Raw genomic sequence first — 65,383 nt, 5'->3', positions numbered from 1 at the left:
TTTTTACAGGAAGTTGCAAAAATAAGAAAACAGCATTCAAACTGCATATTTTGGTTGTCTCACTATTTTTTGGGGGAAAAATTAAAATGTCACTATTTTTACTTGCTGGGGGTTGGCATGTCTGTATTCGTAGTACAATTTGCATCAGTTCAGGCTAAGATTGGGCCCAACGTTTGGGCCTTGCCAGTTGAACTGTTACAGGGGCCCAAAAGACTATTACCACACAAAATTGGTAATAGTCTTTTGGGCCCCATATGCATATTGCAAGAACCTGAAAGTACTAATGACACCATCAATGACAAAAAAACACAAACTAAAACATGCAACTGCCGACAGAAACTAAACTGCCCACTTAAGGGAAACTGCCTACAATCATCTCTCATCTACCAGGCAACTGCTAAATGTTTGGACACTAACACAACTGAGACCTACATCGGACTTACAGAAAACGAATTTAATACTCGACACAGGAACCACACTGCCTCTTTCCACCACAAAAAACTAAGAAACTCTGCCAAACTCAGTAAACACATATGCACACTAAAAGACAACAACATCGCTCACAATATCTCATGGAACATCATTACTCACAGCAAACTGTACAACAGCGCCAACAAAAGATACAACCTATGCCTGAAAGAAAAATTCTTCATCACCTACCAACCACAACTATTATCACTTAACAAACGTAACCAACTTATCTTCTATTGTCGACATAGACACAAGGCACTTTTATCCAATTTGTAATCATACACTTAACTTATTATGTAATTCTATCTTAATTTTTACTTTAACATCCTCTTGTATATATAATCTAGCACATGCTTTTGTTTTCATTTAAGATTATTCCCTGAAGAGTGAGAAATCACGAAACAGGCTTGTCAAGATGAAATTATAGTTTTTGTGTATTTTCTTCTATCACTATATATATATATATATATATATATATATATATATATATATGTACAAAGTGTATATACAATGTGCCCTCCCGGCTATCACCACAGTGCAATGGTGACTCCTCCACTTGGAACACAGGACGTATGTATATATATTTATATTGTATGATAATATTAAAGGACACATGCAACATAAAATTCGGATTGTTATTTTTGTACTTTACATGAAGGTATAGCTCCAACTAAAAGTTCACCAAAGTTTGAGACTCAAAGGATAAATATTTTTGAAGATATGGAGGTTTAAAGTTGATGCTTTACTGATAACGTATTGAAAATGCCCGACGAGCTAGCGACAGCTACCGATGTCGTTGTGACGTAATAGTTGACATTCGCTGAACGCGGTCAATTGCGCGCTTCGTTCAAAATATATTGGTAACTTCTTAACAACACGACAATTTAGCATTGAAAATATGGTTTATTGTGCCGCATTTAATTGTAAAAACGGTTCTTCTAAGAAACACGAAACGCAGCAAAAGGTTTCTTTTTTTTCGTTTCCCGAAAACAAGCGTATGCGAGATATTTGGATTGAAAAAATCCGACGCAAAAATTGGAAGCCAACAAAGAGCTCAAAATTGTGCTCGCAACATTTCGAGTTCGTGCTTCGTGCAAAATTTTGAAGCGATGCAATCAGTAGGATGGACAGCAGGAGGGCTTCACTTAAGAAGGATGCTGTACCCACGATTTTGAATACTCTTTGGAACCCACAAGTGTAGCATCTAAAAGGAAGCAGCCAACAAATGTTAGAACTGCATTTGAGAAGAGACGAAGGCAAGAGGTGAATATTATAGTTATAGTTAGCAATATTTGTTTACATTTATCAAAAACTAAGCTATATAATCCTACATGTCAAAACAAAGACCAAAAATCGAGCACTACTTTGATGTATGGCATGTAGCAAAAGGTATAGATTGTCATAACAAACCAACCTTTTACACATTTCATCAATAATTAAATTCCAACAGGAATCAAAAAGAAAATTTTAGCAGCATCAAAAAAAAGTGTTTGCAAATTATTGTCGAATTGGGCCCAATCAATTTCCAACCATGTATACTGGTGTGCTGCTTCCAGCAATGGTGATGAAGAACTTGTCAAGGCAAAGTGGTTGTCAGTTCTCAATCATATATGTGACATCCATGAGGGACATAGTGATGTATTCCCAAAATGTGAACATGATATGTTAGAGCCTAGAATGTGGATAAAAAAAGGTATTGTAAGCAAATAAATTTCAAAGTAACATCAACATTCTTTTTCTTTTTGTTAACTAACTTCTGATCTTAGGTTCAAAAGCTTATGTTGAGCTGTCTTCGATTGTTGAGTCCAAGTATCTCATGAGAGATATTGGAAAACTCAGTTATCAGAAGCAGACTTCATCCATCGAAGGTTTCCACCGAGTGGTGATTCTTTTTGCACCAAAACATACCCATTTTTTCTACAGATCAATGGAAGCAAGGTAATATAATTATGACTAGTGTATGATTACTTAAAAAAGTCATCATTGCAAAAGCAATAAGTTGCAATAGTTGTAAATATAAACTTAACATTCATTTGTAGATTGTTTATTGCTGCTCTTCATTTCAATGAGAATGGAAATAAACCTCAGAAAACGAAAAATGATGGGCAAACAGAAGAGGCATTGATTTGGAGAGTGGCTTATTCAAAGTCAAAAGAAGGACAAGGGGTCATCAAACCAGTGAAAGTTGACAGCACTTATGGTTAGCACAGAAAAATAAACTTACCTTTTCTCAAAGTGCAATGCAAAGCCAACATAAATAATGATTTGCTTTTCAGGATATGTTAAGGACTTGATGAAAGAAGTTTTGTACTGCAGACGCATTAATCCAACACTCTCCAAAGCTCTTGATGTCGCTGGAGTGAAAGAAATACCTGTCCCATTGACTCACCACAAATCAAAAATCAGCAAAGCTGAAGCCATTAAGCAACATAAATCTCGCTTTAATAAATAAAAAGAAATAACGTCCCCCACATGAAATAAACATAATTACAAATGAACAGACTTTGTCATACGCCATAAGCCCTACCATTCAGTAGTGTTGAGCATATTCAAATCCTTTGTATTCTCCAGAAGGCGAAGGAAATGCTTTCCGGATTTTGTCCACAGCACAAGAAGGTATGGGTAGTCGGTACTTTTTTCCCAACCTGCCATGCACCCAAGCCGTCCACTGTCGGTACGCGTGTAGCGTAATGCTCTGAACGATACAAAATTTTGTCTAAGATACTTATCGAATTATACACTTGTCGACATACATGTAATTACACTTCTAAGGTAATATTTACTCGTTTTCTTCACTCTCAGGCATAGGTCCAATGTCATGTGTGTACACGACCATAGCTGTTTTTAAGACAGCTTCGTTTGTACATACTGTGGCAAACTCTTCCTCTTGTGTGATGTATCGCCATGTATCAGAGGACCAGTGTTGTTTACCTCTTGGCAACATATACTTTCCCGTCCTGTACTCATGACCACACAAAAGCCACACTCGCACCAAAAGATAAAAACATTCTTTCTACTTTGGGAAAAACAATGAAGCATCAATAAAATGCAACTAACCATTCAACATTTCCAATTCTGTGAATGTATTCATCTTCGCTTTCCGATGACGAAGAATTGTCATTACTATGACCACCTTCCGCGTTGGCCAAAGGCTCAAACATGTAAAGTTGTACCTCATTGTTATTGACGACAATATCATAATCGGCTTCTTCAGAAGAAGAATCCATTAATTTTTGTTAAATAAAAAACAGTAATAGCAAACTACCGAAAGCCGTGCAAGAATTGCGTGCAAGTCGTAGAACGATATAAGAACGAAGCTTGTTTATGTCAACTATTACGTCACTCTTTCCCAGTTCCCAGACTTAAACAATCTCACGGCGTTTTAGCAATGGTCATCGAATATCGTGTTTTTACCGATTATAACCCTAAATATCTTTTTAAATATTTCGCGGACGACTTTGAAACTTGGTACGTCTTATTTTTACGCTATAGGCATTACAATGAAATAAAGTTGTCTTCTAGCTTGCATGTGTCCTTTAAGGATTCTCTGGATATTTATTTTGAAATTTTTATTAAGCTTTCAACTCGGTGCTTCGAGCCTTTGTCAGAATGTAAGAATATATTATTTACAAAGATTTTGTAGGCGTTTGGAGCGTCTGATTGGTTGGTTAGTAGTTGAGTTGATATTATTGGATGGTATAAGATGCGTTGTCATGGTTTTGGGTGTATGGAATGCGTTAATGAAATTCGAGTGTTTTATTTTAGTCGTTGTGTTATTAGTTTGTTTTGGTTTTGTCTTTAGTTGTGAACAGATGATGGGGATGTCAATAAGTCTGTCTATTGTGTTGTTGTCTTTGCTGTACCATGCCTCTTTGAATTGTCGTGCGTGTTTTGTCTGTGCGCGTCCAAGAAGTTGTGTTTTTGTCCAGTCAAATGTGTGGTTGGTTTCGTAGGTATGTTCTGCTGGTAGTGATTCTTGTGTTCAGTGAGTCTTGTTTCAATTTTCTTGGATGTTTGTCCTATGTACTGGTTGGGGCAATCTTTACATGGTATCATGTAGATCGCGTTGGTTGAGTCAAATGTCGTTGTTCGGTCTTTATGTTTAGTGAAGTATGATTTGAGTTTGTGTGTTGGTTTATGTGCGATGTTTATTTTTAATGGTCGGAGTAGTCTTGATGTCATTTCTGATGTTCCATTTATATATGGTAATGTCACTATTTCTACTGGTTCGTCTGTATCTTCGTTAGGTTTTTCAGTTTGTGGTTGGTTGTGTATTTTGTTTAATACTTTTTTGATAAAGTTTCGTGGTAATTGTTGTTTATGAATGTAGAGTATAAGTAGTTGCATTAATTCTTCTTGACTTCTGTATTGCAGTGTGTTTCAATCCTGTTAAAGAGAGTTCGTATGCAACTAATTTGTCGGCGTCTCTGATGTTGTAATTTAAGCCTTTGCTTAAAATTTTAGTCTGCTGTACGGTGAGTGGTTTGCTTGATATGTTCTTGACCCATGAATGCGTGTTGGTGTTAATTTCCTTAAATGATCTCGATTTTTGTAGTTTTCGTTGGAGTTCGTTGTGTCGTTTTGTTCGATACGCGTTTGTTGTTTCTTTGATGGTTTGATGGATTTGGCATCTGTTTGTGTGATGTGATTCGTAACAGTTTCTCGATGTTGGTTTAATTTTCATCTGTAGATTCGTAATCGGTTGTGAGCGTCAGATATGAGGATGTTCAGCATATGTTGGCCCTTTGATTGTGCTATTTGTTGGGCATAATTCGTTTTTATTGGTGGTTGGTAGTTGATACTGTTCAGTAGGAATCGCTGTTGTTTGCAGTTGTGTAGGAAGTGTAGTTGCTCCAATGTCGATATTTCTTTGCGTGCGAATAATTCCCACTTTCTTCTTATTCTGAGAGTATCCATCCCATATGTCGATTTAATATATTTGAAAATTGGTAACCCTGGCATATTATGATAATATTAAGGATTCTCTGGATTTTTATTTTGAAATTTTTAAGCAAAGGCTTAAATTACAACATCAAAGACCCGAAAAACTAGACTTCTTTGCCGATCTAGAATCCACACTGAAATTCACCAACTTAAGTGATGAAATCAAAGGAGACATTCGCCTTAAAGTAACGACAAACCTCTGCCTCAAAAGACCAGTCACACTTAACAACGAAGAACAAAAAGCGATCAGAAACTTACGAAACGACAAAGACATAGTCATACTACCAGCCGACAAAGGATGCAAAACTGTAAACATGGACAAATCAGACTACATCAACAAAGCGAAGACCCTCCTACAAGACACCAACACGTATGAACCTCTGCAAACAGACTCCAACAAAACCACTACCAACCGCATCAACAAGAAATTAAAACAACTAAAAGGCAAAAAGAAACTTAACAAAACTGTCTACAAAAGAATCCGACCCAACGACTCCTCCCCCGCCAAATTCTATGGACTACCAAAGATTTACAAAGAAAACAACCCGCTGCGACCAATTGTATCTCTTCCTGGATCTCCTACGTATGAACTATCAAAATATCTTTCTAATATTCTGCACCCACTAGTCATTTTCATCACATCATACTATCAAAAATGCCACAACTTTCCTCACCAATATGGCATAGTAAAAGTAAGAGCAACATGCAACAAAAATCATACCCATCATTGGAAATCACAGCCTTTGCTTCACAACAAGCCAGCTGGAAATGTTTTGATTCCTGCAGCAATAATATTAAACAGGGGAACTTTTGAGCCAATGAAGCAATTTTCCATGGCATTTAATTTGAGTTTTGTAAATAAGGATAAATTCTATAAAGTTCAAGATGAAATTGTATTCCCAGTCATAAATTCAACCTATGAAAAGCAACAAAACAATTTATTGCAAATAATAAAAGAAGATAAGGCAATTAACTTATGTGGTGATGGACGATCTGACAGTCCTGGGCACAATGCCAAATATGGAACTTACACTTTAATGGACGAAAGTTCTGGAAAAATTCTTGACTTCTCCTTGGTTCATGTATCAGAGGTTTCTTCTACTTTAGAAGAAATAGTACTCAACAAAAAAGTATTAAAGGACTTAACAAAACAAACAGAATTTCACCACACTGGGGAACTTGAGGTTTACCACACACTTCTCCTAAAATACTTACCCAAACGTCTACACTTTTCCTACAAAGGTATGCTTGCAAGAACCAAGTTCGCAGTGATAGACCACAATGTAAACACTGGCAGAAAACAAGCACAAGTTCAATGTGGAAAGCAGCAAGGGGAAAAGCGATATAATATCGTGTTCTCAAAAGGGCGAAAAAATTGGGTAGCCAAGCCAATTATGTCGAGTAAGTCGAGTAAGTCGTATTCTTTTGTGCAAGGTATGATGGAAGATGTCTGCTGTTTTAATGTAAAAAATGTACATAACAAGATTTCTTTACCAGCAAACATTCCAAGAAATATTGCATCTATAGAAAAGCCAAACAAAGAAAGTGTTATACAAGCACACAAATCAAGAATGGGTAAATAGTCCCCAAAAAATATTTATGTATATATCAATATTTATAATTAATAATAAGAGAATCTCTAATAATAAAGTAGCCCAATTTTTTGTTTTGCTACGCAAATTCATTAGCAAAGGCACTTTTCAGTTATGTACACCAAAATCCTTGCATAGCACAAATAAAGAATTGGTTTGGCTTGGCCATTATAATTTGTATTTATTGTTCATTTACTAAATCCAATTTATATTTTTATTTATTAGTTATTCATCATTAACAATACTCATAAATATGGCTATAATAATTTACATTACGATTATTATTCATCACCAAATTTAAAACCCTCAAAGACAAAGTCCTCTTCTAGACCTGGTGGTTGGAAATATGCTCGAATGCAGCTAACAGCAAAAGATGGTAGTCGTACTCTAATTTCCTTGCCCAATACATTCCAACACCATCGAACCAGATGCCTGTAAGCCACATGTCTTTGTCTTTTGTGTTTAGGTCCTTCTTCAGCTCTTGAACCATAGTGTTGTGTGTACTCACTACATGCCAGTCGTAATATCCAATAATTTAAACAAAGATTTCGAAAAACAGGATTATCTGTAATACAGTCCGAGTATCTATTCCCTCAAATTGTGCCGAGTCTTCATTCATTGTTACAACAACTGAAATTTCTTTGCAACAAACACATTCTTCCACTCTATCCATGATTTGACAACGGCTACATGTGCACCTATTCAGGTAAAATAGCAACTAAATAATCATTTTATATCAAAATATTTAAAGGTTAAAAACTCAAGCGTAATGTGATATTCGACATACGCGTAACATAATTTGGCAGCGTAATTCGTGCGATGAAACATGTAAAAACACAAACGACATAAATTGCAGAAACGAGTAAAATAATAGTATTTACCAGAATTTATCCTGAAGTCTGTTGGGTTCCGATACGGATTCAGTCGATGATGCAGCGGCAACTTCGTCGAAGTCGTCCATAGGCTCGTCGCTAGAGTCTGTTTCAATCGGCTCATAAGCATATGGTTGAATCATGTTTTCATCGTTAATCATTTCTTCGTAGTTTGAAACACTGCTTCAAGAATAATTACTAGAGGAATCGTTTGAGTAATTCTTATCCATTGCACAAAATAATTTAAAAACTTAGAAAATAAAATGCAACTATGAATATGCCTATGCGTAATTTCTACTTTTGCAAGTATTTTGTCCAATGTTGACAACGATCACCGCGCAGTGACGTAACGACGAAAAACCGCTGCTGGACTGCGGCTTCGCTTGCATTTACACAATGGCGATCGAACAAGAGGCAAAAATACACACAAAATAAGGCATTATTTCGCGAGTTAAATGTGAATTGGAAACCTAGGATTTCGCGAGAGAGGTAAGAACAATATACACTTTCATATGAGCGAAACTTTTGTTAAGGTCTGACTACTCCTTTAATTTTTGTGAATTTGAGTAAGGAATTCATCAATATTGTGTTAAGTGTAAGAAAAAGATGGCTGACTATTTTTGTAGACTTTGTATTGCTTATGATGATTATTCAAAAAATCCTTATCATTGCATAAAATGTGGTTTTGTAGAATTGGATTACACAAATTAATTAATTAATAATCATGTATGCAAAGAAGATATGATGATTGTATGATTCGTTTGGATAATACACCGCTCTTGCTTGAAACAATTAATTTTAAAAGGATTTTTTTACTGTCTGATATGTAGGAATGACTTTCAAGTATTAAAATATACATTTTGTAACAGTAAAGAAAAGAGAAAGTAAAGATTGAAGTTATGCCTGTGTTGCTCTATCCTGCTGTTAAGGAGGAGGATGAAACAAGGAAAACATTTTAAATAGAAATTGCATAAAAGCACATTTCATCAAGAAACATATCAAAGAATACGATATAGAGATTTATATAAGAGAAGATAGGCACGGAATTAACGTCACAAAAAATAGAGAGCTTTAGCAAGAGTATGACTATGGCAACAAGTACAAAGTTTAAAGGCTAATTTATACTTCATGTGACAAGTGTTGCGCGCCATGTTGCATGAGGAATATGACATAATATCACCAAAACGGAAGTAACATTTGACATAATTTCACCATATTGTCGCACACATGCGACTCGCAAATAGTTGTTAAGCCGCAGACATTTTGTCGAACCGTCACGCAAGATAATTCGCTATCTAATCACACATGGTTAGTCATTTGTGTTTGTCTCAGAATATGTTTAACGCAAATATGGAAAAATATTAAATCATGAATGGATTCGAAGAAATATTAGCAGAAGAAGTTAGGAAATATCCTCATATATATGACTCGTCTATACAGGATTATAAAGACCAACAAAAAACTACAAATTCATGGAAGGAAATTGCCAAAAAGCTTGAAACAAATGATGCTCTTTGCAGACAAAAATGGAAGAAAATACGGGACTGATTTATGAAAGCCAAAATGCACTTGAAATTGAAGAGTGGTGATCCTGGCGGAAAAATTATACCTGCTATTGTCATTAGCCTGTCATATTTGTCTAGCTTTATCAAACATTGTGAGACTGACTCAAATTTTCCCTCATCAGAGGTAACTCAAGTAATCATGTCAATTATGTAGTTTTGTGAACTCTGCCACATTTATGTATAGAATCTAACTGAGAATTGCCGTAACGAAGATTATTTAATCGAGGCCCAACTTTTGGGTACTGAAGAGGTTCCTACCAGTGTAAGAACTATATATCACTAGAAGACTTGCAATCTATCTCTCCAGAAGCCAGCACCTCTAATTTAAGGCCAGTAACCCTCTTTGTAAGGCCAGTACCCCTCATTCCAGGATCTCTCTTTGTGATGGCACTATTCCTCCTTCACAAGCAATTCTCCTGGCTATCCGAGAGACATCACCTGGCCAGTCTTAAGTTAAGACAGATGTGAGATGCCACCATCCTCATCTAAAATGTCCAAAAAGAGAGCTGCCTCACCCACAGCGTCAGCACTTTTAGAGAGACTGGACTCTATAAAATCATTAAGAGAAGAAAAAAAGCTCATAGCTCAAATGAGGAAATAAGATTTGCAGGAACAGTAGCAGATACACTGAAGAAGTATCCACCACAACTGAAATCAGAAGCAATTACGCTATTAATTGAAATCAGAAGCAATTTGCTATTAATAAAATTTTATTTGAAATAGAACAGAAATTTTACAGTAGTGACTTTAACTAATTAAACTTTGTATTTATGCAGTGAATGTGTCATGGAGATATATTAAGACGTATTCAACTTAGTTTTGTTGTAAAGAGAAATAGCTTTTTTATTGTGAAGGTTTTATGCTGATAAAGCTAAAGGCAAAATAAACATGGATCAATTCAATGTAGTAATCATTGAGTTTTGTATTTTATGACAATGCTTTAAATAATTTTGTAAATGTGTACTCAAAATATGCTCAGGGTCTTGACCTCAGACATCCTCTGTTTACAACATTTGCTTGCCATGTTAGCATCCCCATGAACTGACATAAAATAACTCTTTAAGTCATTTTGAACAGCTATTGCAGCACGTGATGACCTTGCATTGGACAGCCATCTCATATCTAGTAAGTTTGTATCATGTGCAACAATTTTCCTCTATTCTCCCTCTTGTGTGTCATGTAAAGCAGTGGTTGTATCAGTGAAGTTTGATGGAATATATGAAGAAGTGGACGCATTTGTGGCATCTGTTTTGTTGAGGAAGTTGTGAAGAGCAACACATTCTTTCACATATCAACTACATTTTGTGGATGAAATTCCATTGGTCGTCCAAGAATCCTCCATCTAGCATATTCTCAGAAGAATGAGAAAATGGGAATTATTCACATACTAGGAGTCATCGATATTGGAACAGCTAAATTCCTACACAAATGAAAACAACAACGAATCCTACCAAACAGCATCAACTTCTAACCACCATTAAAAACAACTTATGCTCAACAAGTTGCACAATTAAATGGCCACCATATGTTACATGTCCTCAAATCAGATGCCCACAACCACTTACAAATCTACCAACATAAACTACAAGAAATGGTAAGAAGATACACTACACAATCAGACGCCAAACCATTAATGAAGCCATCAAAAAAGCAACATCCACTTATAGAACTAAACAACACCACAAAATCCAAAAAATATTACAAGAAACAAGATCATACAAACAACTCCATCCCGACACAAACAAATGGGTCAGTAACATCTCGAGCAAACCACTAACGAACAGCAAACTAAAATTCTACACAAAGGCTTAAATTACAACTTCAAAGACGCGAACAAACTGGACTACATTCCTGACCTAGAACCTGCTTTAAAATACACCAACTTAACAGACCAAACAAAATTCAACATTTGTCACAAAATCACCACTAACCTCTGCCACAAACCACCAGTTACAATGAACAACAAAGAACTAAGAGCAATTAAAAACCTACAAAATGACAACTAAATAATCATATTACAAGCTGACAAAGGATGCAAAACAGTTATCATTGACAAATCAAATGCTGGGTATGTCGCAAAAATGGTGAAAAGGAAGATCCATTGTGATGATTGTATGGATGCTCTGACATCATCTAAAGAAAGAGCACCAGAACTATTTGTGGCATGGAAGAGCAACGGTGGTTTAAAAATACCAACTGACGATCTTCTGAAAGTGTGTCAGGAAACAGAGAAATGTGTAATGAGGATGGTAAATTCCTGCCATGGTGGCTTGCCACATGCAGCAGCAAACATATCGAGTGCAATTGCTGCGATGGTATTATCTGTGTGTGTAGAGAAAAAGTTTTAGCATGTTAGATGAGCATGTGTTAGAGTCGACAGTTACAGATAATCATGCTTATAAACTGATAAAGTGTTGTGCTAAGGCATTTGTGAAAATAAGAATGCATCACTTGACCAAAAGCAAAACGATAAGTTGCATGGTCAGAAAATTCGTAAAAAGCTGTCTAAGCTTGTGTTGTTCAATCATCAGTAGATTGAACGTTGCCTGGACACTATTGTGTTTTCGAGGCTTTGCCTGTGCCTAGAAATGGAATTTTTCATTTGACTATTCCATTTTTGAGGCTGTAGGTCCTGGCACATAGCAATATGTGTTTCGAGGAGAAATTTAATGGTGCCTGCACATTTGTGTTAGAGGCTTAAAAATGTAACATGAAATTATAACCTAGTTTACGTAACTAAACAATTAAAAAGAATGAGAAGTAATTCGAAATGCAAGTCTTCTATGTGAGTATTCCTCTACAACATAGTAGAACATAGAACAACAATAGCACAATATTCATTTTGAACTATTTATTTTTTTATACAGAAAAAAATACTCAACTAAACAGCCCAATTGGACGACATAAGAAAACTATTTAGTGGTCCTAACATTGATAACACTTTCCTGGCACATAGCAATACGTGTTTTGACAAGAAATGTAATGCTTTGCTCAACAAAACTGCTAACTTTTTGAAGGGGAGAGGCTGAGCCACCACATATCAATCCCCTCTCCAGGATTTACACCCCTGTTTCAACGTTACTGATACAGCAATTTACGATTTGTGCACGCTAAATTTACATGTATATTATCATGGGAATCATCTCTTACAAACTATAAAAAACTTTAAAATTCAATGCAATATTTAGTTCTTCATAGTTAAAAAAAAGTTTGATTTGTTAACCAATCAGAATACAGCATTGGCGTTTGTCATTTGCATTTTTTTCCCGCTTTTTTTTTAAATACTATAAATATTTTTAAAACTTGTCTGACTTTTCCTTTGCTTATTTCTTGTTTTTATTGTATTTGCCAACTTTCTATTGTGGTCCATGGATGAAAAAGAGGTTAGTACAGATCAATAATTTAATAATTTCTGATCTGAAAAGCTTCATAAGAAGCTTTCAGCATGGAAGTAAACAAAAAGTGATTCATTTACATGGTTTAAATCCCTTCTTGCAAAATATCTATTTACACTTTATCATTTTTTTCATACAAAAACACCAGATGCTAGATTATACAGATGAGGAAAAAGCAATGGACACTGGTATCAAATGTGTATAAAATTTGTTTTTGTTTTGAAAACTGAAAATCACTCAAATAGTTTAATTGCATTCAAAACAGGTCAGTGAACTGAAGAGAGAGATAACGAAAATGCAAGTGTGTATTTAGCCAAAAATGGTTATACTGTTTAATGATTGTTTTTTTGCATTATTACACAATACATCAATGCATCAAAATGTGCTAAAAATCTACTACTATTTGAGGTGGCTCCAATTGTGAAAAGCAAAAAAATAAAGAAGGTAAACAGTGCTTTGTATACAATACTGTTCTCGTTCATATATGATATATGCCCATCAGCTCTCTCATGATACTTTTGTCTTTTCACCTGAGTCTTTTCACCTGAGTCTTTCACCATGAGTCTTTTAACCTGAAATTTAATCATACACATAACAAATCAAACAGCACCTAACAAATGATTTGTTTAGGTAGAAAGCAATGCCAAAGCAAAAAATTCATTTAAAGGTGTGGTATAGTGTATACATGTACTAATTGCCTTTGATGCCAGGCTGATAATTGCCATTGTTTTTTTTTTAATGAAGGAAGATGCTATAATTGTGGCCCCAAAGGCCACAAAATGAATGAATGCGAGAAAAGTAATGACAAAAAATGAAATAACATTTCTTTCATGACCATTGTAATTGACAATTATGTACTTTTTTTTTGTATAGAGTTTAATCGTATGAGAAGAAGTAAGTTTGATTGACCTATTGATAAAACATCAGCTTGATTAGATGGTTGAAAACTTCAAGTTGCATGCATTATTGTTAACAGAAATAAGCTAATGACACAAATAAATAAAAATTGTCATGAACTACAACTTCCTTATAAATATTTAACAGGAAGACGTTGCTACATATGCAAAAGATTGGGCCATGTTGCCAAGCACTGTAAAGAAGCAAACCTACCAGTCAAAAACGTGCTGAACAATTGCAGCAACTGTACAATAAACCTTACGAGAAAATAAATTTTAAATATTTGTTATTTTTGTCATTTAGTTATCTTTATCAGAAATACAAAAAGATTATATATTGTTTTTTTTCTCAAAACTTCATTAAAAGAAAATTCTGATTGCACTAACATACATTACCACATGGACATAAATATGACTATAGAGTACTCTTTAAGAGTTAAGTAAAAAACAAATTCTGAAGAAACAAGATATCTTGAGATGAAAAAATGTGAATGAAAACAAAACGCGAAGTGAACTGTAAATTTTCGATTTATTTCAAAGTCATCCTCAGACAGAATGATAATCCAAACCATGCATACACATATATATTTACAATGAATGAATTAAGTAATGAAAGTCAAGCAATAGAAATTAAATAGTTTGATATTTACGAAAGCGGAGTTGGAAGAGCTGTCATATTTTAAAAGGATGAATTGAAACAAGAGACCAGACTGGTGGAATGAGTGTATTGTAATTTAAGACAAGAGTTGTAATTCTTTGCTAGCCTTAAGTCCCGTGTTAACAAACCATTTCTTAATATATGTGTATGCATGGTTTGGATTATCATTCTGTCTGTGGATGACTTTGAAATAAATCGAAAATTTACAGTTCACTTCGCGTTTTGTTTTCATTCACATTTTTTCATCTCAAGATATCTTGTTTCTTCAGAATTTGTTTTTTACTATCTTTTTTAAATTGTCGGCTGGACATGGCTCTAAGACTTTCTCCTTACCTTGAAAAGAGACCACATCGTCCACATCGTGCACATGTACATTAGACACGATGTTTAAAAACGTTCAAAGAGTTCTTTCGTACATAGTTTATAGTTAATACCTTTCCTCGCAGGAGCCGATGACTGGAAAGCAAACACAGTTGACTCGCTGTTACGAATTGTAGGTTTTTATCGTGATTTTCATCAAAAAATTGCTAGCCGAATCCCAAATACACACATACATTTTCCTCACTCTTTCTTCAGGAGGGAGTGGGAAATTGTGAAATTTTCGGAAAAGCGGTCAATTTCGGTAAATCTCAGCGGCAACGGACAAAATCCGCCATTTTTTTGGCATCATCAGATATCTAAGGCCGCGCTTGAGATAGCCGCTCCAGTATTATAGAACTCAATGGTTCACTCGGCTAAAGAGACTCAGAGACTCGGGTGTGAGGCGCCGTTCGTTGCAAAAATCAAAAATGTTATTCTCATGTATTGAATTGCTCTCACCACTCATTGAATTTACTCCGGCAATAATACCCCCGGGGATTTGATACCATTTGAGTATGCGAGTCGCGACTGACTATTGATTTCTATTAATCGCGACATTAAGTGCCGATTTCCATCTCCTGGTATCCAGACGGACCATCGTGTACTTTTTTCCTTACCCAGTTGCTGATGTAAAGAGACCTTGGGGAGGGGAGGATTGCGAAACGGGGCATTTGCCATTGGCAGCTTGCCCAGGGGCTGAGTATTTCCCTTCTTGCCTTTCCCCGGCAGCGGGGAAATTGAACTATTAAAACGAAAAAAATCAAATGCCCGGCCATATTCCCGGGGGGGGGGATGGTAACTCTTGGAATTGACTCATGCATAATTTAAACAGGTTATAGGCCCAGGACATGGAAGTAATTTAATGACATAGAAGATAAAAATTTTGTCCTGTTAACATAACGAGAAATTTTGTTGTCATATATAACGAAGCGATCATGGCAGAAATACCAAAGATTGATAAATCAGAGGCGGATTTAAACTTAGTCAACTAAGTCGGGCGACGAACGTATTAACGTGTCACTTTCAAAAAATTCCGTGGGTATTCCTTAAATTATAACACTTGAGTGCTTTAAAATTTCCGCAGGATTTGGGTCCATATACCGATTTTGATTGGTTTAAATTGATCAATTTGCGAGCATTCATTGGTTAGCGTATCGTGCACAGTGCGTAGCTAGCGGTCCCGCTACTCCCGCCCGGTGGGAGTAGAAATTTCCCAAAAAAATAATAAATATTCTATTTGGACATAAGATATACATTATTTCACGAACAATTTGTAATATTATGTTTTATTCGTTCATATTTACGCTTTTATTAGGTGGTTCGTAATCGTAATACAGCAAAATCTCAAGATTTGTTATGTAACCTAGCAACCGCCTTTTCTCGCACATTGCATACTCGCGCGATTCTCCACGTATTCCGCCCATCTTCAGAGGGCGGAACATACAATATAATTCTATATAAGAAGTTTTGAATTCTGGTTGGCTAAGGGACTTGACGCATGCTCAAATCTGCTGTTTTATAGTCGAACTCCCGCTATTTTAAATTGGCGGAGGTTGTAATTATTCGACCTTTTAATACGAGTACAGCGATTAGTGATTATCAAATTACGTGTCATTGTCGGTATTAATTTTCCATTGTGTTTACTCTCAAATTGCTATTTTGTATTTGTGTATGACACAATGGCTTCAAGTGCGACTGCGATTTGCTCAACTGATGTTGATTTAGTAAATAGCTTATTAGCTAAACCGTTCTCTGCTCGATCGTCGGTCGAACAGAATGTTATCGTTCATGAACGGCCTACTCCTGATTTAACTATCCAAAATAAGGGAAGCATTTCAGAGAGATTGGTATGAGGCAAAGGACTGGCTGTGTGGCAGTACAACCTTGCAGAAAGTGTTTTGTTGGCCATGTCTAATGTTTTCCCCAAAAACATCGCCATCGTGGACTAAGAATGGCTACAACGATATGCGGAGTATTATGTCTGATGCTAAAAAGGAAAAAAAATCTAAATCGCATTTGACTGCATTTAAGACATGGAAAACGTATGGAGCTAGTGAACGAATTGATTGTCCCTCGCTAGAAGAAATGAGATTCAGCGTCACAATGAGGAGGTAAGACAAAATCAAGAAATTTTAAAAACTGTTACTGAGGCCGTGCTGTATTTGTCAAAGCAAGAGTTGCCATTTAGAGGTCACAATGAGTCCGAAGGTAGCTTGAACAAAGGTAATTATAGAGAGTTGCTCGAATGTTTTGCTAAGTTTGATTCTGTATTTGAGCGTCGACTGCACAGTAGACTAGCAGAATCTGATATAGTTGGTGACAGAAGATTTACTGGAGTCTCCCCAGAAATTCAAATTATTGTCTTGATTCAATTATTGAAGATGAAATCAGAAAGGAAATAAATGATTGCACATTTATGAGTATTCAGGTTGATGAAGCATCTGATGTCTCCACCAAAGAGCAGCTAAGTGTTATTGCTCAGTTTGACAAAGCAAGTGAAATTATGGAGAGGCAATTAGGATTTGTGGATGTAAGTATGAACAGAAATGCCACAGCAATATCACAAGTTGTCAAAGATAAACTTGGTGAGTATTCTAATATAAAAGAAAAACTGGTTTTACAAACATATGATGGTGCTTCTGTCATGTCTGGCCATATCAATGGTGTTCAAGCATTGGTTCGACAAGAGTATCCTTTTGCTCATTTTGTTCATTGTGCAGCTCATAGATTGAACCTGGTCCTATGCCAGTCAGCCTCATCAATTTCTCCTGTTAAAATCTTTTTTATTAATATAGCTACATTCAGCATATTTACAAGCAATGCCCCAAAAAGAAAAGCTTTTCTCACATCTAAAACCTTGAGTTTTCTGCCCCTAGTGAAACAAGATGGTATTATCGCTCTAGATTAATCAATGTATTGCACAAAAACTATGAAAAACTTCTAGATATTTTCGAGGGGGTACTTGAACAACCAGCTGGGTGGGATGATGAGTCATTAAGTAAAATAAGTGGCTTACTGCATTATCTTGATAGCTTTCTCTTTTGTTTTCTAGAGTGTGTTTTTTACAGGATTTTAGAACAGTCCACAATTTTGTATTCCATTCTTCAAAATAGGGAAACCCATTTTAACTATGGCATAAGCAAGATTGACAATTTCAAGCAGTTTATTGTGTCACTTCGCACAGATCAAGCTTTCACCGAGTTTTACCAAACTGCACTAGAAAAAGTAGGCCCACCAGCAACCAGAGCAGATACAATTACAAACAGCTTTATTTTGAGATTATTGATTCCATTAAAGGCATGTTAAGTGAACGATTTCAAGATATTAATCAGTTCGAGTTTTAAGACCTTGTAAATCCTTAACTATTTACTACATGGAAGGGCATAGTTCCACAGGAGAAGATCAATCTTCTCAAAGATAAGTATAGTCCTCTTTTTGACATCCAAACTTTGGAGAGTCAACTTTCCTTCATTTACAACGACAAGGACTTTCACAAAGAGTGCAGTAATGAGGTTCTTAAATACATCTTCAAATTTAATCTCCAGTCGAGTTTAGGTCAAGTGGTAAATTTGTTAAAATTCAATGGTGTGTTGGCAGTGGCAAGTGCTTCAGTAGAGAGGTCGTTTTCTTGCTTAAAAGGGTAAAAGCTATTTAAGAAATAGAATGGGTCAAGGTGGCTTAGCTCTTTGTGTAGAATATCTATTCACAAAGATATCATTGAAAAGAAAGAGGAATCAGAGGTGTTGCATAACGAGGTGGTTGAAAATTTGTAGAAAAACCCAGGAGGCTGGCCTTTCTTTATAAATGATGAGTATAGTATGTGTTTTGATATTTGTTCGTATAATACATGGTACTTCATTGAGAAAATTAAGCATAACTTTAAAGAATAAATCCATCCCTGTCTACTTGCCCCAATCTAAACAAGTTTAAACTAACAAGTAGAATGCTAAGAAAAATCTCTCTCTATGCACTTTAGAAGTGTCGTATACTATATTATTTTTTGTGCTAATACAAATTTCTTCTGTTTATGCAGGGGCAGTGATGAGTAAATTATGTCTTAGGGGACAATTGTCTCCTGCGTAACGTTTCTCTGAGCCACCTTTAGTACCTTTTTAACTAGTTGCAGTTTCAACGATTGCCACATTAAGAATGCAGCTAACAAAAATGGGTTTTTATAAATTATTGTACAACAAATAATTCGCCCTCGAAATCGCAGGAAATGCTGTTTCCAAGGCTCTGGATTTCAAAATTTTACGGGGGAGCATGCCCTCGGACCCCCCTAGTGGGTCGAACCTCCGGTGCGAGATGGATTGGCGGGAGTGACTATTTTTCCTAGCTACGCCACTGATCGTGCAGGATCTGCAGGATCTATGTTCATTCTGTGATTCTGATTTGCCCAGACGAACCAGCTATATAGCTGTAATTGGTGGAGATTTCTTGCAGGATCTATATCAATTTAAAGCTTGTGATTGGTCAACATTGTTAGTTTTTTGCAGGATATATCTATTTTTGGTATATGATGTTGCCGAATCTTCGGATTTGATTGGTTGTTGTAGCGAACTTAGTCGGAATATATTTGTCTGCTTCATTGCGCTTGAATATTTATCGATCGTCATGGCTAACTCTAGCAGTATTTTAGATCGGGTTCTCTCTGACTTAAAAAAAAGTGATGATGTTGCTTTGCTTAAGACCTTTGAGGAATTATGTGGTATATATAATTCTTCTCGTTTCTTAATGCCTGAAGAGCATTTTCCTTTAATTGGACGATCTTTGTATCGTGATGTAAATGCTGAGACAGTCTATTTGCCTCATCATGTGAAGGCCGACAATACGAAGCCATCGGTTGCTCTAAGGTAAAATTAGTTAAATTAAGGTAAGTAGAAATGAATATAAGCCTAATTGCGTAGTTGTTATGACACGTTAAGCCCAAAAGTGCCGATTTGTTGTCATTTCGTTGTTGTTGAAATGATCGCTTTTAACTCGCTTTGTTGACATTGCATAAATTGTTGCAGTCTTATAATAATCAAGAAATCTTTCGACTGCTGTTTTATTAGATCTGAACCATCTGGAAATTGTCTATACAGCTCTGCTTCTCTGGCCTTGGTTGGAAGCAATGCTCTCATTCACACTTTGAGAGCTATGGTATCTATAGAGTTTTTATATATGCAAATTATTATTGTTATCATCCAATATTCACTTCCACCTTAGAGAAGCATGGTGACAAGGTCTCTGTTAGTGCAAAAAATGTTTTGGCTATGTCCTGTTGTTTTGAAAGTGTGGATTCACGTTTATCAGGGCTTGATCTTGTTAAAATGGAAGCTCTTTGCAACTGTAGAGATAAAATTTGGGGTAGTTTTTGTGTATACTTGCTCTCTCCTCAGTTACTAATAGAATCATTTCTTTGATGTATCCTGATTGTGGAGAAGTTTCTTTTAAGTTGTTATTCAACCAAATTATTTCACCTCGTCTTCCTTTACCAACACCACCTACTCAATATAACTATTTATACCTCTTGTTTTGTTCTACAACTCTATTGACTTCTAGTAAAGTCTTTAAGCCAAATCACTTTGCACCTCTTATTTTCAAACTTATCAGTAAAACTAAAAGAAAGGCTTCTGCTTTGTTAGAAAAAGCTAACAAGAAAATTCCTCATTTTCAGGCAAAGTTGAAAGGAGAGTCTTCTACTGTTAACATTTCTAATTTTTTTCAACCAGTTTCAACCCTAGCAAGTAATAAGGCTAAACAATTTATTTTGCCCAAATTATTTAGTACTACACAAACACAATCAACACAAAAGGTGCCTGCCATCACTAGTCTTGGTTTAATACATAACCCAAAATAAGAACTTTTGCTTCGAAGTGCACCAACCATACACATTTGACCTACATTTGGAGTTGTGAGACTTACCTCTTGCATTACTTGGGTAAGGTCTCCATCACTTATATTTGTGTATGGTTCATCAGTAATGCCCAATTGTTCTCTGTGTCTTTGAAGCGTTCGAATTGAAATATTAAGCAATTTTGCAATTCGTAGCCAAGAAAATCTTTTTTCGCGAAGGAATTCTATTTGGATTTTATGTACAGTGTAACGCAGACGTCCTCTCCTGCCCGTGCGTGTTAAGGGGCAGGTATAACCTGTGCCAACTCCTTCTGCACTGTTTCTTAGAATGTCACACTTGTGTTTGATATTATCTTTGATTTGATTTGCATAAACTAAAAATTCATTGAATAATTTTTGCACTGTCCATGTATATTCTCTTCCTTCTGCTAGCAATGAAAAAGACGAAAAAATTTCCTCAATACGAGTTTCAAGTACTTTGAACTGGTCTAGAGTCTGAGAGGCTGTATAACAAGCAGCATGAACTTCCACAATTACTGATTTGACAGATTGTAAAAACGAAAGAAATTCTGCATCAAAAACAGTTTGTCCGACTCTTCGATACACAGGCATGTCAACATACTGACAACAGTTGCAAAATTATCATGCATAAATTTGCATAATTAGAACCAATTTTTAAAGTTTAGCAAATATTTTTAGTTTAGAATAACAATTTGCAGTTTCGCACATTTTTTTCAAATTTAGCATATCAATAAAACGAGTTTGAAATATGATTTTAAAGTTCTGAATTAAAAATCCAACAATCGATAATTTTTAAATATTACGCGAATATTGTCCTGTTTTGTGCCTTTTTCCAAAATTGCCTCTCTCGCCGTCTGATAATTGATGTATAAAGTGAACAATCTGTTGATGTCAATTTTCAGTAAGCTTTTTACTAATTTTCCTTTTTGCATCGAGCACTTTATACTTACCTTACAATTATGATTAGGACCACAAAAAAGAATGTCCATTATGGGGATACAGCAAAATAAGTCATAAGCTATACATGACAATCTTTTTGTATGGTAGGTCTGCCCAACATTCATGACAGGTGTTCGTCACAGCTGATGTTTAGCCTATATGAAACATGAGGTATTAATAAGGGATATTTTAAAGATTTTACACTGGGAGGATTAACCTCAAAACCTTGTGAGCGAGGGTCCAAAAATATCATTTCCCAGTTAAGATTTAAAAACTGCTATTTTTGTAAAAACTATTTTGTGCATTTGTAGAGCAATATAATAACAATGTAAAGAATGTATTTTGAAATAGGCATTCTTACTTCAAGAATATATTATCCGCAACGAAATATTTATTGCAAAAAAAAGCCATAAGTGCCTGAGAAGTGTGTGCGTGTGTGTCACTGTTGTGCGTGGAGAGAATTAGTTTCAGTGTGGAGCAAAAAAGAGGGCCTGGGAGTGGGAGGGCAAATAGCCCCCAGTATATATGTTAAATTATGCATTGGATATTAATCTAGCAACAAAGTGTGGAGCTGCTTTTCACTTAGAAAACAAGTCTTATGACTTTTGCAATGCAATTTAAATAAGCCTTTTGTAACTCAAGTTAATGTATGTTGCTCCTTATTGTATTGTTTAGTTACTGTCACCGGATAAATCATGTTTTGTACTCAGTATTAGCTTAGTTTCTTTTCTTCAGCAGTGCATTCTTCTTAGACAATGAAAAACCAGGCTTCATTACTTCAATTCTGCCCATCAATTTCTTCCTCCTGCATGTATTTTTCATACAACTAAAACAAACATTTTTTCTTGGGGGAAGGTAAGGGACAGCTACCCTGGACACTTATACGCTTGCCTACAAAGGCTGAACATTAGTTGCAGGAAATTATATTTTTGAGAACTTAGATCATTGAAATCGTAAGATAATGCCCACAGAAGCAAACATGTCAAATAATTTTTACAGTATACAGAGGACACAATCATCAGACAATCATCTCATGAAGTCATGAGACAATCGGGGACAAGTAGCAAGGCTTCACGTGCCGTCCCTGATTTCGACTGATTGCTACAACACGCGCAACACTTCCAAACTTCCAACCCGAGTTTGGATCGCCCTGGCGCGAAAAGATATGATGATGATGATGAGACAATCTAAATGGGTCATTCAAACAACTGCAAATACCATAATTTATGTTCTCTTAGAATTTCAATGGTTGTGAATCTAATTGCGCTTTAAGCCCGCTGCACATTGGTGTACTAGCCGCGCATACTTGTTATTCGTGACAAGTGTGATTGACAAAATTTCCTAGTGAGTACAGAAGTTTTGAACAACATTTGTTATTTGTGACAGATGAGTCAAATTTCAAACGAGTTTGATATTTTGTCACGAATGTCAAAAAATCCCGTATGAGGAGAGCAAGCAGTAACTGCGCTGTACATGACTAAAATACGCACGCGCGAGATTGAGAAAACAAAATGGCAGATTTGTTGAACGCGTTGAACTCATTGTTGGACGACGACGATTTCTCAGAGGACGAAGATGCGCTGTTACTACTTTTATTGCTACGAAGACGTCGCAGAAGGTTAAGGGCAGCAAATTGTAAATTATGCACGAAACAGTGGCTCTTAAGAAGAAAAACACATGGTGTCTGTTACAATTTATTTAGAGAGCTAGCAGTAGAAGATCCTGAACAGTTCTGTCAGTATCATGGATTGGACAGGCATTCATTTGAAGATATTTGAAGAATGTTTTTCCATACATTGTGAAACAAGACACGCAAATGAGGACAGCGTTAAAACCTCGAGAACGACTGGCAGTAACGCTGCGATTTCTCACAACAGGTACGTAGAATTACTTATAGTGATTGAACACTTGGTCGGAGAAAGCAGTTCCCTTACTGTTTTTATTATTTTCCCATTTTAGGTAAAACATTTCGCAGTCTGTCATTTCAGTTTGGAATTGGCATGCGTACAATTTCAAATATTGTTGAGGAAACATGCCATGCTTTGTATATCTCATTATAGGAAACATGTTTGGAGGCAAGTTATTAAACATTTATATCAAATATTGGCAGTATTATTAGCAATAACTGTTAACATCCATTAAGAGCTCATGTTATCATAGGCAGATGAGTCTTGACCTGAATTAAGTTCTCTAGAGATTGGTGAAGATAACACATAAACAACACAACGGCTCAATCCACCATCTATCGGGGAAGATGTGTTGTATCATTGACTATTTGTCATATGATTGCTGATGGGGTGCATGTTGTTTTGTGCATAAGGTGGTTGAAACATATGTTGGTGCATAGCTACTGGCACTTTTGTGCTATGATGTGTAAGTTCCCCTGATGAGCCTGGAACAGTATTTCATTAATTTTGCATTGTGCCAAGTGCCTTACAGTGGGGGGGGGGAGTTCAGACAATGACTGCCTGATATAATAACCAAATGCTTCATCAGGGTTATTACATTGCTTGTGAGACATTTCTCTGCTTCTTTTTCTTGAGATGTTTTCTGCCAAGTGAGTCATGAGCTTGTATTCTTCGTCTGCATGCCTTTTTCTATTTGGCTTTATTTGTGTTGGCTGTTTAGTACTAGAAATGGGACAGTCAACCTCATTCTCAAGACTGTTGCTTGGTGTTGCTGGGTCATTAAAACTATCGTCATCATGATCATCGATTTGATCATCAACTTCATCAGCAGTTGTTAAGCATGATGGTGAATTGGAATTGTCCTTGAAGCATTTAATGAACATACATTAGTTTAACATAAGCAAATTTATGATGTAATGGCTTTTATTTTCTTCAATTACAGACTCCATCTTGTGCAGAAGAATGCAGACCAATTTGGAAAAAAATGGAACTACCCTCACTGCATTGGAACTCTAGATGGAAAACATGTAGCCATACAACAACGAAGTAGTGGTGGATCAGAATTTTTTGACTACAAGCATTTTTTCAGTGTTTTGCTTTTAGCTCTTGTAGATAGAAACTACAATTCTGAGTATGTTAATGTTGGAGCAGCAGGCTGTGCAGGAGATGCTGGCATGTATAACGAGTCTAGCTTGCAAAAAGCTGTTCTTGAAAAAACTCTTGGTCTACCACTACAGATTGAAATTCCAGGAGTTTCATCAAAAATACATTACCACATTGTGGGTGATGATGCTTTCCCATTGAGCAAAACAATGATGAAGGCATTCCCTCACAGGAATTTAAATAAGGAGAAAAGAATCTTCTATTACAGATTGTCTCATGCCAGATGGGTAGTAGAAAATGCTTTTGGGATTCTTGCCAGCAGATGGCGTGTGTTCCTAACTACAATAAGATTGTGTCGTGACAAGGTTACCTATCTAATTCCAACTGCTGGTTGCTTGCATAACTATATAATAGAAAAGAAGAAATCAGGTTATACAGCAGATGCAGAGGATGACAATCATCTTGTCACACCTGGCTCATGGAGAATAGATGCATGCATGACAAATATGAATCCATTCAACACAGACAGAAATCCTTCTTAGAGTGCCAAAGTGCAAAGTGAAACTCTAACAACATATTTTAACACTTGCGGAGCTGTATCATGGCAGGATAGTATTATCTAGCATTAGCATTTACTTTTAATTATATATGCATATATGGGAAGTTTTGTTTATTTGAATTTCCGTAAGTACAGTGCTAGATGCGTAAGAGCAGAGCATAAATATTGATAATAAGAAGAAAATACACAAAAACTACAATTTTATCCCGACAAGCCTGTTTCGTGATTTCTCACTCTTCAGGGGATAATATTAAATGAATACAAAAGCATGTGCTTGATTATATATACAAGAGGAAATTAGGGTAAAAATTTAACATAGAATTACATAAAAAGTTAGGTGTACGATTACAAATTGGATAAAAGGGCCTTGTGTCTATGGCGACAAGAGGAGATACGTTTGTTGAGTGATGATAGTTGTGGTTGGTAGGTGATGAAGAATTTTTCTTTCAGGCATAGGTTGCATCTTTTGTTGGCGCTGTTGTACAGTTTGCTGTGAGTAATGATGTTCCATGAGATATCGTGAGCGATGTTGTTGCCTTTTAGTGTGCATATGTGTTTACTGAGTTTGGTAGAGTTTCTTAGTTTTTTGTGGCAGAAAGATGCAGTGTGGTCCTGTGTCGAGTCTTTGTTTTCTGTAAGTCCGATGTAGATCTCAGTTGTGTTAGTGTCCAAACGTTTAACAGTTGCTTGGTAGATGACAGATGATTGTAGGCAGTTGCTGTTAAGTGGGCAGTTTTGTTTCTGTCGGCAGTTGCATGTTTTAGTTTGTGTTTTTTTGTCATTGATGGTGTCATTAGTACAGTCAGGTTCTCTCAATATGCGTTTGTTATGGTTACTGATAATATGTTCCGTATTGTTCATGCAGCTGTAACTTAATTTAATTGTTTTGCGGTTAAATAGTTCTCTCTTGTTTTGTGATGTTGTGGGTTGAGGCGAAATCAAGTGCTTTCTTTAAAAGGTCTTGGTGATAGACGGGTAGAAGTGTACAATATCGAAAGATATGAAGTTGAAATTTTGTTTGTGTTTGATGGGGTTGAACCACTTGATCACAGATGACGAGTTTTTCCATCTCTCATTATTATTTCATTATCATACATGCCAAGAATTCATACCTCATTCACAACCAACAACCCTGGCAAAAGAAACACAACTCCACATTCGACGTGACAATGGGCAGCTTTGACGGCGCCGAGACATGCGAACTTGTAGGAAGCTATCTCCTCTCACAACTACAACACATCATCACTAATATAGGACTCTATCGTGATGATGGACTAGCCATTACTAAAGCAACACCTAAAGAAAGGGAAAAAATCAAAAAAGAGATATGCCGCGTGTTTAACAATAAAGGATTGCGTATCACTATCGAAGCTAACAAAAAAGTCATTAACTTCCTCGACATCACGTGCAATCTAAAGAATTCTTCCCATCGACCTTATGTCATCAGACTATTGATCTGTTTATCAGAAAACACAATCATCACACATCATTATTTCATAAGACAACACAGTCTGAGGCAATAGAGTCATTAGACAAGAGAGCCATCATACAAGAGAGCTATCACACAAAGGAGTATCAGACAACAGAGTTAGGCAAAAGCTATTAGACAATACAATAATCAGATAACAGACATAAAAGAATAGACTCATCAGATATCATCATCATTTGTTCATAAAACACAGTCTTCAGACAGTACAATCATCAAACAATGCAGTCATTGGTCATCAGAAAACACAGTAATAAGACAGTAAAATTACCATACAACGCACTTTGTAAACAACACAGTAGTGACATAACCTAATCATCAGACATATCTACGGTGGCCCACAAGTACAAGCACACTTACAAATAACAGCATACGCGCACAAATTCGAGGATGCACACTTACAAATAACAGCATACGTGCTCAAATTCGAGGATGCACACTTACAAATAACAGCATACGCGCACAAATTCCAGATGCACACTTACAAATAACAGCATACGCGCACAAAAATTCGAATACTAACAAACGTAAGTTCAAAATTAAAAAGGAAAAGCCGGCACTCTATTACTTGACATTTCTTTCCGCTGCTAAACACTACTTTAATGACTTATGGAAGTTATCATTCGCAACTGTTTTACTAAAAACTACACGTATGATACAATCCTACAGCTATTACAAAAATATCATGGAATTCGTATCTCCAGAAGTACTTTGCTGAATAAGCTTATGCTTTATGGATTGCACCGACGTGGAAATACCGTTGATAAAGACCACGTAAGAAGATGCATTGTTCGAGAACTAGATGGAAGTGGTAAATTGTTGGGCTATAGAGCCATGTGGAGACGATTGCAGTCAAAATATGGCTTGCAAGTTCCTCGTTTGTTTGCTCAAACCACCCTTCGAGAAGTGGATCCAGAGGGATCGAAATGGAGACGGGCTAACCGTCTTCGTAGAAGAGCTTACATGAATCCGGGGCCAAATTATTGCTGGCATGCCGATGGTTACGACAAACTTAAACCGTATGGTTTCCCCATCCATGGGTGTATAGATGGATTTAGCAGGAAAATACTGTGGTTAAATATAGTTCCTTCAAATAATGATCCCCGCGTAGTGGGCAGGTTATTTTACGACTGCATATCTAATATGCAACTCTGTCCTAAAATTCTTAGAACAGATAGGGGAACAGAAAATGGGATTATGGCATCAGCCCAGTGTTTCTTATGCCGAGATGGTACGGACACACATTCTGACGTCAATGCTCATCAATATGGATCATCACACAGCAATCAGCGAATAGAAGCATGGTGGGCCATGTTACGTCGCTCGTGGGCCTCGTGGTGGATGAATTTTTTTAAGGATTTGACAGCTAAAGGGGTTTTAGACACAAGCAACGTACTTCAACTTGAGTGTCTATGGTTTTGCTTTAGTCCTGTCTTAAGCCCCATTCACACGGGGAAATTTTCTTTGACAAATGATATGTGACAAATAAATTTTGTCCGTGTGAATGAACAATTTGTTACAAATTTGTTATGACAAATGAATTTGTTCAAAAGCTGGGTTGTTAGCTTTTTTTTGTCGTATAAAATTTGTCAATAATCAAATTTGTCAGTCTGGACGACCATCACATCAAATGTGTCAAATTTTATCAAACAACATGGCGACGACGCTAAGAGCGAGGACAACGAAACATGTTATTTCTTGGACTGACAGCAGTATTTCTTTACTTCTCGATGCCCTTAAGGCAAGAGAGAGTTTGTGGAACTCTAAGCTGACATCGTACCGAGATAGAAATATAAAGAAGAGAGAATATCAAGAAATAGTTACCATTTTAAGCGCCGAAATTCCCAAAATGGATTTATCAGCTGTAAAAGGTAACAGTATTCAAAATGCAATTGTTTAAATTTGTGTTACACTTTGATAGCTCTTAAACATTTTCTTTTAATTTTTTGAAATGATGCACAGTGCCCTTCAGTAATTGGGTTGATGAATATTGTCTGGTCACTATAAGGGAATTTCTCAATTAGTATCAATATTCAGCTGGAAACAGAAACTGCTGCAAGTTGTCTGTAATATTGTTGTGAAGTATTTATTTTTGCTACAGCTAAGATTCAAGGACTTCAAACGACCTTTCGTGAAGAAATAAGAAAAATTAAAAAAAGTGAGCATACTGGTTGTGGATCAGCTAAAATATATGTCCCAAAATGGAAGTTTTTCAATGAATGCTTCTTTCTTGAAGATGTTGTTGAATTAAATAGACCAACATGTAGTAACATTGAACATGAAATAGACATTTCCAATACAATGAGCATGAAATTTGGGGAATGGATGGAAATTCTGAAACTGGCAGCACATGCAGTGATACATCATTTGGTATGCATCCAAAAAAAAGAAAAAGAAGCTCAGAAGAAAATGAATGGATGAAGACTGCAGCAAGTGCACTTACCAAGTTGTCCCAAGATAATGACGATCAACAGGATGAATGGGATGTGTTTGGGGTGGATGTTGCTAATTCCCTTAGAGCCATCAACAGCCCAGAGTGGCAAAGACAAGCTAAGTTTGCTGTGCAGTCTGCCATTTTCCAAGCTGCAGAAAAAGCTCGATGCACAGTTTCTAACTCTACATTACGTACAGATAGTACCATCCCAGTTATTGAATCATTTTTTAAAAATTTTAATAACTGAATATTTTCATTTTTAGAATTGATTTTTGAGTACACTGCCTCTTACTTAATTAATTAAGAATGTTGATATTACAGTTTTTTAAGTGATGTACTTTTCTTCTAACAATTAATCTCTTCTATAGTGATTGTTTAGTTTCTAGGCTGTTGTTTTTTATTTTGTAATATGTGAAGAAACACTAACCATACATTTTTCATCCATGATCCATCAAGCAAAATGATTTTTTGAATTAAAAATTCCAAAATAAAAATTTTCTTGATTATATGATCACAAACGTCGTGTTTATGGGTTCTAAAAACTGAATTTAATTAAATGTAAATAGCTAGCTTTAACATAATCATTCAGTCATCTTCCATTGAAATGGAACAGCACCTTCTTCAAAAAAGTAATCTTTCATGTCATCACGAACAGCTCTAGCTTGCAATGTAGAAGACCGTTCACTTGGATGACTGCATAAATCAGTGATTGTGCATGTATTGTCAACTTCCTTTCTCCATGCACCATGCATTACAATACAATTTTCATCTTCATCATACAAATATCCAGCAGGAGCATAATTTGTATCATTTCTTGATATAAGGTAATTATGAAGGGCTAGGCATGCACGAATCACTTCTATAACGTTTTCAACATTTAATTCCAATGTCTTTAAAAGAACTCTAAACCTGGCACAGAGAATACCAAAAGCATTCTCGACAATTCGCCTAGCCCTCGATAAACGATAATTAAACACCTTTTCATCCCCCATTGCCGACCTATGAGGATAAGGTTTCATTAAATTAACATTTAATGCAAAAGCCTCGTCACCTAAAAGAAAATATGGGACATTGTTGGGTCTTTTTCCCAATTTCGAGGGCATTAGAAAAACATTGCTTTTGCATATACATTCAAGGAAATCATGTTTAAAGATTCCACCATCTGACATACTTCCTGGTGCACCAAGGTCAAATGATACAAACCTTGCCTTTGCATCAGCAATAGCAAGCAAAACAATACTTGAGTACTTCTTGTAATTAAAATATTCTGAACCCGTATTGGGTGGTGCTTTTATATTAATGTGCTTTCCATCTATGGCACCAACTGCATGAGGAAACTGCCACAAATCAGAAAATTCTTCTGCTAATTGTTTCCACTGTGCATGCGTTGTAGGGGGCTGTAAGAAGTCTTTTTTCAAAACATTATAGATTACTTTGCACACAATTGGAACAAATGTTGATATTGTAGAAGTTGACATTCTGAATGAGTAAGAAAGATCTTTATATGATGCTCCAGTTGCAAGAAATCGCAGAGTTACACATAGTTTCTCAAATGGTGAAATAGCATCCCTCATGTTGGTATTCTTTTTCAAAAGAAAAACATCGACCTGATCATACAATTCATCAAACAATGTCGGTTCCATTCTAAAGAAATACACAAATGATAAAATAAAATGGTGTCTACGGTATTAAATAAAAACAAAGTGTGCTCACCTTAAAAAGTTTCCAAAACTTGCGATATCTGTGCGTCTTAACTCTGGAATCAAATTGAATGCAATACCTTGTGATTCTCTTCGTTCTTGTGTGGCCGATGGTCGCACCCACCATCTACGTTTTCGCATTTTTTTACCTTTACGTATTATCTTCATTAAAATAAAAACAGCCAAACTAATACATAAACGTTTCTTTTTCTTTAAAGTCTTGTAACGAGTCATCTTGCGATTGTCAAAAGTTGATATTTGTAGGACGTAATATCTCGATAAGATAAAGTAACGACGTATTTTCCTTTTCTGCTAACCAAATGTATCGAAGGCAATCTAGTGACAGTGCTATGTAACCAAAAATTTGATAGCCGTTCACATGAACTTATGCATTTGTCATATATCATTTGTCAAAGAAAATTTCCCCGTGTGAACGGGGCTTTAAAAAAAGGACTTGACCAAATCAAGGAATCGTGGAACAGTCACTATGTACGCAAATCCAGATTTTACACTCATGCGGGGATCCCTGATCAGCTTTACCTTCTACCTGAAGCAGTTGGAGCTGAAGATTTTCAGAAACAATATGACGACGAAGATCTTATAGAGATTTACAATTCAGTTAATGTGTCGACAGAAAAGGTGTTACGAATTGGACAGATCCAGACATGGAGAGAAGGTTTAATGGCATATGAAAGACTTCTAGAAGCAGCTTAAAGCAAATAGCAATGAACAAAACATATTTAACATTAATAACTCAAAACGATAACGTATATGGTAATCTTATAAAGAAATAAGATAATTTCATATTCAGGGAAGGTCCATAACCTCCATCTTCATATGACACCACATCATTGTCCATAAAATCTTTTTTAACAAAAGTGAACTAAAAAAAGTGTTTCTACAATGTAAAACACAATATAATATGTCATAATAGTGTGCTAAAACATGTGATAGAACTTTCATACAATGTCAAACGACCATGCACTTTTTTCTCTTAGGATCGACGAAAACTCCTCTACAAGTTCATTATAAAATTGATAAGTGCTGGGAATCTCTAGCAATGGTCCACATGTGTGTGCTACAGGACGACGTTGTAAACCATTAAGTTCTGTAAATGACACTTTTAACTTTTGACCTTCTAAAATGATATCAGAACCTGTGGTAAATTGAAGGAACGCGGTTACGTTGCCACCTAGAGACTTTATATAGCGCACCAAATGATCAAATGCATTTCGTTGTGCCTCATTTTCGGGGGAGGCATCTAGAATTTTCAAAACCTTTTTGGACGTGGGTTTTCTTTCTTGGTAAAAGCAAAGAATGCTTGCAACATCTTAAAACGCAGGATGACTTGTCAATGATTGCAATATTGTTGCCCAACAATTGGAAACGTACCGCGGTCTTTGGATAAGTTCTTGGTGAGCTAATTGGCATAATATATCTTCAATATTTTCTTCTGTGGGATTGAGATAGCACTTTTAGCTTCCTAAAACTTCAAGTAAGTCTTCATTTTTACATATCTTTGATCGATTTTTCATTAAGTTATCAACCACTTCTCTCTCGTCTTCAGCCATATACTCCATGAAAGAGTTTAACAGCACTTCACAAGAAACACTGTCTTCACCATGAAGAGTACATGCAACAAAAGCTGAACACAATGTAATGGGGAACACTTCTTTGCAGTAGCCATACAACATGATTCTAGCCACTGCCTCCCATTCCAGCTTTTGATAATCATGACGACTGGCTGGCACCTTGGTAGATGCTCCAATAGATAATGACTGATAAGAAAGGTGCCAAAACTCTGTAAGAAGATCACGTGCAACACCTCTTCCTTCTCCCTCCTCAAACATACCTCTTGCATCAACTACTTTAAAAAATATAGTAGATTTCAATACATTTGGATTATAAAATTCTGTTATCATGTCTTTCAAAAGGGTTGTGCGATGGATTAGCAGATCTAGCACATGCAATTGTTCCTCGGGTAAATTAACTTGAGCTGGTTCTACAAGATTTGGCTCTGGTTCAATATTATCTAGTAGGGATTCAGTTACATCTAAAAAATAAATTAAAATACAAAAACAATGAAATATACAAAATGTATAGGATACATATGTAACAAATCATTAGTTATACCTGCATCCTGAAAAATTTGAGCAGGCATTTCACCTGGTTCCATAATGATTTGCTCAACTGAAAATGAATCAACCTGAAAGGAAACAGCTTCCACACAACTATTATCAACATTAACAACATTGCTTGGAACAGGATTTGTTTGAACATGGCTGGCCTCTACTAGACTAGCTTTTGCAAGACTAGCTGGAACAGCATTGGTATGAGCATGATTAACTTCCACAAAATTATCTGGTGTTGCATTGACTTGTTGAGAATTTCCCAGTTCACATATAGTTTGTGAAGAATTTTCTTGCACAGAATTATCTTCAAAAACATCAGCAGTATCTGGAACAACCGTTTCCTCGAGGTCTTCAGTCAAATCATTGGCTACTAAATTTAGAATATAACATAATTACTAACCCTACAAACATATTCTTTTGAAGGTTTAATGTTAGTTGCAAGATAATTATTCTAAGGCATTTTTTAACCTTTATGTACTAGGGCATTTTTCGCATTTTGCTCTGTGCTTGCCCCAGTAGTGAACCTTTGTTCACCAGTAAAATACAGTCAATAGGCCCATTCAACTCTGGGAAGCTTAGAAATGTTGCTTCAATAAAATGTGACTGCTTTTTGATTATTTATTTCATGACATATCAGTTTTCAATACAGCCAGTGTTTGTCTTGTGCAATGCCCCTAATGCTCACTCCAGCAGTCTAAATGCAAAAATAATACCCGGAATTATTTTGAACTTAGTGTTTACCTTCAAAATCAAGCATTTTGCAAATGTACAAATTTACTCGACTGTATGGACATCCAAGTTCATTTTTATATTTTTCCACAGAGAATTTTTCACTGCTTCCTGGAATATTTCCCACGATATCCATATCAGGGTAAAGTGAAAGCCACTCAGTTTCATTATGATCTCTGAGATGTCTGTTGTGGGCAAGCTGTTTCTGAACTCCGGCATTCTTTACAGGAACTAATGTATCTGATTTTCGAACATCAACAGGAAGTAAAGAAGATCTTCTTATTTTAAGTCTTTTACCGTCGAGTTCAATTATTCCAATCTTTATCTACAACACAAAATTGAGTTTCATTAACCAAATTTATATAATTGGCATAATCATAACATTGAATACACATACCTTCACTACTTCATCTTTCTTCTCCTTTTTTTTTATTTGACTTAATCGTTCATTTGACTTCCTTTTTCTAATAGTTTGAAAGGTAGACGAACTACCAGCGCGGTGGGAATTTTCTAGTTGATCGCCACGATCAGTGCAAGGATTGGCGACTGCGTTCTTTATGTACTCTTCGAAAGTTAACGGTTGTTGACTAGAGGCCGAAGGTTTAATTTCTGATACACTTGCACCACAGTTCTCGCAAAAATTTGCATTTTCATCCTTTTCTTTTCCACAATGTGGACAAAACATCGTTGGGTTATTGACTTATTGCTATTGTGAACATGTGAATCATAAAATATTTCTCGCCGGCAATCTTTTCGGTTTTTGCAGCCCAATTTTACGAAACGTCATGTAATAAGCCATGAATGTGAATATTTATTTGTGCGCGTATGCTGTTGTTTGTAAGTGTGCTTGAACTTGTGGGCCACTCTCGAATTTGTGGGCGTATGCTGTTATGTGTAAGTGTGCTTGTACTTGTGGACCACTCTGGAATTTGTGCGCGTATGCTGTTATTTGTAAGTGTGCATCCTCGAATTTGTGCGCGGATGCTGTTATTTGTAAGTGTGCTTGTACTTGTGGGCCACCGTACATATCACTAGACAACAGTCCTAAGAAAACACGGTGATGACACAACAGAATTATCAAACAATCAAGTCATGAGAGAATCTAGTCATCCAAAAACATAGTAATGAGAAAACACAGTGATGACACAGCACAATTATCAAACAATCAAGTCATGAGACAATCTAGTCATCCAAAAACATAGTAATGAAAAAACAGAGATGACACAGCACAATTATCAAACCTAATCACGTCATGAGACAATCTAGTCAACAGAAAACATTGTAATGAGGAAACACAGTGATCACACAACATAATTATCAAACAATCAAGTCATTAGACAATGTAGTCAATAGAGAACATAGTAATGAGAAAACACAGTGATGACACAACACAATTATTAAACTTAATCAAGTCATAGGAAAACATAGTAGTGAGAAAACACAATGATGACACAACACAATTATCAAAAAATCAAGTCATTAGACAATGTTGTCAACAGAAAACATAGTAATGAGAAAACACAGTGATGACACAAGAGAATTATCAAAAAAATCAATTCATGACACAATCTAATCATAGGAAAACATAGTAATAAGAAAACACAGTGATGACAACATAATTATCAAATGATCAAGTCATGAGACAATCTAGTCATAGGAAAACATAGTACTGAGAAAGCACAATAATGACCCAACACAATTATAAAAAAATCAAGTAATTAGACAATCTAGTCAGCAGAAAACATACACTGTAAATTTAAAGGTGTTAATTTAACACTAAAAAGTGGTGTTAAATTAAAAGGTACAAAATAACACCATTTCGGGTGTCATTTTCTTACTGGTGTTAAATTAACACCGAGTTTGGTGCTAAAATAGCACCTATTCTTGGTGTTATTATAGCACTTGTTAAAGTGTTAATTTAGCCCTTAACGTCCAGTGTCAAAATGACACTTAATTCGGTGTTATTTTGTAACCCCTTTTCTTATTGTTTTAAGTAAGGCCAGTTAAACACGCGACACAAAAATGCTGAGCAATAAATATATTTAAAAAAATCAAATGATTTATATGCATGTATTCACACATAAATATATACAAAACATAAAACATACTATAAACAAGTCAATATATGAAACAAGAAAAGTTAAATGTATATATATAATTAAATATATAAAACATCTTAGAAATACTACTATATTATAATCTCTAAAGCCCCAAACTTTTCACAAACTTCTGAACTGAAACCCTTTTCTTTGCATTTGCAGGCTTGCCCATCAAAACTGCTTCCAAAAGGGCATAAATGTTACCGGCCTTTGGTGTATATTCCATATTAAGTACATAAAATGTACCTAGACGTAGTACTATAGACAATGAAATTTCTATATTTTTTTTGATAGATTTAAAAAAATTTGCCCTTCGGTAGCAATTACGAGGGGCTCCAGACTCCCTAATTCTCCCGATCCAATTAGTCGTGGGTAGGTGGTGTTTGCTATTTCATCATCAAAAGAGTCATCTTCCTAAACAACAGCATAAACATAAACACATTTAGAATTATTAGGTCATTGAAAGTGAGACACAATATTGTCATGTCATGACAGTAATATAATTGTATTTTTATTAAAGCATACATAAAATTTTATCCATGCAGTTTTTATATAGTTTCGGTATCTATTACTTATGCAGCAGATCTTGAAAACTAAGCAATTTGCTGTGGATTTTTCATTCAACACAACATGAATAATCAATGCTGTAACTGCACTCCTTATATCTGCAAAATATACAACCAACTGATTAATAATTACAGTATACATTTTGCCATTGTAGATTTAAGTGCTCATGCTTTAAGATGAAACTCTACAGTGGTGGATCCAGCTTAGAGTTTTTAGGTGGGGGGCTTGGTTTTGTGAGCAACTAAAATCCGAATGTTAGAAACAAATAAATTCGCTAAATATTTTATATATAATAATAATAAATGTTCAGCATTAATTAAAACTTAAAAGTCATGAAAAATGCAATTTTTTATCCCTCTATGCACCACGCTGTTGACGAGAGCTTAGAGAAGTGAGCATCCCTGCACCCCTCCCATAAATCCACCGCTGGAACTCTGTAAATGGTCAGACTTAATTGAATACACATTCCAGCTTCCTTATTAGGTTTTTGCAACGGCATGGCCTCCATCTCTCACATCAATATTTTAATGTGTTTGTTGTCACTATTGCCTGCCCATTTCATTACATTTTGAACCATATTATTCTAATGGATAAACATGTTGCTGACTGCATTTTGGTCTGCCAAAATTCGACCAAATTCTGCTTTTACCTATTCCAGTTGCAAAAATACAAGTTACAAAAAAAAGCAAGTTTACTGCAAAAGATGTCAACTACAGCTGGTAAAATTCTATGCAATAGTTCTGTTCAAAAAATATTTATTCTTACCTCTGAAACAAGCTGAAGAGCTGGATACTCAGTCAGTAGTTCATTCAACACTTTTGGTTCATTTATAAATTTTTGGCGCCGGTAGGGGTAGGTCAACTCAATGAGTTCTTTAATTAGTCTATATCTTTTGTTTGTTTTCGTCATCTCGGTTACCATGGCTTTTTTATCTTCCTTGCACATTTCTGCAGTCTCACCATTATCCATATCAGAAACATCATACAGCTTACGCCTTTTCATTTTTGTTTCTAGCTGCTTTTGTGTACTTTGAGACACACAAACAGATCTTGTTGTTGATTTTGTCTTCTTTCTATGCATGTTTTTGAATCGATTAGTGATTGCTTTCAACCATGACCCCTGTAACGAAGAAAGTTCATGCTGCACATTATAAGAGATAACGAGCAAAGCTATAGGATTTCTTCTAAAGATTATCTTATGCATTAAATAATATGAATATGACTTACTGTACCAGCTCTAAGTGAATCGACAAGAAAAGTATATTTTTCTACAATCATGGACGCCACTCTTTATTTTTCTTCTCTGGATGGAAACATCGTATGAGCTTTAATAAAAGAACAAATGTCCCTAGTAAACTCATCCCTTAAGTTTCCATTAAGTTTTCCTGCTTGCAGTGCTTCATTCACTCTTGGAGAAAACTGTAAAATACAAAAGATAAATTTTAACATTAGAATGTGGCCTATTATGAGGTATATTATTTAACATACAGAAATAGGAAGTTTAAAATCTTTTATCCAGTTCTTGTTCGGTTTCCTTTCTTCCACAAGTACAATGCTTGGTGAAGGTTGACCACTCTTTTCAGATGCTATGGTATGTTGAGGTGTACTGGATGTTGTAGGTGAGGGTGTGCCTGTTGAAAAATGAGCTTCTTCAATTGACGCTGAAGAATTGCTGACATTGTCATTTATGGCAAAGGAATGACTAGTGGATAAAGCGATCTTCTGGGTGGATGGTTCAATGGTGGATGGAACATTTCTTACTGGTAGAAACTTGTCCAAGTTGTTAATCTTTGCCAATGTATTTTTGATTCCTATAACTTGCCCTCCTTTTATGCCACATGCCTTCGACAGCTCATCAGATGTATTGTTTAAAATACCAGCTGAATCAAACTATTCAAGTACAAAAAATCAAAATTAAATTAAAAAGATAAATATATGTTAATGACTGAGCAAGAGGTTCGTACAGGAGGATACTGGTCGAGTTGTTTTTTCGCTTGTACGGACCAAGACTTTGGGGAGGTCCATTCAAGCGAAAAAAGAACAGCCATTTGATGTTTGGATTGGGCTTTGACCAATCAGAACGCGCGTGAAATAAATGTAAAAATATTTTCCAGAGGTCCCAAACGGCCCGAGGCCAAAGGCCATTTTTGATGTCGAGAGGAACAATTTTTCTATTCGGACCGAAATATAAACGGTAAATTATGGGGCGCTGAAGCGGACAAAACTGCTATATTGCAAATGTTCATGCTAACTGAAAATATTCATGCTAAGTTCAAATAAATTCATGCTAAGCTCAAATATATTCATGCTAAGTTCAAATATATTCATGCTAAGTTCAAAAATTCATGCTAAATTCAAAATTCATGCTAAGTTCAAAAATTCATGCTAAGTGCAAAAATTCATGCTAATTAAATTCATAGTCTACCCGCCACACACCTGAAAATCGTGGGGTGAAAACCAATTTCCCGCTATTTGCAAATAATCTAAAATGGCGGACCAGCAAAGTAGAATTCAAAGAAGACATCTTCTCCAGGACGCCTTTACGCAGATTGCGAGACTAACTGGTGTCGACTTTAATGAGCATACTAACCCACAATCAAATTCGAGGAATAATTCACCATCTCAAACATCAGTAGTGAACGAGGAACTTCGCTTAAGATTTCCTTCACTACGATTACCGACATCGACAACAACGACAATAAACAATAGTTACAACACCAACAGCCACCAGGAAACAACTCCCACTTGTCCAGGGAGGAACACGAGGCCTTCAATTTCCGGCTCAAGTACTTCACGTTCCCAGAAAAATCGGATGAGAAAGCGTAAGGCAGATCAGATCCCAAAAATTGTTTATAAGGACCTAGTGTATATACCAGATCCAGATGAAGGGCAGGTTCCAACACATAACGCTCGTGTCACTCTTGAAACGGAGAGGAATGTTGTGCATGGATTTCCAGTTGACACTGCTTGGGATTCAAGGACGTTGAAGAATAAAATTTGTGACCAAATACGTCCACTTTTTACGTCTGAGTTCGAATATGTAAAGGTATGTAAAGATGCATTTTTTAAACGTTATGTTCAATATTTTCTTTATTTATCTGCTATTAGATACAAGATATAGATATCATACGTGAAGTGCTATGCATTGATTCGTATAAATCTGCTGAAATGTGCTATTTGCTTTAGGCTTGCTATGGAAAGCTTGTACCACTAAAATTGGCCAATGGGGTTCAGCCTACCATTTGTCGCTAACATTTTCCACGATATTTCCAAGCTCGTCGGCATAGTAAAACTCGCTTTCCGAATGAGAACTATCATTCAAATCCATTGTTAAAAACGTTTTCCAAATACTTTTTTTAATTACTAAAACAGCTTAATTTATTGGCTTTAACATTTGCCAGGATTCCGCGGACCTGAGTAAAAAAAATGAAGTCATTTATTCGAACATCAACTTAGCATGCTGCAATAATAATGATTTGGTTAGTATGGTGTGAAATGTTCCCGACTCTCTTCAGAAGTGAATTGTATTCTTCAAGTGAATTATGTCATGGAGCGTCTATATCGATGTAATATTTGCCTAGAATTCGTTTCAGATTCTCTTCAATTACTAATAACACATATTGGCCGTGTTCATCGTGATGAACCAAATTTTCATGTTGTTTGTGGCATCGATGGCTGTGCCAGGACGTTTAAGAAATTTTTATCATTGAGAAATCACCTTATTCGAAAACATAACATCGTGCGCAATATGAGGAACAGCGCAAAGTTGAATACTGATAGGGGAAACGACAATGCTAATCAAAATCATGAGATTGATAATACAGACCCTGAACAGGAAGAAGGGTTTGACATTATGGCTGACCAGGACAATTTATCTAGAGCGAATGCTTTATGTTTCTTAAGTTTCAAAGAAAGAGGACGTGTACCTCAAACTATTGTTGATTCCTTCGTTGAGAATGCTACGAAAGTTACTCAGACAAGCATTAACCTTTTAAAGTCTGGTATAACTAGCTGCCTTAAAAACGCTGGGATTGACTTAAACAACCTACCAGAGGTGAATGAGTTATTTGATGAAGACAACCCAATCTCAAATCCTTTTGCTGGTATTGACCAAGAGTTTCTCCAATATGAATACTACAAGGAGTTTAATCTTGTGGTAAGTTGTAAAATTCGTTTAGAAATTTATAAAAAAAGTAATCAAAATTTTACAATCAATATTTCACTTTTTAGGAACCACAAAAGATTGTTCTTGGAAAATACCACACTAAGAAAGGAAGGGGAAATAGATTGAGAGATCTCAAAAAAACAGATGATGCATACTATATTACCTTGTTGGAAAGTCTTCAACAGCTTCTTAATGATGAGTCAATTCATAATGAGATTTGTGTTGATTACATGTGCATGTGATGTATGTATAAAATTGTCCATCGAACACAATGCTGAATATAGAAAATTTTAATATTGCCATTGCCTTAGCTTTGTTCTGCACCTGACTCTATCCGATCCAATTTTGTAGGTGGAAAATCCTCATTTTTGCAACAGTAATTTTTTGTCTGATTATTGTGATGGTGAAGGCTTTAAAGAGCACCCACTATTCAGTAAAGATCCATTGGCATTGCAACTTCTTATTTATTTTGATGAAATAGAAGTTTGTAACCCATTAGGATCAAGAGCTAACAAACATAAATTAGGTTAGTATCATAATTTAATTTAATGTGCTAGTAATTCCCATACTGTAGGTTTAAAAATGTCTATTTCATTAAATTTTCTGGTTACCTTTTGCATTTCATATAGCCGCTTTTTATTATACATTGGGCAATATACGCCCGGAACACTGGTCTCACATCAATTCCATTCAACTACTTGTACTAGTGTCTAGTAAGCATCTCAAGATATATGGTGTAGAACCTATGCTAAGAGCATTTATTGGACTAGTGTCGATGCATGTTTTTCATGTTTTGTTCTTTTAAGAACTCTAATAAATTAAGGAATAAATTAACTTTTTAGGATGGTGGCTATGAGTTTATAATAAATAATCAGCGAAGATGCTTTGCAGGAACAATTGCATTTATATCTGGAAATAATCTTGGTTCACAATATCTTGGTGGGTTTAAGCAAGGATCACAGTCTTACAGAAAATGCAGAGTCTGTATGGGAAATGCTACAGAAATAACTGAAATGGTATATATAATGTAGCTACAGTAATACTTAATTGCCACTTGCCACTGCATCTATTGCATGGTTTATGCTTTCTCCAGAGTATGTAAACTTTGAAAAATATAAAGTACTTAGTTTATGTAAAAGTGCTTTACTTCAGACAATGTGTTGGTTTAATTTAAATGGTTTCAGTGGTAGATACTGTATGTGTTTAGGGTGGACTTAATTTAACTTATTTGTTTAGTTTCATGAGGATGACTTTGTTTTGCAAACAGTGCAAGGTTACAATGAGCAGTGTCAAAAAGTTTAGAATTCTGATTTACAATTACAAACCATGTGGCTTCAAAAACCTGCAGTTTTCAAAACTAATTTACAATTCTTGCTTGTATTCTGTATCAATTAACAAATTTGGGCCTCTTGTGTGAAGTTCGTGCATGCGCTACGAAGCAAAACACCATTACTTTAAATGAAGATATGATCTTCATTACTTTAAGAGGTTGGCAATAGTGATTGGTAATTTTATAAACCTACCATACTCGTTGGCAGAGGCACCAAGAAGGAGTTTGTTATCGCCTACAGTCTGCTGAAGGTGGAAATAGCACGTTTATTTGCAAAGGCACTGAAATTGGGCACCAAAATATAAAGTAGGAGCTACTGTCCACATTGGTTATGATTATGTTGAATTTCCCCAGTTTTGGGAAGTTATTGGTATTTATATCATTAACCAAAATGTTGCAAATGCCATGTTTGTTGTTTCAAGAAAACAGACTGTCAGGTTTTCTGAACATTATAAGGCTTATGAAGTTGCTCAGTCAAAACAGAAAGAAATGATTTAATTTTTACAAATTTGCCAGTGGCTTAGCGGATATGATCTTGGAAAAGTTTCTTGTTAGGTCTAGTACTTAAAATCTTTTTGACATCAACAAGCAGTTGTTTGTCAAGTCTGCCTTGTTTTGGAAGAAACTGAACAGTTTCCTATGAACAGAAAAAAAAATTAAGGCTCTAAGAACTGACTGCATCGTTTATGATTATACTGATGAGAGCAAACAAAAGTATTTATAAAATCTATCTTCTTTGTACTTTGCATAATTGGTGATTGTGGGCTGTTTCTATATTTACTACAACTAGGTTTTGTCCATCTTTGGATGCACACACGGAATTGAATAAAAGAGCTACAGTTCTCTTTAAAGGAACTAGACAGAATAATATAATATTATATGATAATATTATAGTGGTAAAATGATGGAATGTATTTACTTCTGATTTGGTCTTGACTACTAGCTTGGCTTTTATAATCCTTCCACCTTTCATGCACGTGTATTTTATTTCGTAGTACACAAGGTCGGGATTTGGATTATTAATCTTGACTCTTTTGGCGCTTGCCATTGTTCGCCAGTCTCTCTTATAATTCATAAAATGTGCAATTTCATAATCCTTTACAGCTTGTTTTACGTCTTCAAAACATTTAAATGAATCGCCCACTTTCAAATGGCTAGCATGGTGTGTCTCCATCTTTACAATTGTTATTTCAATTTTTTAATGAAAGTGAATTTTTAGCTAACCATTTCGACATTGACAACAAGCCAATCAAATTAGTTCACAGACAAATAGCCGTAGCTTGTTATTTTCCGTGACCGATACGATGACGTACTTATATGCCTTTTTATTGCACTTTTAGCATCAGGCCAATGTGTCAATGTGTTTTTCAATTTCATGAATTTCCATACTTCTCACCTTTTCTCTACAAAAACCAACATGGATTTCTAGGCAAACCACATTTGCAGTTTTATTATCTGTAAATTGCAAGGCAGAAGATGAAATAGAAAAACTAGCATTGCAAGGACCCAAAGTGCTACAGTGAGATGTACCATATGGAAGAGCCTTAGTTGTCATGGTTGTCTCAGTCCAAACTCGCAAATAATTACTAGTGGAAGCACAAGCCCTTGATAGAATTTGAGGTTCAATTCTTTGGTTAAATAATAAATTCCACCTATAAGCACTAGAGTGTATGTCAGGATAATAAGAAAAAATGCTACAGGATGTAACTGAAGAGAGTGCCAACAAACAAATAAACCCAGTCCATGCCATATCTTTTGCATTTAACACATTTTGCTTGACTAGTTCAGCAACAGAACAATACTTTGATTGCTGTCAATAGCTTCAAAAGAACATTGACATGCTATTCATTTTGAGATAGAAAAATTGTTTGTTATGCTCTCATTCAAAACTGCTTTGGGCACATAGCTGTCATGGCAGAAAGTATCTTGGCCGTGGCGCAAAAATTTTGTGAACTTATTTGTTCATGATTCGAGATCAATTGCTTCCACATTGAAGCAAACACCAGACCTAGTTATAAAACTGGAATTAAAATATATTGTTGTGTAGCTGGTGGTAGAACATTCAAATCAAAGTCAAAGGGACAAGGCAGTTGTCTTGTGACGGTTGTCTCAACTGTCGTACCATTTTCAATGTGTTTTATTAAAAAATCCTCCTAAAGCCAAGTAGTACTTTTGCAGAAAATGTCATAGCTTGTGCAAAAGTAATAAACAAAAGTTCCTTTCATGTAATAGTTCCAGTTTACAGTAAAATAGTGTTTGAAAAAAATAAAAAGATTTTACAGTAAAGTAATTTTAAAAAATTTGCCACCTCTCTTCTGTATTTCATTCCCAATTACTATTGTGAAATACCATGACTGGAATATTTAGCCCCCCTTGCTCTGGGTCTATACTGATAGGTTTTGCATTCAAAGGTATCTCTGTATTCTGTAACATGCACTTGTCTGAAGGCTCATCCTGTTTATTGTCCAAAACCTGACTCTTACCCATGTGAGGAAATTTTAAAGGACACCCTGTACTACATGACCCCTTAACTGAAACTGACTAAAATAATGTCAAATATAATGTCATACTGCCAGGGACTTTGTATCATCCTGTATCATACTTTACCAATATATCATGTAGGAATACTGTTGGTTCACAATACTGTTATTCATAGGTGTGCTGGCATTAAATATTGGCAAATACAATCATAGGCATACTGGCAGTAAATCATAACTGTACTGGGGCAGTAAATAATTTTCCCAACTCACTAAAATGTTCCGCCGTTTTACGTACGACTAACATTAAAAATTTAACTATCTTTTCAATCTTTAAACTGTCTTGGGGGGTGGGAAGCTGCTCGTCTTGTGTGCCTATGCTGTCAATACACTGACATACATGCAATACTTGAGCTGAAATAAATGTTGGTTGTTTGTATCATCCATTGAATATCATTTACTTCTGCACATTCCACATGCCCGATTAATAATGCTTTTTCCAACATGTCGGAAAATAACGTTCTCTTCAACGTATCCGATAAATGACAGACCAAGAAATAACCAAGTTGATATTTTTTGTATTGCCCTACCTGAACCAATGAGAAATCAATGATGTAGGGAACTGTGCAAGAAAAGATAGTATAGGCATAGTATTTAGCACTGCCGTCCATGCTATCATGCTGACCATCACCAGGAAAAGTTTTTGGTAGCTTCAAGTTTTCCAACAAGATCGTTTCTATCCTTTTTTCAACACAGATGAATGATGGAAGACAGTTTTTTGTGGAAACAAATGAATGATAATGTTCAAACTTGTATAAACATTTGCACACATGGCAGATGAGATTTTATAACTTATTTGAAGTCATTACTGGCACTTACTTTGTTATAAGTCTTGATAAAGAAACATGTCAGTCCCATATTTTGAAAAAACAGAAGAATTTTGGAAGGGAAAGCCCAAAAACCAATGTAGAGAAACAAAGGAGAAAATTTCCAGTGGCCATTTTTTCCCTGTCATTAGTGGTTGACTGTTCCTAGTATTTTCTAGTTTTGCACAATGGGGATTGAAAAAGTTGGATGTCACCAAGACCATTTTACCTAAACAGCAAGTCTTGTTTGCTGGCTTAACTGACTTACATTCTGTGCAAATAGTGAACAGAAGCAGTATTTGTGATATGAGCACAATAAACTTTGCTTCACTGCAACGATTTCCAAATTTATTTATTGTGCTATAAGCAAAAGATCATGACGTTTCAAGTTAAATCAAATTGTCAATTCATTGTAAATTGTTAAAGAAAAATTTAATTTTCTCCATAGTTGCATAGCAGTATACTTGAACTAAGAACTCAACTGACAAATAAACATATTTGAAAGTTTGTGACTCTTTATCGTCGCAAGAACATAACTCTGAATCTGAAAAATCAATTTCAATGACATCATTTACAAAGGAATCATCAACAGAGAATAAACTGTGCTCTGGAGATGATGTCTCAGAAACTCCAGGTTCTTTAGTGATATCAGTTTCTTCTCAGCTAGAGCTGTCTTGTTCTTCCAGGAGTTCAATTTTTTCTCTCCTTGGATGCAATTTTAAACACATTTTCATCTAAACTATCTATAAGATATAATTTAGAAACTGATAGGATATGTTTTGTATTTATTATCTGAGTGTCTTTTTGAAACTTACTTTTTGTGTCTTTTATTTTTACTCACAAATCGATTAACTTATTTCGCAGTTGCCGATTCTCCTTGCCAATTTTTTACAACATTGTGCCAGAAGTGTTTGAGGGAAGGATTCTTTGAAATATAAAAGAATCAGTATTTTGTGAATTGATAAAAAGCACATCCCGTACAAGCTATTTATAAATAAAGAAAGCTTACTCACAAATGATGCTTGCTTGTGAGAGTCTGTTGTTTGTGCGCACTCAAGGAGAGAGATGTCTTCCACATCTTCATTTATTTGCATTTTCCTCAGACTGTTCTTATTAACCAGATCAACGATCATTGCAACAACTACGGTTTCTTCTTCAAGCACTTCTCTTACAACCTATTTTTAAAAAAATCACACGTTTTTACGATAGCAGTACAATACCATGTTTACTTACCTGACAATGCTGTCTTCTTACTCTCATACAAGTAGGAAGCTTTCGAGGATTTGCTGTCTTGTGTATTGTATGGACAGCATAATTTCTTAACGTGGAGTGACAAACAATTGCAATCCCGTGATTGTTATCAAGGGACTCTCACAATCATTTACCCAAAAATATCCCAAGAAAAGTCTTGAGTTTGCAATCAGCGACCATGTTGGCTTTCTGCCAACAAAGCAATCCACACTCATTGTCTCTTTCTCCCTACATCGTCGTTTTCAGGAAGTTTATGAAGACCAGAGTTTTTAGAAGGGTGAGGAGAAATCAAACAACCACCAGCAACACATCTATTTGGCATATATTTAAAAAATGTTAAAAATCTGCGACGCTTTTGCTGTATAAATGTAAATAAGTATAAGTTGCCGATGTTGGGTTCCTTGCTCTGTGTTACTGAACCCAGGCTCTCTATACTTCATTTTGACCGGACATAAATTTTGATTGTCGTGAAAAATGGCTATTTTTGCAGATATTTAAGCTCAAAGAACTTGTTTACATAACAAAAAGAGAACTCGTTTTCACAAAAGATGTTTATGCAGGGGCTATACTTCTTGTTTATCAAATAATAAAAATTGGGTGATAGGTACTTTTAAAAAGTGAATCCCTCAAGTACAGGTTAAATGAAGAAAAAGGTATTCAAACAATTGCTGCCCTTACCATCCTCTGATTCCATGAGTTGTCATTTTGTGCCAATGTATGACAATTGTGTGTATTGCAAATTGAGCATATTGAGCATATTGTGTTAAATATAGTTTATTCTGATCTTAGAATTTTAGAAGATATGGACGATGCTTCAGGAAAGGCAAACTCGCAGTAAGAAACCCAAATTTGAGAAATAGGAAGTAAATGGTTGTAATTTTAATTCTTTAGGTAGCAAAAACAAGTGACAAGTTATCTGAAGGTAGGCAAATGCAAAAAGAAAGCACTAATTATTTACACTTATTTAAAGTATCTCAACCTGGATCCTTAAATATAACTACATATAAAAAATAAAGGTTGGTTTTCAGATAGACGTGCAAGAAAAAAATTTAAAAAATACTATATCTAAGTATAAAGCAATAGGCTACATATAAAATAAAAATACTAAATCCCTAAAAATTTTTAATGCAATTGATATTTACCTTTGTCTTCAATGCTATTCAACGCTTTTGCACATCTGTATGCAAAGCTACGTTTTTGCACATCTGTACGCATTTTTGGTTTCGGCAAGTCAAGAACACCGTTGTTATTTTGTAATTCATACAATACATTTGTACATATTGAGAAAAGCTGTTGAAGATAATCAGTAAAATTACCGTTCATTATTTGCATCAATAAATTCTCTAATTGCACTTTCCTCTTTGCCTCTAAAGTGTTCAAGGAGAGTTTAGCTCATACAGAGTCTGAGGCACATTAATAGCAATCACCAGTAATTGTTTGGCCAGCTTTTATTTTGAAGTTTTGTAATTTACTTTGTAAACTATTGGAACAATTGTTCCATACTAAAAAACTGTAATCAAAGTGTGGTAATACAAGAGCATTAGACATGATTTTAAGTGTGTCTTTGTCAAGTATTTTTTAGATCTACACAGTACTCCAATTCCTTGGCAGCTGTTTTAGACACATTTACAATGTGATTTTTTAAAGTGAAGCATTCATCCACCACTGCACCAAGTTTCTTGGTGGATGGAATATGTTTAATAGTCTCAATCCCCATCGATAAAGTTGGACCAGCACTAACTTGGGACAACTTTTGTCTTGTTCCAATTAACATATACTTAGTTCTTTTTATCATTTATGGTCAGTGTTTCATGACAATCCTTAATCATGTAAGTTAATCCTTAATCATGTATGCTTATTATTGTCATATACTTAAATATATTATTAGTTAACTGGTTAGTGATCTTTGTAAAATGCCTTACTCCTACATGCTTGTGTATTATAACCACAATAACAGGAACAATTCATAATAACCACACAATAACAGGAAAAGCTTACGCATAGGACGAGGTCAACCTACTGACCACAGACAACGTACAGGACGCGGTTAATCAACTGACGCACAAGCGGTTAATCCTACCTCATTGTACCATCACGTATAAGCAGAGAAACGAAAGCTATAGTCATGTTGGTACTCAGGGAAGTCCACATCAGAAGAAAGTCACAAGTAAAAGTTAAACGAACGAGAAACCCGAAAAGAACTAAATAAAAGAAAAGAAACCATTTACAAAAAGAAGTAAAGAAACCAGAACAATATATACATCAATGAGAGTCACTGAAAACAGTTGTCCAAGATAAGTTTGAACACTTAACATTTATATTATAACGTTTATATCAAAATTATTAGTGTATTGAATATATATTTAAAAAATTGATAACATCTTCTCGACAAAGTTTTACTTCTTTTGTTACGAGCAATTGAACCAAAAGCGGGCATTTTATTATTAGCACAGAATAGATACATACAGAAGCGCCACTCGATGTCGGAACCTTTGATGTTCGTGTCCCCAGCATCCGGGCAACTTTACACGGCGGCCATGTTTCCAGCCAGATAAATGCAGCCAGATCGCAATATAATATATAATTCTACGGATGGGTTTTGGCAAATAAACCCAAATATTTCTATAGATTGGCCATTTTTTTAAATATTTTTTTGTGTGGATACAGTTAACACATCAAGCTCTCAACAATTTATCATTAATTCGACGTCCGTTTTGATAAATGAGGGTTTATTCGGAATATTTACAAAGTAGATATGTATCTGACGAGATGCGTACTCGGTATATGGTTTGTCGTCAGTTTTAATTTTATCATATAAGAATTCTGCAGAGAATCTTGAAGACATTTGTTCTTACATTTGAAATCTCGGTCGTGGCTGAAACAAGTGACAAATCAAATTATCCTCCAGTTAGGCCGCGTTCAGACTGAGTGCCGGAGAACGATACCCGGGTTCGGGCACAGATCTGCAGGCTGTTCACACTACAAAGTACTTACTAGTTTCGTCTATGTTTATTTTGATTTCTTCCATAGTTAACAAGTTTTAAAACCATGTGCAATACGTGCCTCTGCGTACATTTCACTCTGGTTATGGTATGTTTGATGGCGGCCGTATCTATTGTAATGTTTCACCATAATAAAGCAGAGTCCAGCAGAAGATTGCAGGGTCATCGTGCTTTAATTTTACATGTGACAAAAGTATTTTGCAAGACAAGATCTTTAATTCATAATATTATTGAATCAAAACATCAATCGTTGTGGACGTGTATGGGCCTTTCCTCGCATGAAAAACATTTTGGACAGTGAATTCACTGGCTTGAGCGAAAAAAGATGGCTGGAGAGTTATCGTTTACCAAAGCGCCTATTTCTGCAACTAGTAAATTCGATGCGTTTACTTGGTCGACAATCCACAAGGCTGCGACCTGCTATACCAGTTAACATCATTGTAGCAATGATGTTAAAAAGGCTAGGAAAGGGTCTTGATTATCGAGAAATCGGAGACAAATTCGGAGTAGGAGCGTCAACAGCTTGTACAAAAGTCAACGAAGCTCTGAGATTTTTGAAAATTCAATCAAGTACTTTGAAATTTTTTGATGCTTAAAGATAGCCAAGAAGTGTTTTTATTGCAGACTTTCACAAATAAACATTCTTGTTGAAGAAAAACAGTAAATTGGAGAAAAATCAACCAGAGTGACTGACCTGATGTTGGACTACCTGTTGTAGTTCCATTTAAGCAGCATTTAAGCAGCATTGTTTAGCAAATTGAAAAATTTACCTACTTGGCTCACAAAAGACAAAAAAGAAACCTGCAACTTTATTAAAATATAGACAGATTATACATGTACAAGCTAAGCATTTTACTTTATCAAAGAGTTGTTCCTGTTTAAATTCATCATGTTACCTGGTTTCTTATGTGTAGGGACAAAACAATCAATAACACTTGTCATTCTTGCTCACACTCCAGTCCATAACAGCCTAGTTTAATGCCCTTATCTTTATACCCACATATCTATTGAGAATTTGGAAGGCTCTTCAATAGAAAAATAAATACTGAACAAAAGAATACATTGTTAGTTGAGTCAAGGAATCATCAAATTAAGCAGAGTTCATTAAAGATGAGGAAGAGACTGCAAAGATTTGAAAGAACAGCTTATTTATTTCTCAACCTCTCAATTGAATGCATGAAGCAAAAATTACACTTAAGAAAAAGACATGGTCAGTCATTTTATTTTTTACATTTCTGATAAAATGTCTATAATTGCACAATAATTGAACAATAACACTATTAAGGCTAACTAAGCTTTTTTCAACATAAAAAATTAATTACCATCACTTGTATTTAGAAACAAAACTGTTTACCATTGCACCTTTTAATTAATATGCAAAGCATTCAAGAATCCAATCAATGCAACAGTTGATCACTTAACTTAAACTTAACAATCTATATGGTCTGACCTTCACATTATATGCTGACATGTAAAGTATGTTATCCTCGTGAGAATTTTAGTCATGCTGTGCAAATTGATCTAAATCAATATCTTCACATGATGAAATGTGAGGTGATGGTGTCACTCTATCCGAAGGACTGCTACTATATGGCGATGAGCTTCTTGATAAAACATGAGGTTGAAAACCATGGGTCATGTGATGAGAAAATTGAGTATTTTGTGGGTATATTGGATTGCCGAAAGGTACGTGCTGTGACGCACCATGACAGGCCTGTGTCAACATTTGAGTCATTCCAACCATTGTGTTACATAGATTAGAAAATATTTCCTTAAAAAATTCTCTGTCTTCTTGACGTTCAACCTCGCGCATTTCTGGAGTTAAAACACTGTTTGACAATGTCTTCTGTAATTCTTCAAATTGATCATTAGAACTCTTGACCATATCAACTAGTCTAGCTCTTTTATTGGATCGTCTTTGAATTGATTTTCCAGCTCTTTTTCTTGTATTTTGTACAGCAGCATCGTGACCAGCAGCATCATGATCAGCAACATCGAGATCAGCAGCATGATGATTAGTAGCATGTACACCAGTGACCAATTGACCAGTACAATCCTGTCCAGAGTCTTCTGTCTGTACCACACTTTCACTTTGAAACAACTGATCCTCAGGAGGATCATTAACCGCCTAGTACCTTCATATTTAATCAATAATTATGTTTACATCAATTGTTTTCAGTATTTTCAAAAACAACATATAACTGGTAGAAAACAAAGATTTTAGGTAGAGCTGTGATAATGCTATCTTACCGAGAATTCCATCCAGCAAGTCCCAGTGCTTTAAAGCCATTTTTCCCACGCTGCTAAGAGCTTGAGAAGTATGGGTGTTCGGATCCAGATGTTTTCATTCTGTCCTTCAATTTTACATATCCACTTCGCAGCTTCTTCAGCTTTGTCTTAATTTGATCAACAGTCCTTTCTGTATCGACTCTTCTTTCATGATTCTTTGTATATTGTTAAACAATTCTTTATTTGAGCTCATACTATCAATGTTGTTTTGCACAGTTTCCGAGTTATAAGCGTTCAAAAGAGCAACTGTTTCCTCGTTCGTCCATTTAGCACCCGCCATCTCTGTTGTGACGCCGTTCTTTGCGTTCACATTGGTGCCCGTGCCTGAGCACCGTACTCGGGTACTACCTAATTTGGGGGTGCCCAAACCCGGGCACTTTGACTCAGGCACCATCAAAATGTTGTGTTCACATTGGTGCCCGTGCCTGAGCACCGTACCGGAGCACTCAGTCTGAACGCGCTGTTAGTTTATATGTTGCAAACAACGTTTGGCAGGACATTCGAATCACCAAAATTGCTGCATGGCCACTATGAAAGTCATCTGATGCCAAAATATTTTGTATTCATCACAGTTGTGACTTGTGAAGCTTGAATGACTTTTTGAGCAAGTTGGAACATAAGCAGCAGCATGTTGGCCTCCACCAATAAAGTGCTTGAATAGCAATTTGTAAAACATATACTGCCATATGGTCGACATGACTTAACTTTGTTATTTCTGCCTTTTTAAATTCAATCACGAGATTATTTATATATTTGACATGGATGCTTATTGATGATGTGAGAAGTTAACATAAAAAAGCTTCCTGAATGCTTTTGTGAATTGGATTGGTGTTGGCTTGGCACAGTTTCCCCCTGTCAAATGTTTTAAAAAAGTTTTCTGGTGTATCTGTGTTTCACCTTTTGGTAAACATTTTACTGTGTAAAGTATTACGATTGCATTAAGAGTAACTATAACTGGTTTTTGTCAGAATAAGTTCTGTTTGTGACATGATTACTTACAATAAAAATTTTAATTTACTGAATGAAGTTTATGGATTTTAGCAAAAATTAAATTTTCGAGCCCTTTGTTGCAATAATTTCTCTCTGCTGGTTGATCAATGCGGTGAATCAAACATAATTCTAATCATTTTTCACATACAATTGTTGGTCACAACTCACAAGTGAAGTTTAACCAAAGAGGTAAGCTGTAGGAGCTTGACAATATGTTTGACATAATGGTAAAGTTGTTAATTTAATTGTAACAGTTTATCAATAACTTCATTCTTTAAAAAATTGTAATTTCATGTTGTTTATTAAAAATAAGACAACAAAAAACATCTTTATTTGTAAGTTAATACAAATTTGACAGACATGATAGCCACAGGAACTCAATATACAATTACAAATAAAAACTTTCAATTACAAATATGCAGACAAGCTATATTGCAAATAAAAAGCCCCGATTCAAGAATCAAATATAAATTAGTTTAGTCCAAATTTTATACTAATAACGTCTTCACCTGAAGAACGTTCTTTACGCACAGTAGGTCGTTTTATCGCTTCTATCAAATCCGTTGACCATTCTAATAGGAAACTCTTTACTAGAAAATACAGAAATGGAATCATACTAAATATTTTTATTACTTTTGTCCTAAATTATAAATTCTTAGGGCAACTGCCGTGTAATATAAGAGAGGTTCTAAACATGGATCTCGCATACAATTCAAGGCAAGAAACTATAAAACCCGTAAAATTATATTTGACGAACGTATTTTACAACAAAACTGTTTCTCACCTCATATGCTTGGTATCCTATCCGATAGCATTAAAAATTTTGTCCATAAGTGAATTTAAATTCGTCAAATTTTCAAAAAACAACTCTTCATAATATTAATCTATATACATTCTGGCCAGTTTATCTGGCTGGAGTAATGGCGGACGCAGATGTGCACTTAAGAACTGGGTACAAGTAGGGGACAGATTTTTCGCTGAGTGGCGCTTCTGTATGTATCTATTCTGTGTTATTAGTTAGGACGTTCGTAACATCAGCTTATTAGCTAAAAGCCACATATTGACTTAATTTAATTCATTTCCAAATTTTCTTGAATCTTGTTTAAAGTAAAGCCACAAACTTTGAGATTGGTATCATCAGCAAAAACTGTTGGTACAAAGGAACATAGACAATTCAGCAAATCATTTATATACAGTAAGAAAAGAAGCTGCCGAAGATTTTAGTTATATTTTTACTGTTTGAAATTACCACTTTACATACTTGTGTTCTGTTACTTAGCTATGAGATGAACCAGCTATGTGCATTATTTCTTATGCCATAAAGCTTTAGTTTTTTTAACAATATGCTAAGATCTACGGTATTAAAAGCCTTTTGTAAGTCTAAGAAAACTGCACCATTTATTAAGCCCTTGTCCATGTTAAATACCCATTTATTTGTTCTCAACCAGAAGAAACAAGTAGAATATTCTTTCCTAAAGCCCGAATGATAGTTAGATAATATCTTTATTGCCCATCCGACAGTGTGCTGTCGGTACAACAGTTCCTGTCCTGTAACCAAAACCAAAACTGAAAGCAGACCCATTACAACATTAGTCAAATGTACTGAATGTAGAAAGGCCCAGTTAGAATCTATTGTTTTAAGAACTATCAACTTATTACATTACTTTTACCATTCACTATGGTATTTGCTATCTTTAGAACTATTTTCAGATTTGTCACCACGACAAAGTCTCTATTTTATTATTTAAGATTATTTAAGTACATAATTTTCAAAGAAGTAAAATCAAAATGTAGCATTGGCTAAATCAAACAAAAAATAACCATTCTATTATAATCCATTACTGATAAGGTGTTACTGATTTAGAATGACAACTTTCATTTTTTCCCAAAACTCTGACTCTTAGAGCGGGCAATTACGAAAATGTGCTTGAAGTCTTCACTTGTTTTCATATGTTAAACTGGTAATGCAAATTTTAACTTGGGCAAATTTTATGTGTAATATTACATGACATACAATGATGATCAAAATGAACGCTAATTATTAATGTTTCTCTATTAATTGGTACATGTTTCTTTCCTCAAAAGAAAACTTGCCAAGAAAAACGTTCCATGTCTGGAAAGAATATGATAATGTTCTTTGAAAACGTTTGTCCAGCACTCTAGAATATTGACATTTTGTCAGGAAAAGATTGTCAAAATACTTTGACTTAGACCAATCATAGTTCTCATTGCCTTTTTTGATGTATGATTCTGCATCACGTAAAGAAACACCAAATTTCATTAATAAAACTAGTAGCATCAAGCAGAATTTTACCACCATTATCTTTGTTGCTTACATTCTTACTGTTTTACAAATATTGCAGTGAAGTAGTATAATCCTTGAAATGCTCAAAAGCATTTAATTTCAACACAACACCAAATTTCACTTTTTCCTCGTGTTTTCTGAATAATATTTTGAATAATATTTATAAATCATACTTGATCCATTACTTGAGTATGAAAATTCAATTCATATGTGATGGGTGAGTTTTCTTTGATGGAGATATCCTTGTTTCGAAAAGTGTGATATACGGCTGTGGAAGAAGTGCAAGAAAAGGAAACATTTAAATGGTTTCATGAGATCACCAGTAAACAAGATGATTGTTTTTAACCTTTAGGTGTTTAATCTTCAGTCTTCAATATTTATTATTTTGTTTTACTATACTTGCAGTCTGATGGCATTTGTTTTGTTAGAGTTTTTTACCAGTATGTCATATGCTTTAGTTGATGTTGCTTTTTGACCGATCATTTTTATTTTTTACCTAAATGTACGGTAGCGAATAACCGCCATGGCAAAATATTTCAATTACAATGCCAATACATTAGTAACTATATTAATACTCACCACAAACATATATACTCACAGCAAAACATATATACTCAAGGCAAAACTTTAAGAATTAAACCGGAAATGGCCTTTTATTTTGGCACTTCATGAATCATATGTTTAATTTGTATGCATTTACATGATCAACATGGCGGCGGATCAGAGAAAAGAAAGTTCACCATCAACTAGGGACTTTGTGTAAGTATTAACTGAAATTTTACAAGCTTTTTATTTTGATTGATTATGCTTGATTGAAAATTATGTTACCTAAAATTCCTCAGATTGATTATTTTCAGTATGCTGCTTTTTCATATGATGAGCTGTATGAGCATGCTATATTTTCTGATAAGTTTGAATTGTGTCAACTCTACGTTGATATGGCTTCAAAGCAACGCTCAGACAAGGTCAAGCTATGTTGGGCAGTTGTCCAGTTAGAAGCAAGTTCTGAGAGTTTGAGTGCAAATAGTGGACAACTTACTTGCTTTTATATTGGCCACAAGAATTTGAATCTTTATGTCTTTCAACCATTTAAGTGCATATGACTTGAAATTTTTACTATTTGCATTATGTTTTCATTCATCAGAACTTTTAACTTGACAGTGTATTTTTTTAAACAGTTTGTGCATATCTTTTTATTTTTCTCCACATCTTGTTTTTGTTATGTCCGAATTACACAACATGGGACGGACATGATTTTAGATAACGAATCCCAGCAAAGTTTCAACATCCTTTAGTTTCAGGCCACTTTTTGTTGAAATGATTAGGCAATTTTTTATAAATTTGTCATAATCTGCATTTCTGTTTCATCTACTGATTAGGTTTTGTTGCAATTTCTCTTCTAAAATTAAAAGCACATACCAGTACTGCTGGAAAAGACAGGCTGATCAATCTAAGATTGCTCCTCCTGACTGAAAGCCACAAACGTCTTCTAGCGAAGGAGAATCATCCACAGGCAATGCAACCTGTAGTTCCAGCAAAAAGGGATCTTTTGGAAGGCCAGTAATCTAAGATGAACCAAAAACCTTGTCCCTTGAAGATTACATGCAAAGCAAGTCTAAAGAGCAAAGTTCTGGACGTACTTTTTGCCCCAAGAAAAAAAAAGTCAGTGATAAGAGTGATCAAAATGTCACAATCAACATTGGTCTTATGAAAATTGTTGGCGATGAATTAAAAGCTGTGTGGGGTAAAAACCTTCCGGTTGTTATTCCAAAGACCTCCAATTATCAAAGCATACTGGATAAAGCTGTTAAAAAATATAAAATAGGAAAAGATTTTAAAAGAATCATCATGTACCTTTGCACCATGGAAGACCACAATATTTCCAAAGGTATTTTTGACCAATTCAACTTGCCCAAAGAAGACAAACTATGTATGAAGAAGATGAGTTTTATCAGCAGGAGTCGATTCGTGAATTGTGCAACACTGAAGAATCTGAAGAATCAGAGAGGGTATGTGAAGATGCAAAAGTGTCCCAGAAACTGACATATCAACAAGATATAGAAATGCATGTGTCTCTGCTATTTATTCTCAAGAATCCAGAAGCAGTCAGCTCAGTTTATGAAAAATGACTAAGAGATCCCACAGATTTTGTGTACAGGAAATGTGTAGGTGTCAATTGTGTATCGTCATTGTGAATTACTGTGAAGTGTAACGCTTTTAGTTGATCGTTTGTTTGTATTTTGAATAAGTCCATTGTAAGGTGCCGGTAATTGCTGTGATTTGTTCAGGGGCATTGTTCCAAGTTGGTATACCAACTTTCTAATGTAAGCCGTTGTGTATAGTCAGTGCTGTAAGTAATGCATTTTGCTGAGTCCCAGTCAATGTTGTGCTTTGTGAGAAGGTGATATTCGGCAAAGTGATTAGTTTTGTCTTTTTTCTTTGTAGCTTAATTGTGTTCTCTGATATAGGAGGCGTGGCAGTCGGAGCAGTTTGTTTGCAAATAACCTTGTCGTTCGTTGGGTTGCTCTTTGTCCTTTATGTTCGTTAGTACTTGTCGTAATGTGAATGGTTTATGTGCGACACGTATGTTGTATGGTCGTAAGTTACGCTAGATAGTCCCGAATAGATAACGTAACAGAAGAGCCACTGTCGTCGGAACCTTTGATGATTTTGTTGTCAACTTTTAGCCCGCAATCAGGCATCGCCGCCATGTTGGCAGCAAGATAACTCCAGCAAGTTCGTAATAGAAAATATAGTAATGAGAAACAGTTTGACGCGTCATCAACAATTATATGGCTATTCCATTTTTGTTTTCTGTATGCCATCACGAGCAATGTCAGAGAAGGTAATTTTGACAACTTAGTTCGAATCGCACCGTTAGAATACACATTTTAGAGTCAAAATTTGTTATTGTGGTCTGATGTTTTTGCCAACTTGCCAACATTCAATCATGGTTATGCTTGTATTGCGAGTTACAATGAAAAGGATCATCAACTTTGTCTATGGAATTTTCCTTGTAGTAAGTTTGTAGAATGTTACAAGTGCTTGACTTTAATGTACTTTCGCCATCTTTTATTAGAAGAGGAAAATTCGAGTAATAAATTCGCATTCTTAAAAAAAGTTTGACCAAATATTGCAGTGGAAACTGTGAACATGTACAGAATGGCACTGGTATCATGTGAAGACTCTTCAAGATGCTCTTTCCAACATTCAGATTTTTGGTTGTGACTGAGAAGCAATCCACGAAGGTGTCTTCAAGTTGCATAATGTAATTTAAATAGTACGATGAAGGAGCAGTCAGCCCACCAAAGTTGAGTTCTTTATATGCCTTGAAATAGCAAAGCAAATTACCATCATTGTTTATGTTATTTGAAGTCAAAACGTTCTTACATTGGAGACAGCTGTGGATTTTGAAAGCTTTGGTTAGCAAATATCCTGAAACATAGGCAGCAGCATTTTTGAGCAATAAATTGTTGCTAATATTTTGTTCTTGGTAGTCATTTTCACCAATCAACAGTTAGTTACTTGGAGCTTTTGCATGGGTAAGTGGCATACTAAATGGTTTAGGCTTTGTTTTTGAAAATTGTGTTAGCAGAGTGTCCATATCTTTAGACAGTTTCCTTTGGAAGAGGTCAAAAGTGAACTGAAAAACCTTTCGAAAAGCTCTGATAAATTGTATTGGCGTGGGATTGTCAGAATTACCTCCTTGCTGGCGTATTGTTCCAAAAACGTTCTCTAGAGCATCTGTGTTTAATCTTCTGATAAGTAAGAATGCAAAATTACGTGAGGCATGAAGATAGGTCAAGAGACAGATAATGGCCTTTATAGATATAAGCCATCCCTTCAGTGATTTGATTCTGCCTGTGATGTTTTTACCATCTTTTACCACTTTGATTCCCTGGATAAAGGACATTGCTTCTTTGAGAAAAGCAATGTGATTATTGCTGTTGCTTATTGCACTTCTTTGTTCTTTTGCTGATTTCAGTGTGGAACTATTGATGCAATCAAAAAGCGAATCAAATTTGAAAAGCAACTCAGCTGTACCCAAGGCCGATGGTGGTAGTGCTCCAATTGATGAGTATGTGCAAAGCGATGCAGCAACAGTGTGGCTGAATATTTGTGCAGCATATTTAACTTTCATCTTTTGGAAATTGGTGGGGGAAGGTGCTTATCTGTAAGCTTAGGAGCTGCTCTAATTGATAGAGATTTATCTCTCATAAAAATTTTCAATGTCCTTCCAGCAAGCCGAATATTTTCCAAATTGAAAGGTGCTGTTCATGAGGTTATTTCTTGTGCACTTGAGCAGATGTGCAGGATCAAACATTAGAAATATTTTTCTTCCATTGTGAACAAACTATGGCTTCTTGTTGGTGACATTCAATTTTTGTGACATACTGTAGAAGTTGGACCCCATATCTGATATTTCCACACAAATGTTCAACCCAATCAAATGAAGCTTGAAAATGACTTCTTTGATCAAATCTTGCAAAACATCAATTGGACAATATTCATTAACAAGTACATACGCCAAAGGTTGCTTTGCAGCATGAATTCAAGACCTGATGTTGCCAATTTGTTTGTTCCATATCCACCAAAGTCCTCTACTTCAACAATCTTGTAGTCTGATTTTGTAGTAAAGGTGTGTTTTTAATGATATCTCATCAACACAGAGTGCACAGCTTTTGCATATCATTCATGTAACACACTTTTTCTTTCAACAGATTAAAGGTTGCCTGAGGAATACCAGCTGCTATTGGAATTCGTGAAACAAACCGTCTAATTGAAGACTTTGTTAGCAGAATAAACAGCTTGGAGAGGAGGCTATATGCTTTGCAACTAGCATGATACAATGAAACTGCTAAGGAATTCATTTCTGGTGAGTACCTTCTTCCATGATTTTTTGTTGAATGTAACTTCAGTAGCAATTCTATGAAATTAGCCAGTTGATTTGGTAATTTTTTCAATTCAGCATAAATTTACTGATTGGTTGATGTTTCCTTTTTGGCAAATTTTCTAACTTTTGTATTAAGCCTTGCAATTACTTGCTGCTTTACTTTCAGCATTCTCCTTTGATTTGATTTTTTTTCTAGGTGTGTCATTTGAAAGTGAGGAAGGTGTTTGTTTAGTTATTTAATATCTTGAATTTTAACAGATGGAAAAGACACAAAATGAAAGATTTCTGCTGTCAAATTTTAATTGTTTGGTTGAGATCATCTTGAATGCATGTGTCATATACCTTTTTTATTATGTGAATGTAGTTCATCTTCCATCGAAACAGTTGGTACATCATGTACTACAACACTTGACACCTCTGCCTCTGTTATACGTCTTTTTGTGCCTAAAACTGAGTGTCTCTTAGTAAAAACTGCTTAACTTACTTCCATAATATAGTGAAATACCTAATTGACAATTACCTATTTCTTCCTTGTGAATTGCCCTTCGTTTCTGGCCAACAACACATGGTGGATTTGGATTATTAAATGTAGGCTTAGCCAGGACTTTTAATCGTGATTTTTCAAAGTTTAGAAACATACACTCTTCAAAGTGCTCTGCACACAGTTTGCAATTATTATAGAGATAATTTGCAGTTTTATTTAACAAGTCCTGGTGTCTAGTATTTTGAACCCATTTGTTTGAACTAAAGGCATGTGAATGTCATAAGAATTTGTAAAAGTTTATTTTTACATTCAAAACTTACTACATTTACTATTTTATCTCAATGGATCTCGCGGAAAACGAAAGAAGCTTAAGTCAGGTCGAGTTCTTTTGCTGTTAATGCAGTTTACTGCTGAACAATGCTCCACCTTTTAACTTCTTTTTGTCAGCCATTAGTGCAAATAAGTAAATATCAAAGACTGACTATTATATATGTAATTAGTTTTGCGAAAATTAATGCAGCGACAGCGATTTAACGAAAATAACAATATATAAATATATTATAAGGAACATATAGTTAAGAGCATCTGGAAGTTAGCTACCATCATACAATATAAGAATTTTCCCAACACAATATGGCATTGGCATTAAATCCAATTGCACAAGTTTGCAATTTCTCGATGAACATTTATCGAGTGTTCGGGATATGACTAAATTTTGTCTGAACTCTAAAGCACCAAATCCAATGTCATACGAAATATCTTTTTTAGTGTAGCCCGTCCGTTGATAAATTTCACATTGTTCGTTCTTGTTTCTGATTTAAAGATGTTCGTTAAGCGCTTCTCCGCTTCCGTTCTTTACAAATAAATAAATATGAATAACCTTGATTACACGGCCACGACACAGCATTTCTCATACAGGTCTCGATAGAATTGTACACATTGGTTGTACATGAAAAAGCATAAAAATATGCTGATTGTATATTCCCATTTCTGCACAATGCTGAGGGTAGGTCTTGATTGCCTTTATTAACCACAGCTTTGATTTGGTCGTCTCAGGATAAATATTTCAACTTTTCAAGTATTAATGCAATATTTTTGACTTGTACATTGCTACCCTTATTTAGTGTAGCAAGTTTATCTTGCTGCCAACATGGCGGAAGTAGCGCATGCGCATTAAAATTTAGGACCGCATTTTCGCTAAGTGGCCCTTCTGTTACGTTATCTATTCTGTGCAGGTAGTATCATTACATGTTTGTAGATGTAGATCGTCCAGGTTGGTATAGTTACGATTGATACTCTCAGGACTATACCAACCTGGACGATCTACATCTACAAACATATATAGTTACGATTGGTACTCAAGTCACGTGAGTGTTCACAACCTCTATAGAAATTGAAGGGGAGATGTTTTTGGTTCTTTGGGAATTATTAGAGTCCAGCAGGTACAAGGAGTAATGGTGATGTCAATGATGAATATGGTGAGCTTCAATCTTTACCATTTAAAGTTATGGGAAGTGCTTACAATGCTTCAAGACAAAATGCTCTTGAAGAGGCATATGATCACAATCGACCAATATTTAGCAGCAGAGCCAGAGAACGAACATGATAAAAATTCCATAGGAGTATATCTAATGGCAAGGGATTTTATGTAAATGTTGGCTATATTGCATGAACTGACCAAATACTTACATCCACTATTAAAAATATCAGACCTTAAAGTTTCCGTTAAGCACATACGTTTCTGCACAACTTATATAAAGAAAGGCTTTTATCTTACAATTGAAATAACCAAAAATGGACCACGACCAAATGAAGTTGTTCAAGCTAATAAAAAGGTTGCTTAAAGTGCCAATGAAACAAAAATTTTTGCTATTTGAGTAATACTTTTATTCAAAAGATATTTTAAAATGACAATGAATATTCTAAACCACTATATGCATATCACTTTTAATTCTCGAGATATTGAGATTTTTGCTTTGTCCGATATATCTAACTTGTGACATCACATTGCATAATGAGAACTAAAATTATTAGGTATATTAGGTAAAAAAACATCAAAGAAAAATGATGAAAGCAAAACAGCAAACAATCCACCTTTCCCACTCTCTAAAAACACGTCGTATAATACCGTGTCAAATCACCGGAAATCGGACAAACAAACTCGACACACTGAAGTTTGAATTAAATGTAGATATGATCTTCGCACTTTGCTGGACAATTTAAGCAATTGTCTCAAGAACCTGAAAAATTCAGGTGACTCAACGGGATTCAAACCCATGACCTCTGCGATGCCGGTACAGTGCTCTAACCAATATAACATTCTTGCATATGACATTCCTTCATAGCTCAGTTATATATTTATAGATGTGTCACAATTTGATTTTGCGAGAACATAGGACTTTTAGAGTAGAAAATCTTTACTATTTTAAATTTTATGTATGATATATTTATACTATTTTATTGTTTGTTTACCGTTCACTTTGCGCACGAAATACATGAAAGTTTTCTAAGTCATATTTTCCTTTTAATGTACATATGCACTCAAAAAAGAAAAAGAACAAACAACAAAACAAAAAGAAAAAAACAAATGTTCATCACTCTGTGGACGTTGATCATATTGATCGATTTATTTCCTCAAGTTTTTACTATTTGACTGTCGCAATAGGTCTCCAATCACGGCTGCAATTCTTCGTTGTCTGGTTTTCAAAGAGTTTTCATCTTTAGACTCAATTCCACTAGTGGTTTTGGGAACCATGGTATTTGCTGGATGACCTCGTTCTGACGATCTAGCCTGTGTAGTGCTCGTAACGCAGACCTCTGCTGCCCGAACAACCACTTCCTTACTATGAGCTCAGTAACTCTTGCAAACTTCCACAAAATTGGAGGGGAAAGATAATTTTCTAACACAACAACATCACCGACAGCTATCTTCTCTTTCTCTGCTCCATGAAGTAAGCGTGATGTCTCTCTGACACTTAAAGATATTCGTTCTCCAATGATTAATAAACTGATCTAACATACGTTTCTGATATTTCGCTTTTCTGGTTAGAGTTCGATTCATACTGATGCTTTCAAATTGTCAATCACTAGCCGTAAGAATAAATTGCCGTCCGTAAATTAATTGAGATGGAGTCAGAGGGTAAGAAATTCCTTCTTGGTCGTCATAGATATACAATAGGTGCCAAAAAAATGAGTCCACTAAATATCGAATGCATGTTTTTAGTTTTGAACCATATCACCACTCTGTCACAACAATGTTAGGTTTTAAGTTCTTGAAAAAGCAATGTCAGTACATGGTATGTCCCCCCTTAGCTTTCAAAATGGCTAAACTCTTTATGGCATAGATTTAACAAGATTTTGAAGTGTAGATGGTTCAATATTATGCCAACATGTAGAGATTACATCCCATAGCCTGTCCTGGCTTGTTACATCATGTTTCACTTTTTCTCTTTTTAACTCATCCCATAAGTGTTCAATTGGATTAACATCGGGCGATTGAGGCGGAAATGCCATGAGCTTCAATTCACCTTGATTTTCTTTGTTCCTTAAATAATTTGTGCACAAGTTGGAGCTGTGTTCCGGATCGTTATCCTGAAGTAAGGTAAATCCTCTCCCGCATAACCTTTTGCCAGATGGTACAGCATGCCTTTGGAGAATAGAATGGTATTGCTTTTTGTCCAGATTGCCTTTTATTCTGTAAAGACTCCCAACACCATTAAAGCTGAAACAGCCCCAGACTTGAATGTTTCCACCCCCATGCTTCACGGCGGACTTGAGGCACTGACTTGACAATCTTTCACCACATCTTCATTTCACATAAACACGGCGATTATTTCCATGTATTTCAAACTTTGATTCATCAGTAAAAAGTACTGTTTTCCAATTGTCTACGCTGTAATGCTTGTATTTTTGGCCCATAAGAATCTCTTCCACTTATTTATCGGGCGAAGCAACGGCTTGGAAGCTGCAACTCTTCCTTTCAGACCACTTGCAGCCAATCTCCTTCTTACTGTTGTTTTGCTGATTGCTTTCTCTCGGGTGGCGTTAATTGACGATCGAATGTTGCTAGCTGTTGGTCGTCAGTTGCGCAAAGAACTTAGCTTTATGAACGGATTTTCTTTTTTTGTTGTTATACGTGGTCTCCCAGGTTTTGGTAAGCTGGAATAACATTGCGTCTTTTTAAATCTTTCCACGGTTCGCTGTACAGCTCCTTTGGACACTCCCTGCTTCTAACCTTCGTTAGTGAGAGCAACAATTTGTCCTCTAACTTCTTCACTTAAATCTTTAGCCATTTCCCAATGTACTGCCCATGCGCTTAGATATTGTGAAACATCTTGCAAACAATTGTGGGAGACAATTTCAGGTCTCACTGCACATTTTCAAGTGGCTACTGTAACTATATATTTCAAAAGACACATTTTTTCCACAATTTTTCCAATATTGGAACTGGAATAATTTTTTTGGCACCTAGTGTATGTAAGTGAACGATTGTTAATGGTAGCCTTGATTTCTACCAAAATGGTTCTAAGCGCTTCAAAATCCATTGAGGATCGACCGAGAGTTTTCTTGAAACATCTCTGTACTTTGTATCATTCGTTCAAAAAATCCTCCTTGCCAAGGTGCCTTTTAAATAATAAATTCCCAATTGACACCCATGGAAGTCAGTTCTTGTTGTATGTCAGTTGATTTAGTATATTAGCAACTTCCCTTGACATACTTTTGAAGGTCTTGGCATTGTCTGATCTTAGTCTACATGGCAAACCTCTTTGTGAGACAAACCTTGCGGAAAGCTTGCAGAAACGATAGCACAGACAAATAACACACAAATCCAAGATGAAACACTCGAGTGGAGGCCCAAGTGAACAAACAGATATATATATCCATTCCTTGATTGTTAGTAATGTGTAAGGGGCATAAGCACACAGTAAAAATAGATTGGTGAAAATGACCAAAAAAAATTGGTCATTTGAATGCACTTGAGAAAAACAATTTTTATAGGTCAAAAACAACCAATTCCTAAATTGGTCAAAAATACCAAAAACAAAAATGGTTAAATTTACCAA

At 35.4% G+C, this 65,383-nt stretch overlaps 3 protein-coding genes and 4 long non-coding RNA genes across 9 annotated transcripts; 3 read left to right on the top strand and 4 right to left on the bottom strand.

Annotated features, from left to right (window-relative positions):
- Positions 1-1,588: 1,588 nt before the first annotated feature.
- LOC124458271 lies at positions 1,589-3,143 on the bottom strand. Of its 3 annotated transcripts, XR_006953112.1 has the most exons (5): positions 2,999-3,143; positions 2,696-2,910; positions 2,226-2,388; positions 1,886-2,143; positions 1,589-1,675 (listed from the first exon to the last, which is right to left on the bottom strand). It is a non-coding gene; the product is annotated as an uncharacterized LOC124458271 (long non-coding RNA). The 3 variants fall into 3 exon arrangements; XR_006953111.1 differs by having other exon boundaries at positions 2,226-2,910; XR_006953113.1 differs by lacking the exon at positions 1,589-1,675 and having other exon boundaries at positions 1,736-2,143; positions 2,226-2,910.
- A 10,145-nt stretch (positions 3,144-13,288) lies between these two features.
- On the top strand, positions 13,289-14,026 carry LOC124457714. The gene is made up of 4 exons (XR_006952746.1): positions 13,289-13,506; positions 13,584-13,637; positions 13,713-13,733; positions 13,884-14,026. It is a non-coding gene; the product is annotated as an uncharacterized LOC124457714 (long non-coding RNA).
- Positions 14,027-19,220: 5,194 nt separating this feature from the next.
- Positions 19,221-20,105, top strand: LOC124458404. Its single transcript, XM_047008423.1, has 2 exons — positions 19,221-19,606; positions 19,808-20,105. Exons 1-2 carry the CDS (start codon positions 19,368-19,370, stop codon positions 19,959-19,961), a joined length of 393 nt encoding a protein of 130 aa, XP_046864379.1. The 5' UTR covers positions 19,221-19,367; the 3' UTR covers positions 19,962-20,105.
- A 9,517-nt stretch (positions 20,106-29,622) lies between these two features.
- Positions 29,623-30,684, bottom strand: LOC124456904 (putative nuclease HARBI1). Its single transcript, XM_047007213.1, has one exon. The coding sequence runs from the start codon at positions 30,682-30,684 to the stop codon at positions 29,623-29,625; it is 1,062 nt and encodes a 353-aa protein (XP_046863169.1).
- A 1,532-nt stretch (positions 30,685-32,216) lies between these two features.
- Positions 32,217-33,023, bottom strand: LOC124456903. Its single transcript, XM_047007212.1, has 2 exons — positions 32,875-33,023; positions 32,217-32,794 (listed from the first exon to the last, which is right to left on the bottom strand). Exons 1-2 carry the CDS (start codon positions 32,915-32,917, stop codon positions 32,217-32,219), a joined length of 621 nt encoding a protein of 206 aa, XP_046863168.1. The 5' UTR covers positions 32,918-33,023.
- Positions 33,024-40,230: 7,207 nt separating this feature from the next.
- Positions 40,231-40,646, top strand: LOC124457726. Its single transcript, XR_006952753.1, has 2 exons — positions 40,231-40,423; positions 40,498-40,646. It is a non-coding gene; the product is annotated as an uncharacterized LOC124457726 (long non-coding RNA).
- Positions 40,647-52,932: 12,286 nt separating this feature from the next.
- On the bottom strand, positions 52,933-53,534 carry LOC124457724. Its single transcript, XR_006952752.1, has 2 exons — positions 53,422-53,534; positions 52,933-53,227 (listed from the first exon to the last, which is right to left on the bottom strand). It is a non-coding gene; the product is annotated as an uncharacterized LOC124457724 (long non-coding RNA).
- Between the last annotated feature and the right edge of the window lie 11,849 nt (positions 53,535-65,383).

The sequence above is a fragment of the Xenia sp. Carnegie-2017 genome, unplaced genomic scaffold, assembly GCF_021976095.1.
Source record: "Xenia sp. Carnegie-2017 unplaced genomic scaffold, XeniaSp_v1 HiC_scaffold_6, whole genome shotgun sequence".
NCBI classification, from domain to species: Eukaryota; Metazoa; Cnidaria; class Anthozoa; order Malacalcyonacea; family Xeniidae; genus Xenia; species Xenia sp. Carnegie-2017.
The sequence above is the reverse complement of the archived record's forward strand: the minus strand, read 5'-3'. Positions and strand labels throughout refer to the sequence as shown.

Excerpts from the sequence above, each read along its gene's own strand:
- LOC124458404 (XM_047008423.1), top strand. The coding sequence starts at position 19,368 with ATGGCTAACTCTAGCAGTATTTTAGATCGGGTTCTCTCTGACTTAAAA. Across the intron at positions 19,607-19,807 it reads AAGCCATCGGTTGCTCTAAG|ATCTGAACCATCTGGAAATT; the intron begins GTAAAATTAGTT and ends CTGTTTTATTAG.
- LOC124456904 (XM_047007213.1), bottom strand. The coding sequence starts at position 30,684 with ATGGAACCGACATTGTTTGATGAATTGTATGATCAGGTCGATGTTTTT.
- LOC124456903 (XM_047007212.1), bottom strand. The coding sequence starts at position 32,917 with ATGGAACCAGGTGAAATGCCTGCTCAAATTTTTCAGGATGCAG. Across the intron at positions 32,795-32,874 it reads TCAAATTTTTCAGGATGCAG|ATGTAACTGAATCCCTACTA; the intron begins GTATAACTAATG and ends TTTATTTTTTAG.